Source organism: Brassica napus, chromosome C9 (assembly GCF_020379485.1).
Source record: "Brassica napus cultivar Da-Ae chromosome C9, Da-Ae, whole genome shotgun sequence".
In the NCBI taxonomy this organism is placed as follows: Eukaryota; Viridiplantae; Streptophyta; class Magnoliopsida; order Brassicales; family Brassicaceae; genus Brassica; species Brassica napus.
The window spans coordinates 34,199,157-34,270,642 of NC_063452.1; the positions used below are offsets into that span (position 1 = coordinate 34,199,157).

The window sequence follows — 71,486 nt, forward strand, 5'->3', positions numbered from 1 at the left end:
CAATGCGTGCCTTGAATGACTCTATGTCTAACATGTTGAACGCTGGTTTAGATCAGATCCACCAGAGGCTTGATGAGATTCAGGCCAGCCAAGCTCCTTCTAGAGCCGGAGCAAGAAGAGACCATCCGCATAGGAACACTCGGTCCGACGATGAGATCCGAGAGGAGGATGATCAAGAGGACGAGGCCAGATCAGCATACCGTCCAAGAAGAGGTCCTAGAACCCGAGATCCAGGTGATGTCAATCCTTTTGCTAGAAATGAACGTATTAATGATAGCTTAAATGGATTGAAACTAAAAATCCCACCTTTTGAGGGTAAAAATGATCCTGATGTTTTTCTTGAATGGGAAAGAAAAATTGAACATGTTTTTGATTGTCAAAACTTTTCTGAACTTAAGAAAGTTAGACTAGCTGTAACTGAATTCTCTGGCTATGCTATTAATTGGTATGATCAAGTTGTGACCCACAGGAGGAGAACAGGTGAGAGACTGATTGAGACATGGGATGAGTTTTCCATGCTGATGAGGAGACGATTTGTTCATGCTCATTATCACCGAGACCTCCACCAGAAACTCAGACGCTTGCTTCAAGGCACTAAGTCCGTGGAAGACTACCACCAAGAGATGGAAACTTTGATGATCAAGGCCGATGTAGACGAGCCCATGGACACCACTATGGCTAGGTTCCTCTCTGGCCTTAACTAAGACATCCAAGAGCGTATGGAGCTTCAAGAGTATGGTAGTGTGGAACAGATGTTACACAAGGCCATCTTGATCGAGCAACAAGTTAAGCGGAAGAGTTTCTAAAAGCCGGCCATTACCTCTAAACCGGCCTACTCTCCTAAACCGGATTTTGCTCCTAAGCCAAGCTACCAAGACAAAGGTAAGTCTTCTTCCACAACACATAATGCTTTTAAAACTGATGTCCCTGCTCGTGATGACAAAGGAAAAGCAGTTGATACTTCTGGCCGAGCAAGAGACATTAGGTGTTTCAAATGTCAATGTCTAGGACATTTTGCAAAAAAATTGTCCCAACCAACGAGTGATGATCCTCATGGAGAATGGAGAAGTTGAATCTGAGGATGAACAGGAGGACAAAGAGGATCTTGGACCAATCTTTGATGATGAGGACGAGTCCTTTGGATATCCGCATCAAGGGCCACTACTTGTTGCTATGAAAGGCATGATCGAGTCTATCTTCGATGAGACGGACAGCCGCTTAGTTGATGGTTCCGATCCAGCCTTTGATGATGATTCCGATCCGATCTATGATGAGGAGGCTTGCTTCGACTATCCAGCTCATGGTCCCTGTACTTGTCACAAGAAGATCTCTGAGTATGCAACCCAAAACCAATGAAAAAGAACAAAGGGAGAATCTCTTTCATTCTCGTTGCTTAGTTTCTGAAAAGGTTTGTTCTTTGATTATTGATGGTGGGAGTTGTACTAACGTTGCTAGTGACACTCTTGTCATGAAACTAGGACTTGCTACTCGGCCTCTCTCTCGTCCTTTCAGGTTAGAATGGCTAAACGAGGCTGGAGAACAGTATGTGAAAGAGCAAGTTACTGTCCCTATTACCATTGGCCGATATGAGGACGAGGTTGTTTGCAATGTCCTTCCTATGGACGCATGCCACATTCTCTTGGGCCGTCCATGGCAATTTGATTAGAGAGCCGTGCATGATGGCTTCACAAACCGACACTACTTTGATCATAAAGGAAAGAAGATCACGCTTGTCCCTTTGACACCTTTGGAGGTTCATCAAGATCAGATCCAGCTCAAGAGGAGCCGTGACTTAGAACCTAAGCCAGATGAACCTGAATCATACCAACGGAACTCCAATTTTTATATAAAGCAAATTCAGGTCAAGAAATCTCTTTATTCTCAAAAGCCATTTCTTTTACTTGTGTAGAAAGAATCTCTTATGGCTTCTTCTTCTGACCTTGCACCGGAGATTCCGAGTGAACTTCTAGATGTTTTGCATGGGTATTCTGATGTCTTTCCAGATGAAAATCCTAAGGGATTGCCACCAATACGAGGCATTGAACATCAGATAGACCTTGTTCCAGGTGCGTCTCTACCAAACCGACCAGCTTACCGTACCAATCCGGTGGAGACCAAGGAACTTCAGAAACAGATTGGTGACCTTCTGGAGAAAGGCTACATCCGGGAAAGCCTCAGTCCTTGTGTCGTTCCTGTCCTTCTCGTGCCCAAAAAAAGATGGTTCTTGGCGCATGGGTGTGGACTGTCGTGCCATCAACAACATCACGGTAAAGTATAGGCATCCCATCCCTAGGCTAGATGACATGCTTGATGAGTTGCATGGATCATGTGTCTTTTCTAAAATTGATTTGAAAAGTGGCTATCACCAGATTAGGATGAAAGAAGGTGATGAGCGGAAAACCGCATTTAAAACCAAGTTAGGATTGTATGAATGGCTTGTTATGCCATTTGGTCTTACTAATGCACCTAGCACTTTCATACGTCTGATGAATCATGTCTTGAGGTCTTTCATTGGTCATTTTGTTGTTGTCTGCTTTGATGACATTCTTGTCTATAGCAAAAACATTGAAGATCATAAGATGTATCTAAACTATGTTCTTGAAGTTCTTAGAAAAGAAAAACTTTTTACCAATCTTGGTAAATGATCTTTTGGAACAGATCACGTGGTGTTCTTAGGTTTTGTTGTAGGTACTGATGGACTTACAGTGGTTGAGGAGAAAATCAAAGCCATTCGAGACTGGCCGAGTCCTTCGACTGTGGGAGAGGTAAGAAGCTTTCATGGTCTGGCCGGTTTCTATAGACGGTTTGTTCCTGACTTCAGTTCCATTGCTGCTCCGCTGACTGAAGTGATCAAGAAGAACGTTGGTTTCAAATGGGAACAAGCCTAAGAAGAAGCTTTTCTGATGTTAAAAGAGATGTTGACTCATGCTCCTCTACTTGTACTTCCTGATTTTTCTAAAACTTTTGAGATTGAATGTGATGCTTCCGGAGTTGGGATCGGTGCTGTCTTGATGCAGGATAGGAAACCCATTGCTTACTTCAGTGAGAAGCTTGGAGGCGCCACACTCAACAACCCCACCTACGACAAGGAACTATACGCTTTGGTGAGAGCTCTCCAAACGTGGCAACACTATCTTTGGCCTAAGGAGTTTGTTATCCACACGGACCACCAGTCCTTGAGACATCTTAAGGGTCAACAGAAGCTAAACAGGAGACACGCACGTTGGGTTGAGTTCATTGAGACATTTCCTTATGTTATCAAGTACAAGCAAGGTAAGAAAAATGTTGTGGCTGATGCCCTGTCCCGAAGGTACACCCTTCTTTCAGCCCTTGAAACAAAACTACTTGGTTTTGAATTTATCAAAGACCTGTATGAGACTGATCTGGATTTCAAAGAAATATTTCAGAAGTTTTCCAAAGTGGCCTACGGAAAGTACTTTCAAAATTCTGGATTTTTATTCTTTGATAACCGTTTGTGTGTGCCCCAATGTTCTTTGAGGGAGTTGTTTCTCAAGGAATCTCATGGAGGAGGCCTTATGGGACATTTTGGAGTCAAGAAGACATACAAGACGGTTTATGATCACTTCTACTGGCCAAGCCTGATGAAGGACGTTGAGAGGATTTTTGGCCGATGTGTGGTCTGCATGAAATCCAAAACCAAGGCGCTAATCACGGTTTGTATTCGGCTCTACCCATTCCTTCTCACTCTTGGGTTGATATTTCTATGGATTTTGTTCTTGGTTTGCCTAGGACTAAAACTGGCCGAGACTCCATCTTTGTGGTTGTTGATAGGTTTTCGAAAAAGGCTCATTTCATTCCATGTCATAAAACTGATGATGATGTGCAAGTTGCTGAATTGTTCTTTAAGGAAATTGTTAGATTGCATGAAATGCCTAAGACCATTGTCTCTGATCATGATGCTAAGTTCCTTAGCTATTTCTGGAAAACTTTGTGGTCTAAATTAGAAACCAGATTGATGTTCTCGACAACTTGTCACCCACAAACTGATGGCCAAACGGAAGTAGTGAATATAACTTTGTCCGCTTTGCTTAGATCATTGGTTAAGAAAAACCTTAAGCTTTGGGAAGAATGTTTGCCTCATGTTGAGTTTGCTTATAACCATTCTATGCATTCTGCTACTAAGTTCTCACCTTTTGAAGTCGTTTATGGCTTTAATTCTTTATCTCCACTTGATCTTTTGCCTGTGCCTTTAGGTGAAAGAGTTAGCACAGATGGCAAGAGAAAAGCATACACTATCAAGAAGCTACATGAGCAGGTTCGTGCAAACATTGAAGCCAAAACCGAAGGATACAAAAGATATGCCAACAAGAAGAGAAAGGAGGTGATCTTTAAAGAGGGTGATCTTGTTTGGGTTCACTTGAGGAAAGAACGGTTTCCAGAAGAAAGAAAATCAAAACTTATGCCTCGGGTCGATGGTCCATTTCAGATTCTTAGGAAGATCAATGACAATGCTTATCAGGTTGACTTACAAGGTAAGTATGATATTTCTTCGAGTTATAATGTGTCTGATCTTTCTCTTTTTCTTGTAGATGATCCAGATTTTTGGACAAATCCTTTTAAAGAAGGAGGGAATGATGTGCCCCAGTCCATGGACCTGACCGATCAGAACGTTCCAGACAACCCAGTTGAGGTTCATCCTACCGATTAGATCAGACAGACTGACCGGGCCGTGTATCGGCTCGACCCGCGAACGTCTGGATTGGAGCTTCGTCCAGATCCTCGACCAGATGCTCGAACTGACCGAACTGAAGCCCGTCTCTCCCGGCCAACTCGACAAGCCAAGACTGATGGTCAAGCCAGAACCAACTTAGCTCGAACCAACTCCGATTCGGACCATGGCTTCTCTCTTTTGACTCGTTTGGCTCGTACCGCATGTACCGGCGACCGTGCTGATGATCTCTCTACCTTGCTCGATCCGATCATGGACTTTTCCTTTGGATATTTCTCTATGGCAAGGATCCTTAAGCTATCAGAAGACTTGGGCTTTGTTGGAACGCAACTTGTCCGATCAGAACACCCAGCGGCCCTTGCTGATCGTCCCGCCTATGTGCTGATCGTCGCGCCTATGTGCTGATCCTTACCGCTTTGGACTTAGCCGGTTCGGATGCATCTGGACAGAAGCCGAATGGTCACTTTGACTAGTTTTCTCTCTTTATTTCCGTGTATTGACTAGATCTAGATCTAGATCTACTTTTCTATTTAATGCGTAGATCTACTAAACTCTATAAGTATGTAAATTCTTCATTTGGAATAATAAGATCGATTTCGTCTAAAGCTTTTGAATTAAACTCTTTGTTCTTTGTGTAGAACTTGTCTTGTTTCTTGGTTAGTCATATCCAAGCAAACATCTCTCAAACTCGTTGGTCTTGTGAGTCATATCAAGCAACGGTTCGAGATTCTTCTTTTGGTGGACTTGTGAGTCATATCAAGCACAATCTGAAGTCGGGAATATCGAAGGCCATTCCGCAACCTTCGAGCGACCCTTCAATCCATCTAGTTCTCCATTTGGAGTTCATAACCAGATCTGATCCATTCGAGTAAGCCGATCTTAGGATTCTTCAGAAAGGATAAAGAGTGATCATATACTACAACTCCCACCTCGATCGGGAAACAGGCGGAAGGAGATCCTCTTAAAAAGAAAAATGCAAAATACTACTATCAGAAGCATGCGAAGCGATAGGAAGGAGTGGATAAAGCGGAAAAAGCTATGAAGCATCATTATTCCAAATGTCAAAGGGGGCTACAAAGAGCCTTTATTCAAAAAAAAATGAAAAGCAACAAAAGCCAGAGTCTCAAAACAAAGAAAGGTATCATTCAGAAAGAAGGCTCCTCAGAGAATCGCAACCCCACAACGGATCTTGGGGTGGCAACCTAGGAGGAGCTCCCCGACTGATGGCTGATCCCTCCGGATAGGAACAAATGGCGCCGGTACTCTTCTTCCGGGTTACAATGTTCTACACGCTTCTCCAGCCATTCCTTCATGAGCTCCCATCTAGCCAAGGCTTTCACTTGCTGAACTAGTAGATCCCAGCGAGCCACCATGTCCTGCACCTGGCGACGAAGGAATGAATACCTCGCCGATCAATCTCCAGTGAACGTCCACCAAAGGGTCACGGTTAGGCACAACCTCAGCACCTGTTGATGAGGTGGAAGATAGACCATTAGCCGATAAAGCAACCCTCGCTAGTCTTGGCGGAGGAGTGTAAGAAGGACGCGGCTTCCGCACTTTAGCCTTCTGATACTCATCATAGACAACCGATACCGGGAGCCTCGCCACGTTCTCTGGAAAAAGCAATGTAAGAGATAAACGAGACAAAATCCTACCGGGGAAAAACTAAAAAAAAAAGGGAAGGCTTACCCCAAACACGACTATGACGCAAGGCTTCCCTGCTCACCAAAAAGGTCACCCATCGGAATCGTCGAGGAACTCCCATTATAAGCTTCGCTACTGCTTCTCCATTAAAGGAAACCGGGCGGGACACATCTGACAAGCGAAAGCCCAACATCAATAAAAACGGGTTCCCAAAGGAATGGTATAACTCAAAGCCCAAAGGAGAACTTACGAACGGTACGCCAAGACGGAGGATAACCAAGCGGCTCTTGGATCTTCACGAACACGTACCGGCTGTTCCAACCTTCCCCGAAGGGATAATTGCCCCTGATACCCCTCGAAGGTTCCTCGACCATAGGGGTGCCATCGCAGGATCGAAGGTGATAGAACCCCGCTTTGTTCACCGGAGGAGCAAAATAATAAGAGTATAAAATCTCATGCACCCCGATAGAAAATCCATGAAGTTCCTCGATTACCTGAATGGCCATTAAAGTCCTCCAGGTTAGAGGAGTAAGTTGAGATGGACAGAAACCGAAGAAAGATGATACTTCACCTATAAAAGAAGGGATAACGCCCCGGAAGCCTGCTTCCAGATATGCCTCATAGACAGCTACCTCACCCGCACCCCCATCTGGAGCACGTTCGAACTCAGACGGACTCCTCATCCCCACTGAAGGATGAATCGCATACTTTCTCCTCATGTTAGCCAGGTCTCCGTCTCGGATCTCGGAACGGGGACCGTCATCGAAGAAACAAGAACGGCGCCTTCTCAGGGGTGCCATCGGAACCGCTTCACTATCAGCCTTCGGAACATCTCCCCAAGAAGGAACAGGAGATGAGAAAGGATCGGTGAAAGGACGACGTGGCTTTGGACGACCTGCCAAAAGTAAGGATGGAAACATAAGTGATACCACTCAAATTACCCTTAGAAGTGATTTATACTCTCTCAAATAAGAGGTCGAGTTGTAGTACTTTGGTATCGAATTCACAGGGAGCTAAGGAACCTAAGAAATCTAATATGATTTGTTAAGTAAGATGGTTTTAGAGTTTTTAAATATAAATTGCAGTTTTATATTGAACAAGTATTTGTTCAATAGCTGGTTTGAGGTTTTGGTGCTTAAAAAGGAAATAGTTAGACTTAGGATTTTTATTCAGAAAAATTGGGATTATAAGTCTACAGATGCCTAATGAGTTGCATGCATGATAATATAAAGCTCAACTACTTGATCAACAAGTCAATCAGCTCTCGCATGTATTGACTTGTCTATTAACTAGATCTATTGATCTCAACTGTCGTATTTTGATCAATAGAAAGTGTCGATCGATAATCCTATAGGGATATCGATCGATACACCTTTTGCTCCGTCGATCGATTATTCAAGTGTAATATCGATCGACGCGCTCTAGTCAAGCTTTATGCACGGGTTGAATAGTAGCTTACTAAGCTCACTAGATCAGCTCTCGTCTTGCTCATAGCAAGAAACATAGTTCTATTAGAATGTTTTCAGAATGAGAATAAAGCTTTCGCTTTTATCAATCAATCCAAGGGCAGGTTCTAGGTAGCTAATCTAGACACAAGCATTAATGAACAATCCTAAAGATGATTATCACAACTCAGCAATCTATAGTTGGGGTTAATCCCTCCTAACCTATTTAAACCCTAAAATCTAACAATAGAACTACTCAGACATGGCTAAGCAATTCGTAACAGCAATTAAGTATGAAAACTTCATTAGAATAGTAAATAGATATTAATGGAGTTCCAATCACAAATTATAACTTTGGATCTTCTCTCCAATCTATCAAAATACTAAAAACCTTTGCTGTGAAAATAATAAAACTAGAAAAGCACACACTGCCTCTAACATGGCGGCAAAGCTTATATAATTAGGGTAAAACTCGTCAGTGGTAATCTTGTAAAATGGTGAAGACTTGGGCTTCAAGTCGGCTGTGACCAAATGAGTTTTATGCGCGCTTTGCTGTCGATCGATACACAGGTGTGAGTATCGATCGATTATTCCTCTCCAATATCGACCGATGGTCGAGCTCGATGGTCATCTCGGGTGCTTGCTCCAAATATCTCCAAAATGCTCCAAAATCATCACTTATCTCCAAAACACTCCTGATCTTATAAATAAAATAAATAGACTCCTTAATATAATAATTATTAGTAAAAACACCTATAAACTATGGATGAAAATTGGTCAAATCCATAGTCTATCAATAAGCAATTCGGGATTCATCTTTCTCAACTAGGAGTCAGTGTTGGATCTAGGTTGAGGCCAGTTAGGAGATATTGCGAGTCCTTATATATATCCGGATCATTCCCTCTCGCGCGATTAGAAAAGGAAGTAGAGATGTTTCCAAATATCCTGAAGAATCCCTGACATAAAGGACAAGCAGCGAAAAGGAAATTCGACCCTTGCAAGAAAAAGGGAAATCCTTCCTAAAAAGGGAAATTTCGAGAAAGGATATGCGCTTTTGAAAATAAAGAAGAGCACCTAGTACCATCAACCGAACGAGAGGCAGTTCCCAATCCTGCCTCTACGCTTCACAAATGCATAAGCCCCTCTTCAGGAAACATCAGAGCTCCAGGCTCTGCCGTCTTCAAGACGCCATCAGAAGCCCAGAGCTTCTCCATCTTCGACAAGAAATCAGCGGTTCAAAAAATAGCGCCAGACCCCGATCTGGTATAAGGGAACCAGTCCTCCCCCGGGTTCAGAGTGTGGTTCCGGCCTCAGTGGAACCCGGGATCGAAGGATTACTGGAGCGATGTCCTGCATAAGGGAAGCCTGCTGAGAATTAGCAACTCCGGTTGACTTGAGTGCACAGGTTATTCCCTGAGTTCGATGACGAAATCGAGCAATAAGGGGAAAACTGTTGGGGAAAAATACTCAGGTATTGAATTCCTTTAGACCCCATGCAGGACACCGGCCTCTGGGTCCCCGCTAGGAGGCACCCCGGTTCCCCGCTACGAAGTACTCCGGGTTCGGTCCCAGAGACCGCCCCCTTCCTCCGGGAAAAAGAAAACTTCCGATAAGGAGAACCTTCCATATTTCTGAATATGGAAGAGTTTAACCTACTCCAACCGACTAAGGCCCGCCTTAAGAAGACTATATAAAGGGAACCTAAACCGTAGAGCAAGGGATCAACACATTGAGACTTAAAGATGAGAGCTAGGCGGCTAGAACTAGGGTTCTTACTCAAAATTGTTGTAGTTCCGGCTCTTTGATCTAATAAAAACATATCTTCAAGTCTATTTCTCTCAAACTCATACGAAATTAATACAAATACTAGCCTTGTCCATCGTTCTGTGGTACTCACAAAGATCCTACACAAAAATCCCCTAACACATATTATAAGTACAGAATTGGTAATTTCTTCAGAGAGTATAGAGAGACAGATAAGGACATTGCGTTGCTTTTAAACAAGGTCAGTCGTAAACCTAAGAGGACAACGACTTGCTAAATGCCCTCTGCGATACTGGATCTGCAGTCAGTACCATGGCCATAGACACTGCTGAGCTATTTAGGACTAAAGATGGAACCTTCTCAAGATAGTTTCACTTTTGTGGATAACTCCAAAGCAATCTCAGCAGGCATTATCAAGAATGTTAAGGTGGAGATAGGGGAATGCATTATCCCTGTGGACTTTCATGTCGTTGAGATCAAATCAGGCAAGACATCTTCTCGACTTTTTGGAAGAGCCTTCATTGCTACAATGGGGGCAGTTTGTGATCTAAAAAGGAATAAGATGTGCTTGACTAATGTTGATGAAAGAGTCTTCTATGATCATGTGGAAAAGAAGAAGAGTGAGGAGTTTATTTCATGCATAGAGACATGTTTGAAGATCCATCACATACATCTGATTCAAATCGCGAGCCTACAAAACCAGCTTCACCATCGGTCGACATTCAGCCTACAGCATCGGTCAACAGGCTACCTAGAGAATCGATCGACATTCAACCATCCACATCGATTGACACCCTCCAAATTTCATAACAGACCAAGACTGAAAAGTCTAAGTCTGGGGGAAGGACTAGGAAGAGGAAGAAGCAAAAGAAGAAGAATATAAATGTGAATTTCCTGTCACGAGTCCCTTCGCAATGCCAAGAAGAAAGTCTTCAGTATAGAGTGCGCTGCAAAGGAGGTCCAGAACATTTTACCAAGGTTAGAGTGCTATGTGATCCAGAGCTGGGAGAGAAAAGGAAAGTTTCTGCAAGAGCTTTTATCAACTGCATACACAAGATGAGAAAGAGAGATATTGAGCCTTGTTTTGGTGCGAGTTCACATTCTCATCCGGATTAAATCAGATCTCCAAAAGTCAATCTAATGACTAAAAATAAGCGTTGAGTGGGAGGCAACCTACTGTTAGGTAAGTTTTGATTATTTATTTTTATGTTATACTGATTTTCGCATTTATTTATTTCAGGAAGAATATGATGAACAGTGACGAAACTGTAGCAAACTGATACACTCAAACTAAACATTTTCTACTGTCAAGTTAACAGAGGTTATTGTACTATTTAAAATTCAGTCCAGAGGACCAGTCTACACTTTATTCTTATGAGTTTTCAACTTAGCTAAAACCAAAAGTGGGGTTTGAATTAAATAGTGACGTGCAAGTAAAGTAAATGATTGTAAAGAGTAAAATCAATATTAAAGAGAAGCCAGTCTAGGGTTTCTCATGGGGTGTTGATGCTAAACCAAACATTTATTCAAGCGCAATGCAGCAAATTCTAGAACACGGATCACTCAAGTAGAGCAGCCCACTGTCGTGACGCTGCTCCCTTTGCGGATCGACCTTGATGCCTAAACTCTCGTTTGGGTCAGGGATCGACTGCAAGCAATAGAGATCAAGTCCGATAGGTTCACCGAGCACCCTAGTATCTACTTTCGCTGACTAGGGATGCTCGGCTCATTCACTCAATATCAAGCTATCGACTACACGGTTAAAGGGCAGATTAAACTTAAGATCTAGCAGTAACTGATCAGGTTAAAGCTAGCATTAAGAACAGAGATGAACAAAGACACAATATGGTCGCTTATTTATGTTTACCTTTCACGACCAACACCCTAGAACCCTAGACAAGCTAGCCGACTACTCAGCCATTAAACAAGATGAACAAGACATAATAACTTAATGATAGTGCATATAATTCCAAAGAGAAATCAATAGGGTTCAGGATGATCTTCTCCCTTACAATAGCAAAATCCAAAATATCCATCTAGGTCTTCTTGCAAAACTAGCGTAAAAAGAAAATAAAGATAAGGATGGCTTTTTATACAGAGGCGCCCTCGACTTCAGAGGAGGGAATAAGTGATTAGGGCAAATCTTTGAAAGATATGGAAACTTCAATAAATGTCGGGAACAATCGCCGGAATGTTCCTTGTTGGATCAACCGTCAGACTGCTCCGCATGATTGTTCTGCGGGGAAAGACTCCAATTCTTGCTCCTTTCTTTACGCTTCTTCGTTCAACTCTTTAGCCTACTCCAGGCCTAAAATGACTCTAAAAGTACTGGACTAACTCGATAAAACATTGAAAACAAGTTATAAATCCTTTGTAAAATGGTGCCAAAAACACCATATATCAATTCCCCCAGACTTAGATCCTTGTTTGTCCTTGAACAAAGGCAAGTATCAAGATCAGGGAGAAAGGTTTGAAAGAGTGGGAATTCTCCTATTCTCAACAACCATACCTTAACCACGAATCTCTGAACCATTCAAGCAGGAAAGTAGGACCACACACTCTTACCAGAACCTCCACTGATCGTTGTTCAAAGATCAGCTCCATACTCTACATCTCAAACCTGAAAAAGCACAATATCGAGACAGAACTCCCTACATTCGTGTAAGAGTGGAGTGAACCTCTCATCATAGGCACTATTCAGGGTAGACGGCTAGGTGTGGAACATGCTAATTTTATAGTGGAGTTTAAGAGTGTTTAGGGGCTACCAAACTTTGTAGTGGATGCAGAATATCGCGTAAAATAGCAAGAGAGGACGGATCCATTGATGTCCACAGCCCCTTACTCGTTTTGCTAACACTGGAGCGACTGCTCTGACTGTTCGCCTGCTCTCCATCGTTGGTACCAACTCTTTCTGTTTAACCTCTGGGTGGTTCAGTTTTCCTTGGTTCTTCCCTCATAATCCTCATAGCGTCTCAAAAATAGAGCTATGTTCAGAATCTCGGTATGAAGAAAGACGGCATGTTAAACAAGTAGAAGCAGTTGTGATCGATCTCATCAGAGAGCAGCCTGACAAGTGTATATAGTAGAGAATTCTTCTTCATCTAGCTTCAACCGAATTGGCTCAAGAGGATCGACATCCAACAAGTTGTCGACGTCTGCATCAATATAGTCCTCCTTCTCCATCAGTGATCTCATATAGAAGAAAGAATTTTTTTTTTTTTTTACTGAATGACTAACGATGAGATCAAAGATGATGGTGTGACGGAGAAGGAGGTAATGCATGGAATGATTGGAGCCTCTGGCGGTTCTACTCGTTCCACCTTGTTCCCCACCTTTGTCATGGTGGTGACTGTTTGGGAGCAGCTGCTCTGCCTTCTAAACTGACTGTTCTCCTTGTTTGTATGAAACCTTGCAACAGTAATGAGTAAGAGGCTGCGTCTATCCTTTCCTCTCCAACTTTTTTGCACATCTGTACATATGAAACAAAAGAACAAAATGCATGAAGGTGGAATAAAGGCTTGGGTACAAGGTAGGAACTAGCTAAATGAGCTAGCCACTCAGGAATAGCAAGATAGGTAGAAATGATAAGAAGTCCTGAGTGTGAGTCTCGTTTCCCTGATCTAATGCCCATAACAAGAGGAATTTGCAATCAATATTAGGTTCAAGTTAGGTGGAGTTAAGTCTACCCAGTGTAACATGATCGGCTGAAAACTTCTGGAGAGTCAAGTGAGATAAGTCAGGGTTATTCCAGGTCCAAGTATAGGTCTTTCGTCACTGCTAAAGTCACTGAATAAGAAGGTTAAAGCACGAGGTGGTTAAAAGATCATCACAAAATAAGGTCCTAATTCCCACAAGAGCTTAGACTGACTCGATAAAAACACAAAGACTGACTCAAACATGAAAGCCAAAATAAACAAAAGGGAGATTAGTAGCACACAATCGCCTCCCCCAGACTTACTTCACACCATCCCTTGTTGTGAAAATAAATCGAGGAAGGCTCAAAGAAACCAAATAAAAGCAAACAAAAGCGAGAAAAAAAAATTGTTCAGATGGATAACACAATGAGATAAGATGGTGTGGCGGATCAGTCCGACTCCCCGCTCTCCACTACAAGAAATATGGCCTTTTATAGCATAGCGGGATAGCACGGATTTTCAACCTGCTATGGTAGATAATTTTTTCGATTTCGGGACATATTCATAGCATTAACTTAATGCTGTCGGGAAAAATTCACAGAGCGGGAATAGAAAAGCACGCGTACCGCTTATACTTAGTGAAAATTTGAGAACCACGAAATACTAAATCTATTCCCTCTTTACTGTAACACTTAGGATACATAAGGATACAAAAAATGATTGTCGACAACTAAATTAAAAAAAAATGAGTAACTCTCTCTCTCAGTCGAGAAAACCCTACCCCTTTCTCCCACACCCAAATCTCTCCGTCGACACCTTGAAGCTCGATTCCATGTTCTGTAACCTGTGATATTCTCCAGCTCTCTCTCTCTCTCTCGAAAACCCTAACCTCTTTCTCCCACAACCAAAACTCTCCGTCGACACCTTGAAGCTCGATTTCGTGTTCTGTAACCTGTGATACTCTCCAGCTCTCTCTCTCTCTCTCGAAAACCCTAGCCCCTCTCTCCCACAACCGAAACTCTCCGTCGAGACCTTGAAGCTCGGTTTTGTGGTTTGTAACCTGTGGTACTCTCCAGCTCAAGTCGACTCGAACCAAAGAGGTTTATTTTCTTCGATATCTCAGTTTCCCTTGATTCTCATTTCTTTTATTATGATATGTTTGATTCTGATATGTTTGATTCTGATTTAAATTGTTTAATTCTCGTGGCTTTAGTACATGTTTATGGTTTGTTTTAGTCTCGGCTTAGTCATTACATGCTTCTGATTTGTTTAAGTCTTTGCTTAGTCATAACATGATTCTCATTTGTTTGACTCTCGTTGACTACTTTACTGAGTGTTGTTAATTTTTTTCAGAATTTAGCTTCATTTGTTTGACTCTCGTTGGCTACTTTACTCTCGTTGGTTTCTATTTTCTGTGACCATTTTACTTGTTGGTTATTTAGAATTTGTGTATTTTGTGACCATTTTACTCGTTCTAATGGTTTTAAAGAAGTATAGATCAAACAATGTTGGAGAAGGCGTGGGTTCATCTGTCAAGGTAAGAAATCAACATTTATTGATCCATGTCAGTACTCAGTAGGGCATTTGAGTGTTTAATGAATTGTTCTGTTTGGTTATGTTATAACTACAGAGTTGATCCTGCTTATGAGAAGGGTGCATGGGACTTTGTCCAAGCTGTGTCTGCGGGAGATGGAGCTGATAAGTTCATTATCTGCCCTTGCACAGACTGTCGGAATGTAGATCGGCATTCAGCTGCAGATATAGTCGATCATCTGGTTAGAAGGGGAATGGATGAGGTGTACAAGCAGCGTAAGGACTGGTATCATCATGGAGAAGTATACTCTGTGGCTGAAGGCGAGATGAAAGAGAAGCAGTGGAATGAAGAGATTGTTGGGTTGTACAGAGCTGTTGAGAATTTAGATGAAGAGTTAGCTACTGAACGTGACTTCTGTGAGATGGCAGAGGGAGAAGACATGAAAGAAGATGAGTTCTTGGCAAATATTGCAGATGCTGAAACCCCATTATATCCAAGCTGCGCAAACCATAGCAAGTTATCAGCCATCGTGTCATTGTTTAGGCTGAAGACTAAGAATGGCTGGTCTGACAAGAGCTTCGATGATCTACTTGAGACGTTGCCGGAGATGTTACCAGAGGATAACGTGTTGCATACATCACTGTACGAAGTTAAGAAGTTCTTGAAGTCTTTTGATATGGGTTATGAGAAGATTCATGCGTGTGTTAATGATCGCTGCCTGTTTAGAAAGAAGTTGAAGAAGCTCGACAGTTGTCCTAAATGTAAGGCCTCAAGATGGAAGAATAACCAGCACACTGGTGAGATCAAGAAAGGTGTCCCACAGAAAGTATTAAGATACTTTCCAATAATCCCACGGCTAAAGAGGATGTTTAGGTCTGAAGAAATGGCCAGAAACCTAAGGTGGCATTCTACTAACCAGAGCAGCGATGGGAAACTAAGGCATCCCGTAGATTCTGTGACATGGAAACAAATGAATGACAAGTATCCCACATTTGCCGCTGAGGAAAGGAATATACGGCTGGGACTCTCTATGGATGGATTTAATCCTTTCAACATGCAGAGCAGTAAGTACAGTTGTTGGCCTGTGCTGTTAGTTAACTACAATTTGCCTACCTATGTATGAAGAAGGAGAATATCATGCTAACACTGCTCATTCCTGGTCCACAACAGCCTGATAATAGTATTGATGTCTACTTAGAGCCATTAATAGAGGATTTAAATCAGTTGTGGAGCAAAAGAGAGTCAACATATGATGTTGTGAGTAACACTGCATTTACAATGAAGGCAATGCTGCTCTGCATTATTAGTGATTTCCCAGCCTATGGAAATCTAGCTGGATGCAAAGTGAAAGGAAAAATGGGTTGTCCTGTGTGCGGGAAACACACAGATAGTATGTGGCTGAAGTTCTGTAGGAAGCATGTGTATATGTCTCATAGAAAGGGTCTCCCACCAACGCATAGATATAGGTCGAAGAAGGCTTGGTTTGATGGACAAGCTGAACAAAGGAGAAAGTCTAGGATACTATCTGGTCATGACATTTCCAATAACCTGAAGCACTTTGTTAACAACTTTGGGAATTTTAAAGAAGGTAGAACGAAGAGGAAAAGAACCGTGAGTGTTGAAGAAGACTGTGATATTGAGGACGTTTCCAGTGAATCTGAGGCAGAGGAAGAAGATGAAGTTGATGAGGAGGAGTTGTCAAGATGGAAAAAAAGATCTATCTTCTTTTAACTTCCTTATTGGGAGGTAAGTCTTATATTGAACACATAATATTCCTTGTATATTATTATCTTTAAGACTCTCACAGTTTTGCTTCTTTTGTATTGATATTTAGGAACTACCCGTGAGGCATAATTTGGACGTAATGCAACGTTACTTCACTGTGGGAATTCGAAGGATGGTCTCGATACACGTAAGGATCTGGAACATCTTGGTATTAGAAAGGATCTGCACCCGAGGGCCAAAGGGAAAAGGACTTACCTGCCAGCAGCACCTTGGTCTTTGTCGAAGAGTGAGAAGAAAGTATTCTGCAAGCGACTTTCTGATTTTAAAGGACCTGATGGATATTGTTCAAACATATCTAGGGGTGTTTCAGTAGAAGGGTGTAAGGTATCAGGTCTCAAATCACATGATTATCATGTGCTGATGCAACAGTTACTCCCGGTTGCAGTTAGAGGATTATTACCTAAAGGCCCGAGACTAGCAATATTACGGATGTGTGCATTCTTCAACCGGTTATGCCAGCGAGTAATAGATGTAGAGCAGATTTCAAAATTGGAAGCAGAAGTTGTGGAAACTCTCTGTATGTTTGAGAGATTTTTTCCTCCAAGCTTCTTCGACATAATGGTTCATGTGACAGTTCATCTTGGAAGGGAAGCTAAACTATGTGGTCCAGTCCATTTTCGCTGGATGTATCCATTTGAGAGGTAACTTATACTATATTTAAATTTTAAAATCTCTAGACTGTGACTAAAACTTTTTTTACTCTATGTAGACACATGAAGATCCTGAAAGACTATGTTAGAAACACTGCGAGGCCAGAGGGTTGTATTGCTGAGTCCTATCTTGCAGAAGAGTGCATGCAGTTCTGCAGTGCGTTTCTTAAAACGACAACCAATGTGGAGGAGAAATTAGATAGGAATGCTGACTATGAGAGCCAGACAATCCTAGAGGGACGTCCAATATCGGCACCAAAATCAATTAACCTGTCTGAAATGGAGAAGAAAACAGCCCACCTTGCTGTCCTACAGAACACATCTGTTGTTGACCCTTATGTTGAGTAAGTGACTGCATTTTTTAACTTCGTAACCTATAAGCTACGTAGGAACTGAAACATTTGTTTTTTGTGTCACAACCATGCATCTACAATTTCTACAAGACACAAATGCAAGATGTAGACGTGATGCAACATATTTGTGGAGTACACATACCCTGAATTTTGCTTCTTGGTTAAAAGAGCAGGTAAGTTTATAACAGTTGTTGCGTTTCTGAATTAATTATTCTTCTATTCTGACAATTGATTATACTTTTTGCTAGATAAAAGTGGATTCTGAAACACATGGAGAGACTCTAAAATGGTTGGCATATGGTCCATGTAGTACTGCAAGGTCATATACAGGCTACATAGTGAACGGACAGCGCTTTCACACAAACTCAGTTCAGAGGCTGAGCCAAAACAGTGGAGTATTTTATGAGGCTACTGCAATGTGTAGAGCGAGTGCAAAAGACACTTCACAAGTCGTCGATTTGGTATCATACTATGGGAGAGTTACAGAGATTATCTTGTTGGACTATAATGTCTTTTACGTCCCTCTATTCAGGTGTCAATGGGACGTACGAGGAAACGGAGTTAAGGTGGAAGATGGGTACACACTTGTTAACTTGAATCAGTCTCAAGTTTCCTTTAATAGGGATCCATACATATTAGCTTCTTAGGCAAAACAAGTGTTTTACTCAAGGGAGGATGATACATCCTGCTGGTATGTTGTCCTAAGAGGTCCATCAAGAAGATACAATGAAACAGAAGAAGAAGATGTCAACATAGATATTGGACCATTGCCATCAATCATTGATATGGATGTTGAAATAGATGAAGCTCACAATGCCTGAGTTGATTGTGAAGGCATATATGTGTGATGCATGTCATATGTGTCTTGCTTGATGCTTGACTGTTTTGTGTTCTTTTGTGAGGTCTTCTGTGATATGTGTCTTGTTTGATGCTTGACTCTTGTGTATTCTTTTTTGTGATGACTGATGTAGTTTCATAGTTCTTTTTGTATCTTGTACTAACTAATGTGTAATTTGTTTCAGGTGAATTAAATGGGTCGTCCAAAGACTACAGGAATGAAAAAGAATGCGCCTACTAGTAAGGTCACCAACAAAGACACGAAGATCACAAAGAGGGGCAGGAAGAAGAAGTCTGATGTGGAAGTAGAATTTATTGGTACTGTAGAATGTCAACCGTAGCATGATTCTGAAAAAGATCAGGAGCCTGTCGCTGAGAAGGAGCATGAAGAGATTCGAGAAAATGAAGAAACTGCAGCTGCTAACGAGCATGAAGAGCCGGAAGAGGCTAACAGGGCCGTGGAGACTGACGTTAACGAGCAGGAAGAAGAGCCTGAAGGAGAGGTGGAATTGAGTGAAGTTCAGCCTAAGCAGAAGAAACACCGAGGTCCAACCAAGATGAAGCACATCGCCAGAGATCCAAATGCTAGAGAAAGAGTGGAGTTCAATGATTTTGGAGATCCTGTTGGTGAAGGATCAGTGAAGCTGTCTTCATACCTAGGTCCACTAGTGCTGGAACATGTTCCTGTCACATTTGATGATTGGAGGAAAATCAGTGAGGAAGTTAAAACTGTTCTTTGGAAATCTGTTCAGGTGACTTTCTCCTATTACATTTTCACATTTGATGGTTCTGTATCGATATCTGTAATTAATTTGATATATTTATGATTGTAGGCAAGGTTTGAGCTTGATGAAGACTATCAGAAGAATGCTGTGTTGAAGCAAATGGGATGTTTATGGAGGGCGTCAAAATCAAGACTTGTCACGCAGATAAGGGGCAAAACTACTAACCAAGAGAGGATGAATCTGAGACCAAAGAATGTTAATCCAGTGGAGTGGCAAAAATTTGTCAAGTGTAAAATCAGTTCAGACTTTAAGGTATTGAGTGATAAATACAAGGAGATGAGGAGCAAACAAATTCCTCACACTTGTAGCCGTAGAGGAATGGTTAGACTAGCGGAGGATATGGTACATTTCTTCACCTTATCTATTTACTTTTTCTTCACTTACTACCTTTTTCACATCTGATGTCATGTTTTCATCAGAAACAAGAGAGTGGTGGAGTATCGAAAGTGAGTAGGCTTAAAGTGTGGGTCAAGTTACGTACAAAAAAAAAATGGAACACCAGTCAATATGCTAGCTGCGGAGAAGTTTGTAAGTAGTTTTTTTTGGTGCTTCAAAGATATTACTATATGCTTAGTAACATATTTTTTGTTGACAGAAAAAGGCAGCTGAGATCGTTGATCACAGTGCTAATTCTAATTCAACAAACCTTAGTGTGGATCCGCTGTCAGTACTATTAGGACCTGACAATCCTGGTCACTTGAGGGCGATGGGAAGAAACACTGGGAAGACGAAGTTAGCTTGTTTTCAAATGAAGAAACAATTTATGGCTGAAATGGAAGAGAAGCACCTTGGTTTGATGAACCAGGTTAACGAGTTGCAATCTGAACTTGCTAGGATGAAGAGACAGGTTAGTTATACTAAGCATGTTTATATTCTTGGATGTTAGTTATGAGCTGATTACTTACATGCATTTATGTTACAGCAAGAACCTGAGATAGGTGAAAACTCAGCTACTGCAAGAGCAAGAGTAAGTAATTTACATCTTCACAATAATTGGTTAGTAATTGTGAAGTAAGTAATGCACTGACATGTTTTAAAATATATTTATGTAGAGTGTTAACAAAAGCGCACACCCTAAGTGTGTGTTGGTTGATTGGTCTGGTTCTGATGAAAAAGTTGTTGAGGGTCGTGTTATTTCATCTGAACCGGAAGACTTTGTGAATGACATCCCTTTAGGTCCTCTTGCTGTTAAAGTATTGGTTGAAACTGCAATCAAGTCCGATGCTTTTTTATGGAGGCCTGCAACCGGTATGTGTATTGTTGAGCAAGCGGTTGGCGAGATGGTTGCATGGCCTGCCAATAACTGCATTATTTCAGACCAGTCGATGTATTCTGAAGATATTCCTCTTAGGGTAAGATGTGTAATCAAGAAGCAAGTTTTTACAGTTTACTTTGTTGTTCTTTGTCTGAGTTGTTGTGATCATTAACATATGCTTGTGTCTGCTAGAGCCCAACGGCGTATTCTGTTAACAAATGCAAACTCCTATCACCTTGGACAACTACTGACGAAGTTGTTGCTGAAGGCCGTTGGCAGTGTCAAGAACCAAAAGCATTGGTTAATCGTCTCCCTCTCGGACCAAATGCAGTGAAAGTATTTGTAGATGTGGTGCATGAACCTGACACATTTCTGTGGAGACCTAGACCAGAAATGACATACCTTTGGGACTCTGTTAAGCACTTTGTAGCATGGCCTACAAGTAAGTGTATGTTTGAAAACACAACAAATTCAACACGACCCACATCTCCTAAAGCATCGACTGCTACAAGCAAATCTCCAGGGCACACATTTTCTGCTTCGTCACCAGTTTCTAAGTCTCCAGTGCAACAACCTGCAAAAGCTACTCCGAAGAAAACTCAAGTTGCATCTCCTCTTCGAAGATCTCAGGTAAAGTTCGTAGTAGCTGTCCGTTTGTTGTTATATATTTCATTGACATAAAATTGTTTGTCTTGAATACATTGTAGCGTCATTGTCAAAACGATGCTGCTCCAAAAGAGAACCAGAAGTGCAAGTTGATGTCCATTAGCGGGAACAAGCAGGTGGTTGCAGAAGGACGTTGGGCATCAGACAACCCAGAACAGACTGTTCACTTTGTTCCCTTGGGACCAAATGCAGTTAAAGTCTGGATTGATGTGGTGAAGGTGACTTTCGCAGAGGTTTGGGGTCCATCTTCTGAGATCGAGTGTTTGGGAGATGCAATTGGCTCATGCATTGCATGGCCAAAGGAGAAGGTGATCTTGTGTTAAGACGTCTATCATGTGTAATGTACTATTCTACTCACTCTACTTGGATGTTATTGTGTTCTAGTTTGGATTGAGACTTGTTGTCTGGGTTATGTTCTAGCTAACTTGTTGTTGTTCGGATTAAGACTTTGTATTTTGGAACTTGTGTCTGCATCAATGAATGTGGCAGGTTATAAGATTTTCAATCGAATAGGAACAGGTTACCACATAAATAACAACAAATACTATGACACAAAATTACTGCTACGATATCGAAAATATAGCACTAACAAAATTGCTATCATATTGCAAACCACAATGGTGAATTGTGCCATAAAAATATATATAATAACTTGTAAAATTTGCTATCGTATAGAATATATAGCATCCTATATACATGCTATTATTAATATCACTCAGTAATAGCAAACCATAAAAAAAGCTATCATATTGTAAAACTACGATAGCATGTCAAAAAATGCTATAATATAGGGGGGACCTATTATAGCTCGGGCAGACATAGCGGTTTCAATAACGCTAACAAAGGCATTTAATAGATGTTTCCTTACGCTAAGAAAGGCCATTTTTCTTGTAGTGCTCGGAGCGACCAGCTGTCCTCCTGTTCCACGGTAGTCACTCTCCAACTGCGGAAGATCCAACCGGTTCCTTGCCTGGGCGATGTGATTGCTGAAGTGTCTGCTCCTGCTCAGATGTTATGCCCTCTTCGCCGCCGAAACAGCCACCCGTGATCGCCTTGAGGATCCTCTTCATGAGGCTGTTGTTCTTTCGATGGGAATCAACCATCCAGCAGTGGTATGTCGCGTCATCTGCATCGTCCTCAAGTGGGCCTAAGTAATAGGCGGCGTGGTCATCCGGTGTGATGTCTTACACATCTTCCATGTCAGCTTCCGTAGCCGGCGCTCGTGGATCGGTGCAGAGGAACTCCAGGTCAGGCAGGAAGCGTATGTTCTCGATCGAGTTGAAGTTCGTGAGGTGAGACTGCAGGAGTTTGCAGTACAACACGTTCCCCTCCTTGTTTGCGAACTTGTAAGTGCTCTCGTCGCGAAGGATGTGGCAAGCGACCAGATAAGGGGTGTCGACATATTCAATCTCATGGTTGACCGCATATGATCTGAGGTTGATCCCAAAGTATTTCAACAGAGGAGTGATTAGGCTACCACAGGGATTCTTCTTGTTGTCATTCCTCATCAAGCAGTCCCTTCGTGAATAGAACATCCATATCAGATGGTACCCAGGGTTAGTTTGCACCGGCTGAATTGGGATCCCAGCTCTAGCTCTGCGAATCTCGTCCTCAAGTCCCAAGTACAACATCTGCAGCTCTCCCTTGGTGACCTTGGAGGTCTGATCTTTAGCGAATAGGAGGTTGGAGACCAACTTCGCAATAACCCTTAGAGTAGGGTTTCAGATCTGGGACTGGTACACCTTGCGGGATGTGAATGTTCCGTTTGGAATGAGGTCCCAAAAGCGGTATGTTGGCACGAACTTATTCTCCTCTGCTACCTCCGTACGCTCGTCCGAAATCGCATATATCTCGTTGAACTTGTCAAGCGAGAGGGAGCAAAACTTGCCGTCAGCCAAGAAAGAGAAGGAGCATTTCTCATATGTAGGCGCGGAAGGGTTGTCGTCCCCGATGTGAGTTGTAGCGAGCACTTGTCGCATGAGGTCTGTGTAGAGCTCGTGTGTTCGGTAGCAGAGGGGAGCAATCCCCATGGCGTGGAGTGTTTCGAACACATCGGTGTCGATCCCAAGGCAGACAAGGGTGTCGGCATGACCGAAGCAAGTGGGCAGGATCTCGGCATTGAGGAGCGTGTTGCATCTTGCCGCAGATTCCTCATCCCATCCCTCACAGTTGAAATCGAGGAGCATTGGGTCGTCGAGATTGATTGGCTGACCCTCTTTGCCCACACGCAGCCATGGGTAGGAAGCCGGAGCACTGTGGTTTGGAGGCGGCACGTAGTTCTCGCGGGTGACCTTTGGCATTTTAACCGACTTTTTCTTGGTCCGTGGAGGTATCTGCAAACAGAACAAGCAGTTATAGATTAGTACGGTTCGTGGGCTGTCTAGAAAGGGATGGAACTTATACCCATTCTCAATTAAACTCAAGTCCATTCAATTCCCAAACAACCCAACTATAACATGAATAACAATTTTCTGCGATTCATCATAAACGTTAACCAAATCAGTAGATCAATCAACATCCTCAAGCGAACACCTCAATAGCGAGTATGCGAACGGTCGGGTTTCTATTGCTAAGTCACATTCAAAATTCAAAACAAGGCGGTTCATACTCTTTCTCAGTTTGATTCTTCTATCAATCTAGCAACCTAGGATGTGTTCATTCAAAGATGTTGCTAACTAGAACTGATTGAACAGCGCGAGAAGAAAGAAAAAGAGAGAGGACCACAAATCGAGATTTGCATGCGCGATTGTGGGAGTTGTCGATTCGTTACCTTGTTCGGTTGAGAGAGGTGACTGCAAAAATAGATTGAACTCGAAATTCCAAGATATTACAATAAAAAAGAGTGAGAATTGATTGAGAGATTAAAGAGTTTGGCTTAGGGTTCTATCTCTTAAGGGAGAGGAGTTTGCGGCGAGTGGGGCTAAGTGGGGAAGTGGAGTGGGATGGCCTTAAATAGGCAAACCCTAAACGCTTCCTCTTCTACTTTTTTGTTTTTAATTTTTTTTTTTTTGGGTCCGAAGACTTACCTGAGGGAACAATTGTTCTCCAGTGAGAACAGTCTTTGGATTGTTCCTCCGGAAAACTTCGGTTTTATTTTTTCTGAAGCAAAAATTCAAAACAAACTACATAAATATTGAAGGGAAAAACATATTTACACTTACCAGTGGGTTGCCTCCCACCAAGCGCTCGATTTAAGTCACTAGCTTGACTTTAATTAGCCGATTAGGCTGTGGAGGGATCGCTAAAGGGAATTTCTTCACCGTCTGCGATTGTTGTTTCAGCAAGGTATGGCTTGAGACGCTGTCCATTAACAACAAACTCTCCTCCGTTTGTGTCCAGCAACACAACTGCTCCATATGGCCGGACCTCCTTGATGGTGAACGGCCCAGACCATCTTGACTTCAGCTTTCCTGGGAACAGCTTCAGCCTGGTGTTGAAGAGCAGGACCTGATCATTCGGTTCAAAGCTTCTGCTGATGATCTGCTTGTCATGATATGCCTTGGTCTTTTCTTTGTAGATCTTTGTGCTCTCATAAGCCATATGCATGATCTCTTCTAGCTCGTGAATCTGGATGGAGTGCCTCTCCTTGGCTGATTTGATATCGAAGTTGAGCAGTTTGACAGCCCATGTCGCCTTGTACTCTAGTTCCACATGGAGATGACAAGCCTTGCCATAGACCAGGTGATATGGAGTGGTCCCTAGTGGCGTCTGAAGGCTGTTCTATAGGCCCCTAGTGCATCATCTAATTTGAGAGACCAGTCCTTGCGTGTAGTGCCGACTGTTTTCTGCAAGATGCTCTTGATCTCTCTATTAGACACTTCCACTTGGCCACTTGTTTGAGGGTGATATGCGGTTGCAACTTTATGCTTGACACCTTTCTTTTTCAAGAGGCCTTGGAAGACCTTATTGATGAAGTAGGTGCCTCCATCGCTTATGACCACCCTAGGTACTCCAAACCTTGGAAAGATGATAGATTTGAACATCTTGGTCACAACACGCGCATCATTAGTGGGGCTGGCGATTGCCTCCACCCACTTTGAGACATAATCCACTGCGACCATAATGTACAGGTTCTTGTATGAAGGTGGGAATAGTCCCATGAAGTCTATCCCCCAATAGTCGAAAACCTCGATCTCGAATATGAAGTTCTAAGGTATCTCGTTCCTCTTGCTGATGTTCCCTTGTCGTTGGCATGACTTGCACTTGGAGATGAAAGCTTGTGCATCAAGGAACATTGTGGGCCCCAGAAACCGGCTTGCAAGACCTTGGAGACGGTCTTGAATGCTGCAAAGTGTCCGGCATATGAGAAACCATGGCAGTGGTGTAGGATCCCTGGAATCTCAGCTTCCGGAACACATCATCGGAACACTCCATCCTTGTAGTGTCTGTACAGGAACGGTTCATCCCAAAAGTAGAGTTTTGCATTCCTCAGAAACTTCCTCTTCTCATTACCAGTAAACTCAACTGGTTCCTTCTCCGCAGCTAAAAGATTAGCCATTTCAGCAAACCAAGGTAGATTGGAATATCTCTTCTTGATCGCAGCAACGAAGTGTTCCTGGTCTGCGGAATAGTCTGCGGAACAGTCTGCGGTAAGAGTATCTTGCCTGTTCTCGACATACAGACCAATCGTGTAAACGTGCTCTTCAGGAAGACTGTCATCGAGAGCAGTCGCTTCGTCGATCTTCATCCTGGACAGATGATCGGTGACTCCATTCTCAATTCCCTTCTTATCCTTGATCTCAAGAGTAGGAGAATCCATCTCAGTAGGGGTGGTTTGGCATCCTTTTTGGTCAGCGGGTATCTCAAGGTTGCATGATCCGTGTGTACTATCACCTTAGAACCTACTAGGTACGACCTAAACTTCTCGAAAGCGTAGACAATGGCTAAAATTTCCTTCTCTGTCGTAGCATATTGGCATTGAGCTTCGTCCATTGTCCTGCTCGCATAGTAGATCACGTGCAGTTTCTTATCTTTTCGCTGTCCTAGCACTGCGAAATCACTTTCGTCAGTCATGATCTCCAAAGGTAGGTCCAGTCTGGAGGTTGAACGATTGCGGCACTGATCAAAGCTCCTTTTATTGTGTGGAAAGCACCCAAGCAATCCCTATCGAACTCAAACTTGGTGTCCTTGCAGAGCAGCCTAGTGAGTGGTCTTGCGATTTTTGAGAAATCCTTGATGAACCTCCTATGGAAACCGGCGTGTCCCAAGAAGATTATGATTCCCTTGACTGTGGTTGGTGGTTGCAGGCTCATCATCACCTCGATCCTTGCCTTGTCAACCTCGATCCCCTTCTAAGAGATCTTGTGTCCGAGAACAATCTCATCCTTGACCATGAAGTGGCACTTCTCCCAGTTGAGCACCAGATCTTTCTCCACGCATCGTTGCAACACCCTGCACAAATTTCTCAAACAGACAGAAATAGAGATTCCATAGACACTAAAGTCATCCATGAAAACCTCCATTATGTCAGATGAGTAAAAATGGACATCATGCAACGTTGAAAGGTCGCAGGAGCATTGCACAAGCCGAATGGCATCTTCATGTAGGCAAACGTGCCGTATGGGCATGTGAACGTTGTCTTCTCCTGATCGTCTGGGTGGATGGGGATCTGAAAGAAACCTGAATAACCATCTAGAAAGCAATAGTGTGGGTTGTTAGCCAATCTTTCAAGCATTTGATGAATGAAAGGGAGTGGGAAATGATCCTTGCGAGTCACAACTTTCAATTTGAGAAAATCAATGCACATGCGATGTCCAGTTACAGTTCTAGTTGGAATCAATTCATTCTTCGCATTTGTTATTACAGTTATTCCACCTTTCCTAGGAACTACATGAACAGGGCTAACCTAGTTACTGTCAGAGATGGCATAGATCACACCAGCCTCTAGAAGTTCCATTATCTCTTTCTTAACAACATCTTTTAGATTCGGATTTAACCTCCTCTGATGTTCTATAGAAGTCATTGATTCATCTTCTAGATGTATTCTATGCATGCATAAATCAGATGAAATACCATGAATGAGTGGATCTCTTGGTTCTTCTTCAACTTTTAGAACCACAAAATCTGTTGGGACAAAAGTGTTGCCTACTCGAACATGGAGATCTTCCAGAATACCCACTAGTGACTTAACTGATCTGTCCGCGAACACCAAGGAAATTCTTGTTGGTTAGAAGTCTGTGAACCCCAGTGGCTTTGCCACGGAGTAAGGCATGAGGTTGACACTGGAGCCCAGCTCGCAAAGGGAACAAGCGAACACCGTTTTCCCAATTTGTATTAAGAGAACAAACTTGCCTGGATCACCCAATTTCTTAATCGGCCTGTTCTGAAGCACTGCATTGCACTCCTTTGAAACTAACAATAACTCACTGTCTCCAGTTATCTTACCGGAGACCAGACCTTTCATCAAACTTTGCATAGAAGGTATCATCTGGATGGCATCAATCAGAGGTAACTTGATAGTTAGATCCTCTAGCATCTTCTTACACTTTGTCTCCTCACGATCCTTCCGAGATATCTTTGCGGGAAAAGGGTATGGAACCTTGGGAATGTATTCGCGCGGAGGAACAGACTCGACAGGTGTAGTGAATGGGGTCGGATCAGTCTCAGCATGCTGTTCCGTTTCCCCGTCAGATAGAGGGACAGCTTTGGATTGTGGTTTCTCACCCTCCTTTTGCTTGCCCTTCTCTTCCGCTGATAGCTTCTTAGGGATCGCATCTGGTAGTCTCTTTCCACTCCTTAGTGCTACTGCACTGCATTTTTAGGATTTTTATCGGTGTTTCCAGGTAGAGTACCTTGCTGTCTCTTGACGCTCTCAGCTGTCTGAGCGATCTGAACGTCCATCTGTCTCATGTGGTTAGTGACATTGTCATATTTGGTGCTCAGGTCATTGAACATGTGGTTCATTCTGGAGTTGATGTCTATGGTGACTTGATTCAACGCTTTCCCTTGAATTTGTTGACCCTGGAGAAATTGCTGCATCATCGTCGCTAGACCCTTCATTTCGTCTTGCGGAGCAGTCATAGACGAGGGAGCGGCTTGTTGAGCAGTTTGCTGCTTTTGGTTCTGAAACTGGTTGTGCTGCGCCTGGCTCAGAACATATGTTCTTCCTTGGTACGGTTTCTGATACCCGGTGTTCTGTCCTTGAATGTTATGCGCGTTGTCAACCAGTTTGTCTTGCTTAGGATACACAAAGAGGTGAGCATTGTTCCTCACGTTAGGGTTCGGGCGGTAGTTCTTGTACTGCCATCCTTGTCCAGTGACATAGCTCACTTCTTGTTGATCGTCCACTGTGTTCTCTGCGTCAGGTGTGACATCTGATGCACTATTCTCTGAAGCGGTTTCTTCCATGATAAACACTTGGCTCTGATTGCCCTTAATCAGCTGGTCAACCTTTGCCGCTAGATCATCAATGATGTTCTCGGTCTTAGAGTGATCGTTCTCCTTGTTCTTGTTGAGTGAGCTCGACGTCATATTCTCGATCAGTGCGAATGCGCCTTGTGTTGTTTGAGTCATGAAGTCTCCATAACTCGAGGAATCTAGAGCATTTCGAAACTCATAGCTCACTCCATCATAAAACACTTCCAGTATGTAATCGTCCTCGAACCCATGGTGAGGGCATTCCCTTCGGTACTTCTTGTAACGCTCCCAAGCATCATAGAAGGGCTCGTCAGTCTTTTGCTTAAAATTGGAGATCTTATGCCTCTGAGCTGCGGTTTTGGACTTTGTTTAGAAGTGACTTAAGAACGCTGCTCTGACTTGTTCCCATGTAGTAAGTGTACCAGTCGGGAGAGAGGCTAACCAGCGAGCTGCTTTCCCATCAAGAGAGAATGGGAACAGGGTGCATTTGACGTAGTCTGGTGGCACTCCATTGCGCGAGAGAAGTTGCAGACTCTCTCAAAGTTCGCGATGTGGTCTAACGGAATTTCAGCTGCGAGGCCGTTGAACATCTTTCTCTGCACCAGGCCGATCAAAGCAGGCTTGATCTCATAATCTTGTCGATGGGAGCGCCTTGTTGCTCAGCTTTCTGTGCATCAAGTTCAGCCGCTGCTTGGCGAGCAGCTTCCTGTGTATTGATGGTCTGTTGCATCTGCTGCATTTGTTGTTGCATGAGTGCCATTGCAGCAGTGAGATCATCCTGGCCTCCATGATCATCCATTGTTATGTCAGTAGGCCGTGGTTGTTGACGGTTATGTCTTTCTAATCTTGCAAGCTCTTCGTTGCTTAGCGTGAATAATGGTCCTTGTGCGTTGCTCCGAGTATATCTATTGGTCATGCACCTGGATCATTTGCTGCAACAAAGAGAGGAAAGCAAATTAGATGTTTTAGACTAAGTATAGAACTGAAAAATAAAGTTAAATATCTGGTCCCCGTCGCAACGGCGCCAAAACTTGATACACTAAAACTGAACCTTTCCTACTATCAAGTTAACAGTTGTAATTGTAGTATTTAAAATTCAATCCAGAGGACCAGTCTACACTTTATTCTTGTGAGTTTTCAACTTAGCTAAAACTAAAAGTGGGGTTTGAATTAAATAGTGACGTGCAAGTAAAGTAAATGATTGTAAAGAGTAAATTCAATATTAAAAAGAAGCCAGTCTAGGGTTTCCCATCGGGTGTTGATGCTAAACCAAACATTTATTCAAGCGCAATGCAGCACAATCTAGAACACGGATAACTCAATTAGAACTGGGATCACTCATTGGGTGTTGATGCGGATCGAGCTTGACGCCTAAACTCTCGTATGGGTCAGGGATCGACTGCAAGCAATATAGATCAAGTCCGATAGGTTCACCGAGCACCCTAGTATCTACTTTCGCTGACTAGGGATGCTCGGCTCATTCACTCAATATCAAGCTATCGACTACACGGTCTTCTTGTAAATCCAAAATATCCGTCTAGGTCTTCTTGCAAAACTAGCGTAAAAAGAAAATAAAGATAAGGATGGCTTTTTATACGGAGGCGTCCTCGACTTCAGAGGAGAGAATAAGTGATTAGGGAAAATCTTTGACAGATATGGAAACTTCCATAAATGTCGGGAACAATCGCCGGGCTGTTCCTAGTGGGATCAACCGTCAGACTGCTCTGCATGATTGTTCCGTGGGGAAAGACTCCAATTCTTGCTCCTTTCTTCACACTTCTTCCTTCAACTCTTTAGCCTACTCCAGACCTGAAATGACTCTAAAAGGACTGGACTAACTCGATAAAACATTGAAAACAAGTTGTTAATCCTTTGTACAATTGTGCGAAAAACACCATATATCACAAACGCACTGTAGCAGCGACACTGTAGCAGCGACACTGTAGCAAAAACATTGATCGACACTTTAGTAGAGATACTGTTCATCGGCAAAAAAATATCACAAACGCACTGTAGCAGCGACACTGTAGCAGCGACACTGTAGCAAAAACGTTGATCGACACTTTAGCAGAGATACTGTTCATCAACCGTCAGACTGCTCCGCATGATTGTTCCGTGGGAAAAGACTCCAATTCTTACTCCTTTCTTCACGCTTCTTCCTTCAACTCTTTAGCCTACTCCAGACCTGAAATTACTCTAAAATGACTGGACTAACTTGATAAAACATTGAAAACAAGTTGTAAATCCTTTGTACAATGGTGCGAAAAACACCATATATCACAAACGCACTGTAGTATAGGCACTGTAGCAGCGACACTGTAGCAAAAACGTTGATCGACACTTTAGCAGAGATACTGTTCATCGGCAAAAAAAAATATTTGGTTTTATTTATTACTGATTTTTTGTGTTTTATTAATTTCAGGTATAATTATATATATATATATATATAAAAGAGAACCAAGGAAAAGAGGTTATATACCAGCATCGACCGACACCTAATCATTGTCGGTCGACACCACTTCACGAGCATCGTGAGACGCCTGATCAGTGTCGCTTGACAGAGCATCAACAGAATTGATCGATCGCCACTTAACTGTGTCGATCGACATTCACATCCAGCAAGAAGGTATACCGACTTTCCTTGTTAAATTTAGTACTTGTGATTTATTTTCCCACCAATTTTAGGGTTCGACTGGTGACCATTCTGGAAACAACAGGAACAAATAGAAAAGGAACGTAAACGAATAAAATTACATGAATGAAAAGGAATGGTTGTTTCTTCTCAATTTTAACAAGGAATACTTTTGTTATTTATTTCTCTACAAAAAAAAAGAATGGTAGGGAATGAAAAGAAAAATTTATTCCTTGTGAATGGTGATATTTTTTTAGGAACGTTAGGGAATGCATTATTCATCGACGTTCCCTAGTTACCATTCATACCCTAAACTGTATAACACTGAGGACAGTGTTGTTTAAGTCTGGAGGAGATTCTAATGATTTTGTGTTTTATTTTGAGTTTTATTTTTATGTGTTTTATTGAGCTTTATTGAGTCAAGAAGGGGATGATGAACTTTTTCAGTTTTACTTATTATCTAACCACTCTCTAGCACCATTCTTAGATTTACTTACTACAGAGTGTACTAAAGATACCAAAGTGGATCACGTGCCAGTTATTAACACTTACTGGGAATGTTTGAAGGAACCAAAACTGACCTCCAACCTAATTGAGCTTAATTTGCTTGTCTTGGGGCTTGGTATACACTGGATCGGATTCCTACTTTAGGTCTGAAAGGTAAAAATCTGGGAGATTTTGGTTTCCTTCTCTCCTCCCTTTGGCATCCCGAAAGAAAGTAAAATAAAATATTGAGATGATTTCCTCAGATGTAGAGGGGTAGGTACATTACCTATGACCCCACTATTCTAATTCAAAGGAATGATCACACATTGTTGGAAGCGAGGGGTAGGTACATTACCGAAGTACCCCACTATTCGCCTAGACTTTGCCAAGAAGAGAGAAAAGAAAAAAAAATCAAAAAGAAGATGAATAAGATGGACTGTATCAGCATCATTGTTTATCGGAATTGAGATAAAAGTATTCAGAAAAGGGAGATATATAGGGAAAAAAGAAACCATAATAAGACTACATGTATACTCAGATACCTGCTGGGGTAAGAGTCCATGTGTCATTTGATAGATACTCCCAATGTAAAGCCTTAACTTTTTTTATATGTAAGAAATGAGGTCAGTAGAGGGGTTAGTCAGACAGTATTTGCTAAGTTGTTGGGTAGATGAATTTGGTTGCTCAGCTAGGATAGGGTGTATAAAGTACCACTAAAGTTGGGATTGATTTGATGTGGCTTGCAACATTGTAGAGGTGATGATAGTGAGTTTAAAATTGTGTGAGTCACTGTTGTTTTCAAACCTCTTTAAAAAGACTACTCTGAGTGTTTTGCTTGAGGACAAGCAAAAGAGTAAGTCTGGGGGAGTTGATATACCATGGATTTTACCCACTTTTAGCCATGGTATATAAGTTTTTTAGGATATATTTACTAAGACTTGGAGTCTTTTAGAGTGTTTTCTGGTTCAGATACATTTTGGAAGAATGTGGTGATTTTGGTACCTTTTGGAGACTTTTGAGGTGCAGAACTGCACGACGTGACCAATATTTAGATATGTATGGAGACCTTCCCATGGTGCGATTGAGCCGATCTTTTGAAACAAAATATAGACTTTAATTATCTTTCCAATGCCACCGTTTTGAGGTCAATCCAACGGTTAGATCGGAAGTTATACTTGTTTTACTGAAGAGTGGCCAGTCTGTCTCGCGAGAGAGCTGTCGAGGAGTTGAATGGAATGTCGATCGATGGTGCACTCTTGGTGTCGATTGACCGTGTTGCCAGAACGCGGTCCGAGCCTATTCATGACCAACTTAAGCCCAGAAGTTACCACAAGTTACCATAATATCCCTGGACGACTCAGAACCCTACTAATGTGTTTTCTAAGCCATTGTTGACGGCTACGCTGTCTATCATTTATTGCTCTTAGTTTTAGGGTTGGAGAGAAGATCAATTCTCCTTTGGAGATTGATTGGAACTCCATTGGTTTTACTATTGCTTTCTATTCTATTATTTATTCAGACTATGATTTTTGTTATTGCTTCCATGTATGAGTAATCACATTGTTAGATTTAGAGATTTCATGAGCCTAATGTCATACTGATTATCTGTTAGGATTGCTAGGATTGCTTATTGAATTCTACACCAGGGTAGCTTGTAATACTAGGATATGTAATAGTTAGAAAAATACGACAGAGTGACTGATTGTTTGAACCTAGAATCATAGGACAATTGAGAGGCACCAAAGTGCAATTGATTAACAGAACCCGAACCCTGAGTGAATTAGATACCTAGGTGTTTATGACAATTGGTCTAGGAATCTAGTTGAACATAATTGATTAGGTCATTAACACTTGTCTGAAGAAGCATCGATCGACGCTCTGGCCATAGCATCGATCGACGCTCTTGCCATAGCATCGATCGACGCTCGCTCCTTGTTCGCACGCGATAGCTGGAACACATGACTTAGACAGCTGATTAGTAATTGCATACGAAAACTGGATTACTTAATTATTAAAATCGAGTTCTAGAATTGAATCTATTAAACCCTTAGCATTCTTGATTTTAGTAATGAATCTCTTGATTGATAAATCCTTAAGTCTAACTTTTTCTCCTCATTAATTACAACTTCAACCAATCGAACAATTGTCTTGTTCACAATGCTTACTTTATTTACTGCTTTAATATTGATTGCCTAGCTTAACCTTGATTTTATAGTCTATTGTGTGTCTTAGCTCTCTGTGGATTCGATCCCTAAGTGTTACAACTCGACATCTAATTGAGAGAGTACAAATCACTCCTTATGGTAATTTAAGTGATATCAATAAACAAAAAATAACTTCTATTAATTTACTTGCTTAATATCATTACTGTCTAGCATAATTTCGAAAACAATAAATCTATTTTCTAATCTTAGAGTCTTTGTGGATTCGATCCCCAAGTAGTACAATTGAACCTCTTATTTGAGAGAGTAAAAGTAGATGTAGGGTTAATTTGAGCACTATCAGATATCGTGAATCACTTCCCGATAAATCACCCATCCTTCTATTATTCCTGCTCAAACACGCTTAATTCTGGAGTTTTAAACGGATTTGTGGCCGAAAAGGTAAGCACACTTTGATGATATATGTAGCAAGATCAATTTTATTTTAACCTTTCATCATATATGAGAAATCGGGATGTTACAACTCACCTCCACTCACTAGAGCGCAATGTCCTCGTGCTGCACCATGACTGGTCTAAAGACGCCTATCGGGTAAGAACTGAGATGGTTAATGAGCTCGGATACCACTTGTAAAACCCCGACTGCCCACGGCTAATGGGCCTTCCACGCCCGATCTCTCGCACGTAGGCTCAATCATGTGCGACGGGCGGTGCGTTAATTTTTTGGAGGTTCTTTAATTTTGTTTACTAACCCTACAATCACCACAATACCTTTTCCCGTGCTTTGGCCTCATTCACACGATATCACGAATTACTTCCCGATAGGCCACCCATCTTTTTACTACTTCAACTCAAACACGCTTAACTCTATAGTTCTTAACGGATGTGTTCTTCAAATGGTAAACATATTTTGATGATATATGTAGCTAAATCAATTATATTAAACATTTTATTATATACCAGAAATTGGAATACAATGTTTTTGGAGGAACTCATGGTGAGGTCTTACTGGAGAACAAAAAAATATTTTTATCGTTTTAGGAAGATGATTGTTCTTAATTCATTGAAAAATGAATTGATATGTTTTCAATAATGATGTAGTATACAAGGAGGTAGGTATGATATTACAAGTTAATAAGAATATATTGGTTAATTTGAGTCCCAATCAGTGGGGAATTAATATTTCGGCATCACCAGAGGCCGGGGACCGATACGTGACAACACATGACTAGTCTGGACCACTTATGTGGAGCCAGGATACCCCTGTATAATTCAAAAAAAAAATATATATTGGTTCATATAAATGGATAGATTGATAATAATGATTGATACGAGTGTATAATTGATCATTAATAGGATGAACTTGGAGTCATAAATTATTTGTACAATAAGGATACACTTCAAGATGAGATAATGTTCTTCGTATAAATGCTACAACTTGGCAATATTTGGTTTACCAGAAAATTCTAGCGCAATTTCAAAAAGATCAGCGTCGGATTCTTCGTCATAGTCCAACTTACGTCTATGGCTTTGTCCCACAATGGTCCTCCCGCTTGCAATCATCTCACTATTTCCTCTGTTTATGAAGAAGTTTCTTAAATACTGGGAATCTAATCTCCCAATGGAAAACAATTCTTTGCTATCCTCAAGCCCGGCCACAGCACTACGGCACGGGTTCGTTGTGCGTTGCCCGTTTGCCGGGCCATAATAAAATGGAGATTGCCCCAAGTTAATAAGAACAGTGGCCTCTGTATTGGAAGCAAGAACGGGGTAGAGAGGTGTCCCAAATTCGTTTGCTTTACAGTTAATGACGTGAGCCAAGTGTGAGTTGATTGTGAAGTAAACCTTCTTCTTCCTCGGGTCATAACCACATCCAACAACCTTGTTTTCCTTCGCCCACGCATGTTTCTCTGATTCACAAACCAACTTCATTCCTGTCACAGACAGAGAGTAATGCTTAAAACTTTAACTTGCGTATCCATATGAGATCATTTGAATAAGAGCATGCAATTGTAAGATCATAAATAACGATACCGAGTTGTGATATATCGAAATATCTAAGATAATGATTTAGCTACATATGTCACCAATATTGACTTATGTGACAACTCATCCCACTCAATAGGACCCCAGGCTCACAGCCTTGCAGGGACTGGCCCTAACTTTTCATTGTGGGAAGAAACGCATTCACATCCACCGGTAGGTTATTGGTGCGTCTGGCGTTACTCGAACCCAAGATCTCACCTTTTAACAACACTCTTATTGGACGAGTTGTCACCAATTGACCTGCATATCAATTGGTGACAACTCATCATGTACGAGTGTTGTTAAAGGATGAGATCTTGGGTTCGAGTAACGCTAAGCGCACCAATAACCTACCGGTCGATGTGGAGGCGTTTCCTCCCACGGTGAGGGGTTAGGGTCGGTGCCCTTCAAGGCTGTGAGCCGGATTCCGAGTGAGCGGGATGGGTTGTCACAACTTATCTTTTCCTTCACACATCTGTTTAGAATTTCAGGATTAATGTGCTTGAGCTGAAGTAGTGAAAGGATGGGTGATCTATCGGGAAGTTATTCGCGATACCGTGAGAGTGAGGCAAAAACACGGAGAAATGTCAGGTGGTAATTGCAGGGTCAATAAACAAGACTTCCGTGCATTGGAAAAATTAATGCGCCGCTCGTCAAATGAGATAGTGCCCACGGGCTGAGTGAGCGGGCGTGGGTGGCCCATTAGCCGTGGACGGTCGAGATGTTATAAGTGGTATCAGAGTTGGTTAGCCATCTCGGTTCGGATCCGAGAGGCATCTTGAGAACTGTCGTGGGGCGCAACGAGGGCGTTGCGTTCTTTGAGAGGGGGTGAATTGTAATATCCCAAGTTGTGATATGAAAAAGCTTAAGAGAATTGATTCAGCTACCTATGTCACCAAAGTTGACTAATTTTTTCCGTCACACATCCGTTTAGAACTTCAGCGTTAAGCGTGCTTGGGCTGCAGTAGTAAAATGATGGGTGATCTATCGGGAAATAATTCGCGATACCACGCGAGTGAGACCAAAATACGGGGAAAGATCAAGTGGTTATTGCAGGGTCAGTAAACAAGACTTCCGGATCTTAGAAAAATTAACGTACCGCCCATCAGACGGGATAGGACCCACAGACCGAGAGAATGAATGTGGGTGGCCTATTAACTGTGGGCGGTCTGGGCGTTATAAAATGTAAATCAAAACAATATTATATTTTAAAATTGATTATCTAAAATAATTAGAAATTTTAGAGAAAAATTGGAGTATGGAAATTAATGGAATATATGACGTCCGTTTAATTACATAAAAATAAGTGGATTTGATATCCTTACATATTATAGTATTAGTATGTGTCATATATCCTATATTTTAATCAAATTATATTTGGTAAATTCGTTATTGATTAATATTAGCATGAACTTGATATAAAATAGCAAACAAAGAATATCTTACAGTATTTTCTGAAAAGATGCTAGATAAAGGCTTTTAGAAATAACTATTATTTTAAGGAAAAAGATAAATAATTTTTTTTTTGGTTTTAGAAACAACAATTATTTCTAATCCATTCGCCTTTCATTTGATTTTTAGGGTTTTACTACCCTAGGGGAAACAAAGAAAAAAAATAATATTTATTTTTAATCAATCTTTTATTATTGTGTTTTGTTTTGTTTTGAACAAGATACCATCTTTTATTCTTTACGAAAATATTAAACTTGAAACAAACAGAACAATAAGGGTTTACCAATATTCCAAAAAATAAGTTACCAAGCATAAAAAAAACAGAATAAACATTTTAACATTTTTACCAAAAAAAAAAAAATAAAAATAAAAAAAAAAATAGAATAAACCTCAGTAAGCCAAAAAGCTCCACGCACAAGTGGGGTCATATTCCAGTTGATAAATACAGTTGTTGGTTTAAGGTCAACGGAAGCAATGAGGTGTGATATTATGGGTATAAATGGTGACTAAGGAATGACGAGCAACAATGCATTCCCAAACTTTTCTAAAAAAGATTATTATTTACAAGGAATAATTTTTGTATCCCATTTTTTTATGAGAAAAAGATAAAAATAGCACTAAATCAAGTTTATGTTCCCAAACTAGCACTCAAGGTCAAAAGTCACAAAAATAGTACTTAATGTTTTATCAAAAGTCACAAACTTAGGGTTTAGAGTTAGAGGGTGGGGTTTAGGATTTAGGGTTTAGGGGTTTAGAGTTTAGGGTTTAGGGTTTAGGGTTTAGAGTTTAGGGTTTAGGGTTTAGAGTTGAGAAATGAGGTTTTGGGGATAAGATTTCAAATTTTGAAAAATAAAAAAAATTAAAATTTTCAAAGGATAAACTTAGAAATGTGCTATTTTGGTCATTTTAGTTTTTGAGTGATATTTTTGTGATATAAACTTAGAATGGTGCTATTTTGGAGATTTGCCTTTTTTTATCCATGTAGAGAAATAAAGAACAAAATCATTTCTTCTAAATTTTGAAAAGGAACTTCCGTTTTTTTTTATTCTTGCTATTTTATTCTTTTATATTTTTTTTCTATTCATTTCTCAGGAAGGTCGCCGTATTTTTTTTTGTTAAAAATGAGAATTCTTGGTGATGTGGAACGAAGGACGACTTTTATATTCATTGTGACCACGACTTTATATTCCTTAGTGGTCACCATTTCTCACTAACAAAATTAAGTTCTCAAAGGACGGCAATTTTTGGTTCCTTTTACTAATTTTTTTGTACTTCTCACTCTACGTGCAGTTTAAATTTCTGCTGTAGTTTTGATTTATTTTTTTCCTTTGTAATTTTACTATCATGAGAGTAAATAATTAAAAAAAAACGAATGCCACATACCATCAAGATATACAGCGCCATCCGATTGAAATCCAATAGAAGCGGGGAATTTTCCGGGCAGTTGTGCCTCGCTGAGCTCAACGGAACCACCAGTCCCTAGTCCTAGAGACAAAATGGCTTCTTCATTTTCCCCATCCCTTTTTTTTCTTGTCACGGGTTTCGGTCCTTGGCTCTTGAACAACATAGTTTTTCACCTTCTACTGATGCAAGGTCACTGCATACGTTACTAATAACACCGCGGCGGCCAATGATCTCCAGAAGTGTGATTTCAAAGTAAGCCTCCTGTGGAAAAGCAGAGCATATGAGTTGTGGTCCGGGAAGCGGTAGAGCTGCTCGGAGAAGCATCAATGGGTTTTTCCCGTTAACTGTCTCTCTAAATACTTGATTAAACTTGATCTTCTGTGTGAAATCCTCGGAACCGTTTGAAACTTCCCATGTGATCACTACACCAGGATCATCGCTCCCTGCTGTCGTGGAAAGCCCTAGAAGAGCAGGTCGCGGAGAGGCTGCAATCACCAAACGAGTTGATGTATGGACAGCGAATCCGAACCCTGTCCACCCATTCTCTACCGCTTCTGTCACCAAAGCAGGATGGTCTGTCCAGATAAATAGACCAGATTTTGATGGCAATCCGCCCGTGGCCCTACGTGAGACGCAAGAATTGTTTATACTTCCTCTGCGTTTCATGTCGGATATATCTAACTGGTGACTGAGGCTGGTTTGGTGGAGTTTGGAGATTCTAGCCTGAAAGCTATCCCGCCGAATAGGGCTAGACGTGTTATGGGCAGTGGAGTCCTCTGATCTCCGGAGACAGCACCAGCGGCGGAGGAAGACCGCGAGGAGTGAAAACAGGATGACAATGGAGAGAATCCCTGCAGTTAAATGGGCCCATCGAAGCATCTCTGAGATAAAAGAAATTTTGAGACGGAGAGAGAGAGATGGAAGGGGAAGAAGCACATGCGAGTAGTGGACTTGGACCCGTTCAAGAACGTTGGGAGATCAAAAGTATTATACAAAAACAATATGAAACTGTTCTGAGAAAAAGTCAAGTTTAGAAAATTTCATGAATTTCTTTTCAAAAATTGCAAAAATGATGTTGACCTACACAAAATAGAATTTTCATAAGCGATTAAGCTATATAGACTTTTAGGGATATAAATAAAACGAGGGTACTCTGTTTTGTTTAAATATCAAAATGATTGAAACTTTCAAAAAATATGGTTATTTACAAATTATTGTGGAACTTATTGTAAGCAAATTAAAAATTGAGTAAGAACACCAGGTCCTAGATGCTGATATATTAATGCTATCCTCAACTATGTAACTCTGATTGATTAATAAAAAAAGTGTAACATCCCAGTAGTATATGGAAAATCTTAAAAAATAATTGGTTTGGTTATCTATATCACTTAAGTGTATTTATCTTTTCCGTCACAAGTTTATATAAACTGCTGAATTAAGTGTGGTTGGATGACCTATCGGAAAGTAATTTGTGATATTATGTAAGTGAGATCAAAACGCGGAGAAAGTCATGTGTTGATTGCAGACCGCAACCAAGTCTTTCGAGCCTCCGAAAAATTAATGCACCGCCCGTCGCACGGAATAAACTCCACTAGCCGAGTGGACAGGCGTGGGAGGCCAATCACCATGGCGGCCGGATCGTTACAAGTAGTATCTGAGCCGAACCTAGACGAGTGTGGAGTCATTTGTAGGCTCACACTAACATGGGTAACGATCTTGAGGCGCAACGAGGACGTTGCATTTTGTGAGAGGTGTTGAATTATAATATCTCGGTTTGGGTATATGGAAATGTTTAAAATATTGATTTGACTAACTTTATCACCAAAATGCACTTAATTTTTTGGTTACACATCCGTTTTGAACGGGAGTAGTGAAAGGATAGCTGACTGATCTCACTCAAATTACCCTAAGGAATGAATTACTCTCTCAAATAAGAGGTGCAATTGTAGTACCTAGGGATCAAATCCACAAGGAGCTAGGGAACCTAATAAATCTAATCAGAGTGATTAAGGTAGGTTGATTATGTTTAAATGTAAATAGCAGGTTGTGAGCAAGGTAGTTGCTCGATTGGTTTGATTGAGTTTTTGGCACTTAAATGAAATAGCTAGACTTAGGGTTTCTATTCATGTAACAGAATTATAATCCTACAGATGCATAATAGTTATATGCATGATATTATAGAGCTCAATCGCTTATGAACTAATCGATCGGCATTTGCTTTTTAGGTTTGTATATTGACCAGATATAAGTGTCGATCGATGATTCTAGAGGAATATCGATCGATATACCTTTTGCTCCATCGATCGATTATTCTACAGGAAAATAGATCGACACGCTCTTAGTCAAGCTTTACGCGCGGGTTGAATAATGCTTACTAGGATTACTAGATCAGGTTTTCGCCTTACTCTAACAATCCTAGATCAATTAGGACAGATTCAGGGTGAGATTCAAGTGTTAACTTGCGCCTACAACTCCTAGTTCAAGTTTCTACCTAGCTAAACTAGAAACATGCATTAATGACAATCCTAATGATGAATATCACAACTTAGCAATCTATAGTTGGGGTTAATCCCTCATAACCCATTTGAACCCTAAATCTAACAATAGAACTACCCAGACATAGCCAAGAAATGCATAACAATAATAAGGTATAAAAACTGCATAGATATATAATACATAAATAATGGAGTTTCAATCACAAATCTCTTTGGATCTTCTCTCCAACTCAACTAAAATCCTAGAAAACGTTTTGCTGTGAAAACAAAAAACAAGAAAGCACACTTTGCCTAAAACACTTTGGCAAACAATAAATATTAGGTTAAAAACTCATCAGGGGTAATCTTGTAAATTGGTGAAGTCTTGGGCTCTAAGTCGGCTGGAACCAAACGGGCTTCTGCGCGCTTCGCTGTTAATCGATGTCACAGGGTGTGCATCGATCGATTATTATCTCTAAGTGTCGACCATTGGTCTTGCTCGATGGTCAGCTCGGATGCTCTCTCCAATTATCTCCAAAATCATCACTTACTTCCAAATCACTCCTGATCATATAAATATACTAAATAGACTCTAAAACATAATAATTAGTTATTAAAACACTTACAAACCATGGCTAAAAGTGGTTAAAATCCATGACCTATCAACTCCCCCAGACTTACCTTTTTGCTTGTCCTCAAGCAAAACATATATGCAATCTCTCTGAAAGAGGTTTGAAAACAGCAGGGACTCACAGATTTAAAACTCAAAATCATCACCTTAGAAAATCCTAATCTCAGAAGCACACTATACCATATCCTAGTCTAGCAACCAAATTCACCTAGTCAACAACTTAGTAAATTCTGTCTGACAATCCCCTCTACCAACCTCATTTTCTTGCATATATGTAAGTGTAGGCTTTACCTTGGGAGTATCGATCACATGATGCAAGGATGCTCAAACAAGTACTGGACCTGCAGGTAAATAAGAGTTCATTTCCTCTCTCTCTACTAATTTCTCTCTCAGTCAAAATCTGCTTTTATTACAAGATCATTGACCAAGACTGGACATGCTTCCATGAATCAAGCTTTGATGGTCTCGTCGGTCGATATTCTTGACAATCGTCTACTCGGATCTTTTTATTTAAGACCTGCAAAAATTCAAAAACTAACATAAGTACTAAACTAATGAAAACCAATTAAAATTACGTAATAGTGGGTTACCCCCACTCAGCGCTTTGTTATAGTCATTTAGCTTGACTTTTGAGGTAATTTGGCTAGTAATGTGGAAAGCAAGTACTTGCTGGGAATAAAGTTTCTAGCTCTTCTCTGCTCTTGTTGAACCATGTACTAGTGAAGTCTCTCATTGCCACATCTCCTATGCGCCATTTGTCTTTCATTGTTGCAGTTGTATTCTCTATATTCTGCAATCTGTCTCTAAGACTTTCAAGTTCGAACTGATGTTTCACAAGTGTGGCGTATGTGTCATCTGATCTCTCCTCATCATGGTTGATTGTATCAGACATATCTGATGACACCTTTGTTACTAACTGTCCTCGGTCTGTTGGTGTGGCTTCATCGATCGATGTTCTTCTGTGACTGTCGGTCGATATTTGGATGCCATTACCGATCGATGTCGATGAGTCTGGACGACTTGCGATATATCTCTCAGTTTCCACTATCTCCCTTTTCATTGCTTCTGTCTGAGAAGTCAAAGAACTGATGGTGATGTCCCAGGGGAAATATATGTCATCACATCTCTTGTCAAGCTTGTCTTCTGTTGCTCCCGGAGTTATGTAGATCTCTTCTACCATCTGATCAACCTCTGCTCTGGTGTAAGAATATGGTCGAGAATTCATTGGATTTGATTGTGACGGGTCATCGTTGATCGATGGTGAGCTGTTTCTGTCGATCGATGCTGGTGTAGTTGTTTCGGCCGCACGTTGTATCTACATGCTGGCTATGTCTTGCCTCATCTCCACCATCCATGTAGTCAACCAAATAATGCTATCATTCAGTGGGTATTAGACACCATCAAGCTTCATCTGAAAGTCCTCTTCATTCTTTTCCTGAGCTCCACAGATTCCATAAAGCATCTCATTTATCTCATCTTTGGTGTAGATTTCTGGTACCAGCTTGGTCTGTGAATGACCTTGCATGTTCTGGAAGACATATGTAGTTGTGCTCATCCATTGAGGCTCTTTCCAGAAGATTTCTGATATCATCCTTGGATACATGGATGATGTGTCCATCTACACCTCGCGCATGTTCATGATCATCCCTATAGACTCCATACTCATCATTCTGTTCCCAATGGAATCTCCTTATTCCAGCACGGTCGTAGGCTCTTTTTCCAAACTCTGGGCGTCTGTCTATCGATGTTGGGACTCTAATGTCGATAGACGGTCGAGTATGTTGTCGATACTTTAGCTTGAAACGATCATCTACTCCAACAGCTGTGTCATAGAACTTGTTTGTAACTCTCTTCTGGTGTTCTGGAGTGTTGCGTTGTTGCATGAAAATATTTTATGCTCATGGCTCATGATATGATGTTTCTACGGCATAGCTCTCGTGATACTGATCATCTGCCCAACTGCTAATTGAATAGTTTCCTTCTTTTTTATGGTCGACTCCATTGTCGATCAATGTGTAGATGGAAATGTCGGTCGATGCTTGTGTACTTTGTGTCTGGTCATGATAAGTGTCGATCAATGTTGGGATGGTTCTGTCGATCGACGTCGCATTCCTTATCCCATATGAATGGTGGAGAAGTCTATCTTCCTCAGCATGAATACTTATATACTCGGTAGCTCGTTCCTCCTCGTAATCCTCATCATACTCCTCTGTATTCAGTTTAGCTCCATCTGATGGTGTTGCAGTGTCTACTGTAAAATTGGGATTGTAGTAGTCATTCTCCCAATCGTCTGGACTACTGTCGATCGATTCTTCGAGGTGATTGGCGATCGATTTCTGATTGGCACTGTCGATCGATGTGGGGGTGTGAGTTTCGATCGATGCGGAATACTCAGTCTCGTACTCAGCTCCACAGTTACATGCTGCTATGAGTCATGGATCATCGATTCTTCTGGAGGACGTATGTGGCTTTATGACTGGAATTATATCATAGTGGACGTGCGGGTCTATGAGCGCCAGGCACAACTGGTTGGTTTGCATGGTGCATATTGCTCGTACTGTTGATAAGAAAGCTCTTCCAAGCAATAGAGACGAGTTCCAGTTTAGCTTGATATCCAAGACATGGAAACCTACTGGAACTAGGGCTTTACCAATCTGCAACTCAAGGTCTCTGACAATCTCTCTTGAGTTCCTCTGAGAACAATCCACAAAAGTGAACGATTCCTTGGAAGGTTTTACCTTCATACCTAGATGGTCTGCCATAACTGTAGGTAGAATGCTGACTGATGCTCTTGTGTCGCATAAGGCATGTGGGAACTCAATACCCTTCACCAGACATGGTATTGCAAACTGCCCAGGATCACTCTTTTTCTTCAGTGTAATCTTATTCTTCATCTTATCTCTGGCCACATGGAACATTTTCCTAATGTCCTCTTCAGTCTCCTTGGTCTCTCTGAAGAACATCCACAATCTGTGGGTAAAGTAGGCCTCCTCGAATGGTTTCTCCAGTGTAATCCTGAGCACTCTCTTACGGAAACTGTCAATCTCCTTCTCATTAGCTCCCCTCTTCAGATGCTTAGCAACCTTTTCCTTTCTCTTCCTCAAGGTTCTCCCCATAGGAGCCTTATCAACTTCCATAGTCTCTGGTGTATCCTCTGGATGTCTACTGGTGGTCTCTAGTGGGTTAGCTGAAGGTTCAGATTGTGGCATGTGTGCATTGATTCGTGTGATGTCTATCTTTGGCAACTGCACTTGGAATGTGAGAGGTGCTCATTGATCGATGGGTGCTGGAGGGTGTCGATCGGTGGCGGTCTCTCGGTGTCGATCGATGGCTGGCTCAGTTTGCCGATCGATTTTGACATAAACAAGGCTGGGCGGATGTGGGTGCCTTGTTGTGAACTCTTCGTGATTCATGATCCTCACAGCATTGCATGATGCAGCCGAATCTGAAGGTGTCGTCGATTGATGCTCTGGAAAGCTTGTCGATCAGTTCTGGTTGAAGTCCGTCGATCGATGTTTGAAGTCTGACGTCGATCGACACCAATGTGATCCACCTAAACTCATCGAACTCTCTACTTCGAAATCTCCTTCTTGCGGCTTCTCATGCTTCACCATTTGCCAGAAGTCATCATCTATAATGGCATTCACATAGTGCTTCATTGGATCATCTCCTACCCCCTTGCTAAGGTTTCTTGCCTCTTAACAGCCTCTCTTGTATGAACAACCTGCATCTCTAACTTCTTCACATGAGTGCTCAAAATCTCAAACTTTGTGTTCTGGTTGTTTTAGACAGGATCAATCTTCCCATTGAATTCCACCGTCATGTTCTGCTGTCCTTCAAGAACCCTATCAAGCATTGCTTCAATCTTGCTCTCTTGAGTCTGTGGTGGTAGCTTCTGGTAAGAATAGTTTCCATAACTCCTGCTGTTATTGGTGATGTGGTTCTGGCTGTAGGGTTTCTGGTACTGCGAACTCTTGTTGAAGTTACTTGTTTGGTACCAGCTTGGTCTGTGAATGACCTTGCATGTTCTGGAAGACATATGTAGTTGTGCTCATCCATTGAGGCTCTTTCGAGAAGATTTCTGATATCATCCTTGGATACATGGTTGATGTGTCCATCTACACCTCGCGCATGTTCATGATCATCCTTGTAGACTCCATACTCATTCTTCTGTTCCCAATGGAATCTCCTTATTCCAGCACGGTCGTAGGCTCTTTTTCCAAACTCTGGGTGTCTGTCGATCGATGTTGGGACTCTAATGTCGATCGACGGTCGAGTATGTTGTCGATACTTTGGCTTGAAACGATCATCTACTCCACCAGCTGTGTCATAGAACTTGTTTGTAACTCTCTTCTGGTGTTCTGGAGTGTTGCGTTGTTGCATGAAAATATTTTATGCTCATGGCTCATGTATTGATGTTTCTACTGCATAGATCTCGTGATACTGATCATCTTCCCAATTGCTAATTGAATAGTTTCCTTCTTTTTCATGGTCGACTCCATTGTCGATCAATGTGTAGATGGAAATGTCGGTCGATGCTTGTGTACTTTGTGTCTGGTCATGATAAGTGTCGATCAATGTTGGGATGGTTATGTCGATCGACGTCGCATTCCTTATCCCATATGAATGGTGGAGAAGTCTATCTTCCTCAGCATGAATACTTATATACTCGGTAGCTCGTTCCTCCTCGTAATCCTCATCATACTCCTCTGTATGCAGTTTAGCTCCATCTGATGGTGTTGCAGTGTCTACTGCAAAATTGGGATTGTAGTAGTCATTCTCCTAATCATCTGGACTACTGTCGATCGATTCTTTGAGGTGATTGGCGATCGATTTCTAATTGGCACTGTCGATCGATGTGGGGGTGTGAGTTTCGATCGACGCGGAATACTCAGTCTCGTACTCAGCTCCACAGTGACATGCTGCTATGAGTCATGGATCATCGATTCTTCTGGAGGACGTATGTGGCTTTATGACTGGAATTGGATCATAGTGGACGTGCGGGTCTATGAGCGCCAGGCACAACTGGTTGGTTTGCATGTTGCATATTGCTCCTACTGTTGATAAGAAAGCTCTTCCAAGCAATAGAGACGAGTTCCAGTTTAGCTTGATATCCAAGACATGGAAACCTACTGGAACTGGGGCTTTACCAATCTGCAACTCAAGGTCTCTGACAATCTCTCTTGAGTTCCTCTGAGAACAATCCACAAAAGTGAACGATTCTTTGGAAGGTTTTACCTTCATACCTAGATGGTTTGCCATAACCGTAGGTAGAATGCTGACTGATGCTCCTGTGTCGCATAAGGCATGAGGGAACTCAATACCCTTCACCAGACATGGAATTGCAAACTTCCCAGGATCACTCTTTTTCTTCAGTGTAATCTTATTCTTCATCTTGTCTCTCGCCTCATGGAACATTCTCCTAATGTCCTCTTCAGTCTCCTTGGTCTCTCTGAAGAACATCCACAATCTGTGGGTAAAGTAGACCTCCTCGAATGGTTTCTCCAGTGGAATCCTGAGCACTCTCTTACGGAAACTGTCAATCTCCTTCTCATTAGCTCCGTTCTTCAGATGCTTAGCAACATTTTCCTTTCTCTTCCTCAAGGTTCTCCCCATAGGAGCCTTATCAACTTCCATAGGCTCTGGTGCATCCTCTGGATGTCTACTGGTGGTCTCTGGTTGGTTAGCTGAAGGTTCGGATTGTGGCATGTGTGCATTGATTCGTACGATGTCTATCTATGGCAACTGCACTCGGAATGTGAGAGGTGCTCATCGATCGATGGGTGCTGGAGGTTGTCGATCGGTGGCGGTCTCTCGGTATCGATCGATGGCTGGCTCAGTTTGCCGATCGATTTTGACATAAACAGGGCTGGGTGGATGTGGGTGTCTTGTTGTGAACTCTTCGTGAGTCATGATCCTCACGGCATTGCATGATGCAGCCGAATCTGAAGGTGTCGTCGATTGATGCTCTGGAAAGCTTGTCGATCAGTTCTGGTTGAAGTCCGTCGATCGATGTTTGAAGTCTGACGTCGATTGACACCAAGGTGATCCGCCTAAACTCATCGAACTCTCTACTTCAAAATTTCCTTCTTGCGGCTTCTCATGCTTCACCATTTGCCAGAAGTCATCATCTATGATGGCATTCACATGGTGCTTTATTGGATCATCTCCTACCCCCTTGCTAAGGTTTCTTGCCTCTTAACAGCCTCTCTTGTCTGAACAACCTGCATCTCTAACTTCTTCACATGAGTGCTCAAAATCTCAAACTTTGTGTTCAGGTTGTTGTAGACAGAATCAATCTTCCCACTGAATTCCACCGTCATGTTCTGTTGTCCTTCAAGAACCCTGTGGGAACCGAAATTTGCACTGTCAATTTCTGTATAAATTAGGAAAGTTAGGAAAACCCTAATTTCCCAGAGGTCCCGGATATCTGTTAAACCACACACCAAGCAATCAGAACACGCGATTAAAGACCAAAAGAAATAAGAAATCGTAAAAGAGAGCAAAAGGAGTTTTATTCCGAATCCGCGTATGAGCGTTACAACAAGATAGAAGACTAGGAATCTCGCCGACAGCTCTCGTAGCTCGAAATAACAAAAATGGAAAGTTGCCTAATTGCTCTAAGTGTTAAGTTTGCTCTGAAAAAGGTCCTCCTCATGCCTTTCGCCTAGGATCCCTTATATACTGGTTCCCAGGTCGGTTTACGCTTTTCCTCTTCTGCCCTTAAGCCGTCATGGCATAAAAATGGAGATATTCCATTTTTTCCGATCTTCGTAATTATCTTCAAAATTTCGTATTTATCCGCGGAAACTTGACATTTATCTTCCCTTGCAAACCAAGCGTAAACTGACATGCGGTTTACGGGCTGTTGGTTAAGAAATCGTAAGTTGGGCCTCAAGTCATGTCTTAGGTCCCTTTGGGCCGTCTTCCGACTCGAAGCGTTTATTACGTCTTCTTTCGATAAAGAATGAACTTTCCGCGGTTTTTACGGTAAAGTTTGATTGATAACTTAAAAATGGCGGGGAACGTGAGATGGGTTCGCTACGGTATTCGGGAGATAGCATCGAAGGGTAGACGAGAATGCGTGAACTGATGTCGTATCGACGTTTCGGAAGAGCTTGGTCGCTACGTAGCGACCGAGCTCCTGCTCGAGCTCGGTTGCTATGTAGCGACCGAGCTTTTTGGCTCGAGCTCGGTCGCTACGTAGCGACCGAGCGAAACATGTGTTTGGTTGCTGCGTAGTGACCCTCTTCGAGCTCTTGTCCGATGACTCGTGTTTCTTCCGCAAAGCTTTTCGTAAAGAATAATCTATTTCGACGAAGTATTTGTCGAAGAAGGTTTCTACGTTTTCTTCTTCGGCGATTTTGACGTTAACTTCGTTGCAACTATTTTCAACCCCAACATTCGTAAAAACGTTCATGCCTATTTTTACGGACTTTCAGACATTGATTCCGTCGTGACCGATTTTGACCCCAACAAACCCTATCAAGCATTGCTTCAATCTTGCTCTCTTGAGTCTGTGGTGGTGGCTTCTGGTAAGAAGAGTTTCCATAACTCCTGCTGTTATTGGTGCTGTAGTTCTGGCTGTAGGGTTTCTGGTACTGCGAACTCTGGTTGAAGTTACTCGTCTGTCCATTGCCATAGAAATTCCCGTTTCCATTTTGGTTTCTAGACCTCTGGAATCCAGTTTCACTGATGAAGTTCACATCCTCCTCTACTTCTACTCTATCCTCTGCGTCTACAGCATTTGCATCCTCTACTAAGCAAGCCTGCTTCCTGAGAAGCTTGTGAACACTGTCCCGCTTTGCTTTCACCTCATCTATATGCTCCTTCCCTAGGATGGCTGCAGATTTCTTTCTCTCAAAATCAGTGTTCTTGGTGCTATCGTTGGATGCCAAGTTCTCAATAAGTCTCACAACCTCTTCTGGATTCCTGTGTTGAAGTTCCCTTCGCTAGAAGACCCAAGAGCCATCTGATATTGCACTGCAATGCCTCTAAAGAAGGTTATGAGCAGCTGCACTTCATTAAATCCATGGTGTGGACAATCTCTCTGGTAAGACTTAAATCTGATCCAGGAGCTTCTGAATGACTCTGTAGGCTCTTGCGTGAATGTAGCAATCTTGCTCCTCAAGTCTTTAGCGCGTGCCTCTTCAAAGAAGTTACGCAGGAATGCGTTCTTGATGTCAGCCCAGGATGTAAGAGACCCTGGTGATAACTGCTTAAGCCAATGCGAAGCCTCTCTAGCAAGTGAGTACTTGAAGAGCTTGCAGAATAGGTAGTCCTAAGGGACTCCATTGACTTTGATAGCAGATATAAGATTCTCAAACCTCTCCAGATGGTCCATAGGATGCTCGTGAGATAACCCATAGTAAGGTGTCTGTCCCACAAGTGTGTAGCACTGCGGCTTCAACTCGAAATAGCCTCTCTGGATAGCTGGAGGACGAATAGCTGATCTGTCGGCATAGAACTGATATGGACGGTTGTAATCAGCCAACGTTCTGGGTCGAGCAGCCTCATCTACATGTTGAACAGCTCCTGTAGCATCAGTATCGGTCTCAAGGATTACAGCCCCCTGAGCATCTATCCTCTGACTTGCTGCATTACGCAGATGACACTTCTGGTAATGCAGGTCTCCATTCTCATCTCGCACAAGAACTAAAGTCGCAACTATGTCTCGCGGCTCAGTATCGATCGATGTTCGGGATGAAGTATCGATCGATGTCGGATGGAAGATATCGGTCGACGAAAGAGTAGCTTCGGTCGATGGTGGTTGGCGAGTGTCGGTCGACGAAATTGGTGTCTGGGTCGACGGTGGTTGGAGAGTGTCGATCGATGAACTAGTGTAGTTGTGGATCGATGAGGAGCGTCTTTTTTTGTGGATCAAACGTTCCAAGCTTGCATGATCTGATGAGAATAGCAGTGGTGTTTCCTTGTTGCTTCTGGTACTGTTGGGCATGCACCTGAAAAAAATAAGAAATTTTTTTATGTCAGAAAGAGGTTTTAAAGAAGTAATCTAGACTAAATCAGACTAAATCTATAGGCGATCAAAGCTCCCCAGCAACGGCACCAAATTAGATCTCACTCAAATTACCCTAAGGAGTGAATTATTCTCTCAAATAAGAGGTTCAATTGTAGTACTTAGAGATCGAATCCACAAGGAGCTAGGGAACCTAATAAATCTAATCAGAGTGATTAAGCTAGGTTGATTATGTGTAAAAGTATATAGCAGGTTGTGAGCAAGGTAGTTGCTCGATTGGTTTGATTGGGGTTTTGACACTTAAATAAAATAGCTAGACTTAGGGTTTCTATTTAGGTAATCAGGATTATAATCCTATAGATGCCTAACAGTTGTATGCACGATACTATAGAGATCAATCGCTTATGAACAAACCGATTGGCGTTTGCTTTCTAGGTTTGTCTATTGACCATATATAAGTGTCGATCGATGATTCTAAAGGAATATCGATTGATACACCTTTTGCTCCGTCGATCAATTATTCTATAGGAATATCGATTGACGCGCTCTTAGTCAGCTTTACGCACGGATTGAATAATGCTCACTAGGCTTACTAGATCAGCTTTCGCCGTACTTTAACTTGTGCCAACAGCTCCTAGGTCAAGGTCCTAGCTAGCTAAACTAGAAACATGCATTAATGACAATCCTAATGATGAATATCACAACTTAGCAATCTATAGTTGGGGCTAATCCCTCATAACCTATTTGAACCCTAAATCTAACAGTAGAACTACTCAGGCATAGCTAAGCAATTCATAACATCAATAAGGTATAAAAACTGCATAGATATATAATAGATAAATAATGGAGTTCCAATCACAAATCTCTTTGGATCTTCTCTCCAACTCTACTAAAATCCTAGAAAACCTTTTGCTGTGAAAACAAGAAAACAAGAAAGCACACTTTGCCTAAAACACTTTGGCAAACTATAAATATTAGGTTAAAAACTTGTCAGGGGTAATCGTGTAAATTGGTGAAGTCTTGGGCTCTAAGTCGGCTGGAACCAAACGAGCTTCTGCGCGCTTCGCTGTTGATCGATGTCACAGGGTGTGCATCGATCGATTATTATCTCTAAATGACGACCATTGGTCTTGCTCGATGGTCAGCTCGGATGCTCTCTCCAATTATCTTCAAAATGCTCCAATATCATCACTTTCTTCCAAATCACTCATGATCCTATAAATATACTAAATAGACTCTAAAACATAATAATTAGTTTTAAAAACACTTATAAACCATGACTAAAAGTGGGTAAAATCCATGGCCTATCACTGACCTACCGGGAAATCATTCGTGGTATCATGTGAGTGAGACTAAAGCACATGTAAAGGTCTTGTGGAGATTGCATGGTCAGCAAAACAAGACTTTCGAGCTTCCACTACAGGAAATATGGGTATTAGTAGCGGCCGTTAAACGCTATTAGTTTGTTTTAATAGTGTTCCCTAAAACGCTCTGGAGCGCCCGTTATCGTAGGTCCGACCCTTTTGATAACGGATCTGTTATATGCTATAGTTAAATAAACAGCGATAGCGTTATTATCTATGCAATTGTTAATATTTATACTAACATGATATAAATGTTATTAAAACTCATTAATTTGATTTTACCAATAGCAGTTTGTTATACAATGATAGCAATCGTTTGTGCTAAATTAATTTGAAAGCTATGTTCATTGGGTACTCAATCACTCAGAAAGGGTACAAATGTTATGATCCAATAACCAGGGGGGTTTTGGTATCCAGAGAAGTGAAGTTTGTGGAGTCTAAAGGATATTATGAGGAGAAGAAATGGGAAGACCTAGAGGATCTGTCCCGAGCTCCAACAGAGAAGGCAACAACACTGAGAGTGTTGTTGGAGAGGCTAGGGATAGGATTATCCCAAGATCAGAAACCAGGAAGGAGAGAACCTTCTAACCAAGCTGGAGAAGCTGGAGAAACAACCCCTCTTGATCATGAGAGGGGGAATGGATCTGAATCAGAGGAGCAGGAGCAAAACCAAGAGGATTCAGGACAGCATGATCATGAGGAGACACATGAAGTAGAGAATGTTGTTCAGTCTACTGGTACAGAGGAGAGTGAGGATCAGTCAGATGGAAATGAGCAGGGAGAACCTACTGGCTTAGGAGAAGAAACACAAGATAATATTCAGGCTGAAGAATACGTTGAGACCCTGCGGAGGAGCACAAGGATAAAGAGGGATCCTTCCAACTGGGTAAACACGAGAGTGTACTACAATGCCCAGGCTGTGGAGCATCCTTCTCAAGCTGTGTGTTCCTTTGCTGAGTTTCCAGAGGAGCATCATGCCTTTATGATTAGTCTGGATGAGAGTTATGTACCAAGGACTTATGAAGAAGCTATGTTAGACAAGGAATGGAAAGAATCAGTGGGAGCTGAAGCAGGTGCTATGATCAAAAATGATACATGGTATGAGAGTGAGCTGCCTAAGGGAAAGAGGGCTGTATCTAGTAGATGGATCTTCACAATCAAGTATCTAGCAAATGGACAGATTGATAGGAAGAAGACCAGATTGGTTGCAAGAGGATTTACACAGACCTATGGAGAGGATTACATTGATACCTTTGCACCAGTAGCTAAGCTACATACAGTTCGGATTGTGTTGTCCATTGCAACAAACTTGGAGTGGGATTTGTGGCAGATGGATGTGAAGAATGCTTTCTTACAAGGTGAGCTAGAAGATGAGGTATACATGCTTCCTCCTCCTGGTCTTGAGCATCTAGTAAAACCAGGAAATGTTTTGAGATTGAAGAAGGCAATCTATGGGCTGAAGCAGTCTCCTAGAGCTTGGTACAGGAAGCTGAGTACAACCCTGAATGGCAGAGGATTCAGGAAGTCTGAACTGGATCATACACTCTTCACTTTGGTTACTCCATCAGGGATCATTGTGATACTGGTATATGTGGATGATTTGATTATCACAGGGAGTGATAAGGCTGGGATTAAAGCCACTAAAGAGTTCCTCAAGTCTGTGTTTGACATCAAAGACTTGGGAGAGATGAAGTATTTCTTGGGGATTGAGATATGCAGATCCAAGGAGGGTTTGTTTATGTCTCAAAGGAAGTATACAATGGATATGCTGAAGGAGACTGATGTACTTGGAGGAAAGGTAGCAAAGACACCTCTTGAGGAGGGGTATAAGGTCTTGCGTGAGGGGGAGGTTGAAGAGAAGCAGTTGTTTGAGGATCCTAAGCTATACAGGAAGATGGTTGTTGATCTACTTGACCATCACACGGCCAGATATATGTTTTGCAGTGAACCAAGTGAGTCAGCATATGCAGGCGCCAAAGGTACATCATTGGAAGATGGTTGATAGGATGCTGAGGTATTTGAGTGGCACGCCTGGTCAAGGAGTTTGGATGGGTTGCAATGGCAGTACAGAAGTGGTTGGGTATTGTGATGCTGATTGGGCAGGAGATAGAGTGGACAGGAGATCAACTACTGGATATTGTACATTCATTGGAGGGAACTTGGTTACTTGGAAGAGTAAGAAGCAAAAGGTTATCTCTTGTTCAAGTGCTGAAGCTGAGTATAGAGCCATGTTGAAGCTGACAAACGAATTGGTGTGGATCAAGGGGATCTTGAAGCATCTAGAGATTGAGCAGAGTACTCCTATGACTATGCATTGTGATAATCAAGCAGCTATCCACATTGCCTCCAACTCAGTGTTTCATGAGAGAACAAAGCACATAGAGGTGGATTGTCATAAGGTGAGGCAGATGATTATCTTAGGAGTGATTCTGCCATGTTATACAAGGAGTGAAGATCAGCTTGCAGATGTGTTTACCAAGGCAGCGAGATTGAAGACAATGGAGTCCATACTATCCAGGCTTGGACTCATCGATCTTACTCCCAGGAGCTGAGCCCCTTAACCATGGAGTCTCCACTCTTTTTCCCTCATCAAAGTTTTATCCCAATGGGTTTTCTTTGGTGAGGTTTTTAATGAGGGAGGTCTTCATGGTTTCCAAGCTTGACTTGTTCCACATGGTCAAGCTTGAGGGGGAGTGTTGAGATGAGGAGATGAAGAGTTGATACATGGATAGAGGAAGGAATTTGGAGCAGGCAGTAACTTTGGTGATTTACCACAGTAACTTTATTGTTACTGTGGTAACTGAGTTATAAGACTTGGGAAGTTACCTTGCACCTATTTGGAGAGTGAAACACGCCAGGGGGAGTATGGATAAGCAAGGAGGAGTTTGGATAAGGTCTGGTCAAGGGAAGAAAGCTTTAGACAGGCTGGCACAGCTGGAAAGCTAAAGCAAGATACCCAAGCATGTTAGGAACCTTATTGGCTAGTTTGAATAAGGCATCTTTGACTACACATGCTTCTTATCCTAGCTAGACTGAACCTGGACGTTTTTATGTATCCCTACTCTATATATGTTGTAAACCCTCTCATTAATCAATCTAATGGAGTTTTGAGTATTCTCTCTTGTTCTTTATTCTCTTAGTCTCTCTTAAATCTCCAAATCTACACTAATCATCTCTTGATATTTATTCATCACTCTACATACACAAAAGTGTATATCCCATTCCTTCTACTGGGATCTGAGCGCCATTAGCTATGGTAACACACCCTGTTGCAGCCCTGACAACACTTATCAGACTCCTATCACTGATCATATGATGTGTTGCTCCAGAATCAATTATGATAGGTTTAGAGGCTGTGTAGGAATCGCTTTGCTTCTCACTTGCAGCTAGAGCACCTTGCTTCTTTCTTGCAACCAGTTCATACACACACTTAACAAACTCATCCCATTCTTTCTTTGTGATTGGATCCTCTCCTCCTTTGGTCTCCTGCCTCCTTGTACTTACACCATCTTCTACTGATTCTCCCAAGTAAGCTGAGTATGAACACTCTCCTATAACCATCTGCTGAAGTATATCCTTGATTCTCTTCAAGATCACACTCATCCTGTCACTTAAGTGCTCAGACTCGCTACCCTTTCTCCATGCCCTTCTCTTCATTAACCACTCCTTAGAAAGTTTTCTCAACCTTCCCTTCTTACAGCTTGTACCTCCCTTCCATCTTTCTGGTTTCCTGTTCATCTCCCACACATCACAAGTGTGTTTAACAAGCTCACATACCTCTTCCATAAGGAAGCCAAAGATCACATCTTGCTTCCTCCTTTCTTGACCACATCTCGGATTTGATGTGTGTGCCTTCACCACATCTAACTCTGACCATACTTCTCTCAGCCTTCCCACAAGCTGATAACACTCATCCCTTCCTTGTCTCAAGCCGCGGATCATCCCTTTGTCCTCAACGACTCTTACAGGCTTGGACTTGCCTAAAGTTGCTTCAATCTCACTCTTTGTAGTGTCTCCTTGAACAACTTCATTTCCCAGATTCAGACCTCTTGTCTGACCTTCTTCAGTAGCCATTTCCATGAAAGGTTTCCCCTTTCCATGACTGCTCCATAACCCACAGCTTTCCAAAGCTCCCTTTATCCATCTTGAACACACTCCATCCATTTCTTCTTCACGCCCCAAAGATTTACTAAACCTGTGCTTCATCTCCTGTTGAGGTTGCTTGAATCGACCAGACAACCTCCCAAATACCCAGAAACTGAAGAACAGCTCAAGAACAGCTCAAGAACAGCTCAAGAACACACAACAGATTCTCGCAAATCACCACTCCCTTCCTTGCCAACCTGGCTCTGATACCATATACACTTTTGTGTATGTAGAGTGATGAATAAATATCAAGAGATGATTAGTGTAGATTTGGAGATTTAAGAGAGACTAAGAGAATAAAGAACAAGAGAGAATACTCAAAACTCCATTAGATTGATTAATGAGAGAGTTTACAACATATATAGAGTAGGGATACATAAAAACGTCCAGGTTCAGTCTAGCTAGGATAAGAAGCATGTGTAGTCAAAGATGCCTTATTCAAACTAGCCAATAAGATTCCTAACATGCTTGGGTATCTTGCTTTAGCTTTCCAGCTGTGCCAGCCTGTCTAAAGCTTTCTTCCCTTGACCAGACCTTATCCAAACTCCTCCTTGCTTATCCATACTCCCCCTGGCGTGTTTCACTCTCCAAATAGGTGCAAGGTAACTTCCCAAGTCTTATAACTCAGTTACCACAGTAACAATAAAGTTACTGTGGTAAATCACCAAAGTTACTGCCTGCTCCAAATTCTTTCCTCTATCCATGTATCAACTCTTCATCTCCTCATCTCAACAGATTCTTCCTGTTTTGATTAGAATGACAAAGAAGTTGTCATATTCCCAAACAGGAAAACTGTTATCACCTGATTTGAAAGTGTGATAGCTTCTTCATCCTAACTCCTATGAGATTTTTTCCACTTAATAGTGATTCTCCACTACTTTATGTATCAAAATCAAGCTTCTTACATCGCGATTCTTCCTGGTTTGATTAGAATGACAAAGAAGTTGTCATATTCCCAAACAGGAAAACTGGGATCATCTGATTTGAAAGTGGGATAGCTTCTTCATCCTAACTCCTATGAGATTTATTCCTCTTCCTAATGATTCTCCACTACTTTATGTATCAAAATCAAGCTTTTTACATGGCGATTCTTCCTGTTTTGATTAGAATGACAAAGAAGTTGTCATATTCTCAAAAAGGAAAACTGGGATCACCTGATTTGAAAGTGGGATAGCTTCTTCATCCTAACTCCTATGAGATTTTTTCCACTTAATAGTGATTCTACACTACTTTATGTATCAAAATCAAGCTTCTTACATCGCGATTCTTCCTGGTTTGATTAGAATGACAAAGAAGTTGTCATATTCCCAAACAGGAAAACTGGGATCATCTGATTTGAAAGTGGGATAGCTTCTTCATCCTAACTCCTATGAGATTTATTCCTCTTCCTAATGATTCTCCACTACTTTATGTATCAAAATCAAGCTTTTTACATGGCGATTCTTCCTGTTTTGATTAGAATGACAAAGAAGTTGTCATATTCCCAAACAGGAAAACTGGGATCACCTGATTTGAAAGTGGGATAGCTTCTTCATCCTAACTCCTATGAGATTTTTTCCACTTCCTAATGATTCTCCACTACTTTATGTATCAAAATCAAGCTTTTTACATGGCGATTCTTCCTGTTTTGATTAGAATGACAAAGAAGTTGTCATATTCTCAAAAAGGAAAACTGGGATCACCTGATTTGAAAGTGGGATAGCTTCTTCATCCTAACTCCTATGAGATTTTTTCCACTTAATAGTGATTCTCCACTACTTTATGTATCAAAATCAAGCTTCTTACATCGCGATTCTTCCTGGTTTGATTAGAATGACAAAGAAGTTGTCATATTCCCAAACAGGAAAACTGGGATCATCTGATTTGAAAGTGGGATAGCTTCTTCATCCTAACTGTTGAGATGAGATCCTTAGATGAGAAGAGAAGGCTTGAGAGGTTAAGTATGAATGGAGAAAAGGAGCTTAGGAGGAATGGAGGAGTAAGGCTGAGGCATCCGTACAAGGCCGTACATGGCCGTACACACTCACCTCAGCCACGGTTAAGCCAAGAGTTACTTAAGTAACTTCACTGGATAAGAAGAAGCTCTGATCACTTATCTGAAGGATCAGACCGTTACCAAAAGGAAGAAGGAGCGTGTGACAGCCTGTCTTGGGCTGGAAAGAGGAAGGCATAAAGCAAAGATGCTTCACACACGCGGTCACTCCCATTGGATAGATTCAAATGCATTCTTATCCTATCCATTGACTCCACATGCTTTCTCCCTTTGTATCCGAAACCCTAGAGTCTCTCTCTCACTATATAATGTATCCTAATCTCATTAATGAAGATTAGACAGTTCTAAACAAATCAATCTCTCTATACTTTTCACAATGATTCTCCATTAGTCTCTTAATCTCTCAAATCTACTCTAATCTCTTCTCTATTCTTATCTAAACTCAGATTATCTTTTACATTACTCAAATCTCACATGGTATCAGAGCCAGGTTGATTTCAATCTGAGTTCTTGGTGTTTTTCTCTTGAAGATTCAAACTTGAAACTTTGGGAGATCAAGTGAGAGTGGTGTGAGTGTTCTTGGAAGAAGCTGCATCCCGGGAGCTACATCTTCATTCCGGAAGTCTTATCTAGCTTTTTGAGGTTTCTTTGAAGAGTAAAGACAAGGCACGGAAGGGTTTGAGCTGGTGTTGTAGTTCTGAGTCTCAAGATCAAGTCTTTTACAAGTTATTGAAGTGAAACTGTTGAAGATGGAGAGTGGTTCCAAGATGAAGGTTGCTGTGACTTTCAAGGGAAGTAACTACCTAGTATGGTCTAGGATGGTGAAGACTGCTGTGGGAAGTAAGGGTTTATGGAAGCACATCACATCTGGTGAGGCTCCAAAGCTCATTACTCAAGGAGGAGACAAGGAGAGTGTCTCGGAAGCTGAAGCTGAGAAGTGGCAACAAGAGGACATGATGGTGATGTCTGCTCTTCATAGCTCGTTGGAGCCAGCCATTCTAGACGCTTACAGCTATTGTGAGACAGCCAAGGAGCTGTGGGAAACATTGAAGAAGGTGTATGGAAACACCTCTAACCTCAGCCGGGTCTTTGAAGTGAAGAAAGCTTTGAATGATCTAACTCAGGAGGACATGGAGTTCACTAAGCATTTAGGGAGGTTCCGGACACTCTGGTCAGAGCTGGAGATGCTGAGGCCGAGCACAACTGATCCAGAGCTGCTAAATGAAAGGGGAGAACAAGATAAGGTCTTTGGGTTGTTGCTTACATTGAATCCAAGCTACAGTGGGTTGATTCAGCATATGTTGAGGGCTGAGAAGCTTCCGGACCTGGAGGATGCGTGTGCTCAGATACAAAAGGAGCAAGGCTCCATTGGCTTGTTTGGTGGTAAAGGAGACTTGTCTCTAGCCAATGCTGCTCGAACTGATCATGAGGAGATACCACAAGCCAACAGAGCAGCACACGGCAAGTATGAGGATAGGAAGTTCAATGGCAATTGTGATCACTGCAAGAAGCATGGACACAAGAAGAGCCAATGCTGGATACTACATCCTCATCTGAAGCCGGCGAAGTTCATGAAGGAAAGGGAGGCAAGAGCTCATGCTTCTGAGGGAACAAGTGGAGCCGGATCATCTAGCCGTGGAGCTGAAGGAGAGGGGCGTGAGGGTGATGGCAAGGCACTGGTGACATACTCAGGAGCTCCTAACATCCGTGGCAATGATCAAGACTTCATCAGGAGATCCGAGATGGATGCTCTCATCAAAATGCTCAAGGAGAATGGTAACACTCATGGGTACTCCTTTGGTGCATCCATGATAGCTAAGACTATAGAAACATCTCCTTGTGTTGCTGATATTGCTAGGATGGATAGAGTTAAAAGCAATGAACATGCTAGACATGAGTACACCTTTGCTAGAAATGATAGGATGAATCATGAACTAAATGCATTTAGATCACCTTTGAACCTTTGTCATAATGCTAGCAGTATAACTAAGCCATTAATTGTTGATTCTGGTGCATCTCATCACATGATTAGTGATACAAATCTGATTAAGGATATAGAACCAACTAGTGGACATGTTATGATTGCAAATGGGGACAAGATCCCTATTAGAGGAATAGGAAATTTGAAATTGTTTGATAAGAACACTAGAGCTTTCTACTGTTGACTTGAAGAAAAGAAATGGAGTGGTGAAGTGTTGAGTTGAGATTGAGTCTTGAGCAAGAATAGGGCAAGACCTCCGGAGATTATCTATGAAGACTTTAGGAGTGTTTGAAGGTGTCCGGAAGTGCTCATATGGCTGTGCAAAGATAGGGCCAAGTCCAGGAGGGACTTAGAAGAGTGTTTGGGAGCAAATGGGCAAGTGTGCATACTTAGGGCGAGGCAGTACGGATGTTACGGACCTGTACGGGTCCGTACGGACCGAGACAACCCGAGGATACACAACTTGGCCATTTGAGATGTTATGGGAGTGTGCAAAGTCCGGGCCAAGATGTGCAAAGTTAGGGCGTGATCAGAACATGTCATGGAGGCTTTGTGCACACTTAGGGCTGAGTAAAAGGAGTCTGGTCGTGGATCATCAAAAGGGAATCAAGGAGATCCCTTGTGAAGGCAAGCAGCCAATGAGAGCTGAGATGGAGCTGATTGGCTACTTTGGAGTATGGACAGGCTGGCTGTAGCTGTAAAGTGAAAGACAGCCTTTACCATGAACCTGATCTGAATAAGGGCTGGATACATGGGAGCCTATAAGGAGCCAATGGGAGAACAGCCTTCCCTTTGACCAGTTTGAATAAACCAATCAGATATCAACTAGCTCTCCTCCAATCAAGACATTTCACACAGATTGCAATCTCAACTCTCCATCCTGGCCATCCATTTATATTCAGTCATTTCTATCCGTTAGATTTAGGTTTATGAGAATGCAAAGTTGTAAACCTTATATAAGGAGATGTGTGGGCGATTTTGTAAACCCTTAAGGGAGTTTGGGGGATTTCCCCTCTCCACTTCATAATGAAATGTGTTCTTGAATCAGATTCCCTTTAATCTCTCCCTTTCTTATACTCTTAATCTCTCAAAGTCTCTTGTTTCTGATTTAAGTAAACACATAAACACTCTTATAAACTCTTTCTCTAAAATCACCTAAAACAAACTCCAATCTTCTCAGCTTGCTCCATTGAAGCTTATACACACACACAACCTGAGATCTCTGAAAATCTCACATGGTATCAGAGCCAGGTTCATCTGAATCTGGTTGAAGCTTCCGCAAACCTCAGAGCTCACTACCATGTCCATTTCAACCAAGAAGAAGCTGTCTGTTCTATCCGGCTGTTCAACACCTCAAGAGGCAGGCGTGTTCATCCTGGAGTCCAGATGCTGTCTGTTGCTGTTCCTCATCATCCCATGTCGCCCTTGAAGAAAGAAGATCCAAGGAAACAAAGGCAATGGAGCGGATTAGCTACCCTCTCTAACAAAGCCAGTTCCGGGTTCTTGCTATTCAAAGTCCAAGAAGAAGTTTCTCAAGAAGAAAGCTTGCTGCTTGTACTGGTGTGGCGTGTACAACATGGAGAAAGGTGGGAGCTAAGACATGGTGGTTCAAAAGGAAAGGTCCATGGAAGATGGAGGCGTTGGAGTGCACACTAACAACTCAGAATCTGTCCAATGGAATCAAGGATCTATACAAAGGTCCTTGGCTGTAAGAAAGTTCTTTCCTTTTGTATAAAGCTTGAGTATATTGACAGGTTGTGTTGTGATTGAAAACTTGTGGATGTTTAAAGATTGCTAGATATGAAATGTTTAGAATCTGTCCCAAGATACTTGAGAGTTGTGAATGGTGATTGAGAGTTGTAAAGCTTGCCTCGGTTCTACAATGATTGTATAGGATACTAGATGTGTCTGATCCTGTTTACTTTCATTGATTGAAACCGAGTAGTATAATAAAGCTTAGAGTGTTGTTGCTGCCTTAGGTTGATGCACTTGGATTCAAGTCTAAGATGCAGTTAAGGCAGAAGTTAAAATTGCCTAAGTAACTTGTATTGAATCTGTTTAGATCTTGCATATGCTTAGAGGGATTGCTTGCAAAGATTAGAACTTGAATATGTCTTGTGTAATCTGTTGCAAAGCTTGTGATATTGGTGATCAACCTTGATGATATTTCAAGGATTGATACCAATACCTTTGTGTCTTATCTTTGCTGGAGTTTGAGTGGTGTTTCAGGTTCACAAGAAGTGTTCTTTGCTCACCATCCATCCAAGTAGAAGAGGAAGACTTTGCCATTGTTAAAGCAATGGAGAAAGACATGTGTGTATGGCCGGTTGAGATAGCGCAGCTAGTGATAGTGATGTGCTCCTGGCTCATGGAGACACACAAGTAAAGGTCATCACCTAAGTCTTGGGGAGACTGATGACCTGAAGGCATTGGAGCTAAAGGCAAAGGCAGATCGGTTGGCTTAAGCGCAGCTGTAGGCAGTGATGCGCTCCCGGTTTGAAGTCTCATTGAGGCTCACTTCAAGCTTGCACCTATACTAAGTCAAGCTTGAGGTGGGGATTCAAGTGAGCTACCAGAAGATCCTCAAAGCTCAATGTCCTGATTCCTCAAGGCCATTGCAAGCTGATCATGTGAAGATGCAGCCGAAGTAGAGGGAAGAAGAAAGCAACTCAATGAGGTTCTAATAAGAAGCACTTGGAGAGTAAGCTGAGGTATCTCCTCAGTGCAATGGTGGTTAAGTGGGGAAGTAAGCATCAAGTCTGAAGAAGATGGAGGTGTTCCCACAAGGTTGATCATGAAGCTTAGTATGCGCTCACCTTCAAGCTTGGACCTTCCCTATACTCGCTCTCAAGCTTGAGGGGGAGTGTTAGTGAGCTTGTGTGATGAAAGGAGAAGCTGTTAAGCTTAGCATGTGAGGACTCAAGTGGCGAAATGAAGAGACCACTCCTCACCATCTTAAACAAGGGAGTAAACCTGAACTTATCTCTTTAAATATATACATGATAGGTTTATCTCTTGAGGACTGATACACTTGTGGAATGTGGTATCAGGTACTTGGATACTCAATGAGCAGGAGCTAGGCGTGTCTTACCTGATGGAGATGGCAAGAAGCCACGAGAGAAGGGAAGACTCAGGCCGGTCCAAAGAAGAGTTCCAAGAAGTGTTAGTGGTGTGCAATGAAGTGATGATCAACATTGCATCACGAGAAGAGGCCATGATCCAGAGTCTTTGTGTCCCTTACATTGCTGGTAAGGCACAAAGACTCACTGGCCAATCCCTAGGCCTTGGAGGCTTTACTCTTTTTCCCTCATCAAGGTTTTGTCCCAAAGGGTTTTCCTTGGTGAGGTTTTTAATGAGGAAGTTCTTCAAGGTTCCAAGCTTGACTTAGGATCAGCTAGAGTCAAGCTTGAGGGGGAGTGTTGACTTGAAGAAAAGAAATGGAGTGGTGAAGTGTTGAGTTGAGATTGAGTCTTGAGCAAGAATAGGGCAAGACCTCCGGAGATTATCTATGAAGACTTTAGGAGTGTTTGAAGGTGTCCGGAAGTGCTCATATGGCTGTGCAAAGATAGGGCCAAGTCCAGGAGGGACTTAGAAGAGTGTTTGGGAGCAAATGGGCAAGTGTGCATACTTAGGGCGAGGCAGTACGGATGTTACGGACCTGTACGGGTCCGTACGGACCGAGACAACCCGAGGATACACAACTTGGCCATTTGAGATGTTATGGGAGTGTGCAAAGTCCGGGCCAAGATGTGCAAAGTTAGGGCGTGATCAGAACATGTCATGGAGGCTTTGTGCACACTTAGGGCTGAGTAAAAGGAGTCTGGTCGTGGATCATCAAAAGGGAATCAAGGAGATCCCTTGTGAAGGCAAGCAGCCAATGAGAGCTGAGATGGAGCTGATTGGCTACTTTGGAGTATGGACAGGCTGGCTGTAGCTGTAAAGTGAAAGACAGCCTTTACCATGAACCTGATCTGAATAAGGGCTGGATACATGGGAGCCTATAAGAAGCCAATGGGAGAACAGCCTTCCCTTTGACCAGTTTGAATAAACCAATCAGATATCAACTAGCTCTCCTCCAATCAAGACATTTCACACAGATTGCAATCTCAACTCTCCATCCTGGCCATCCATTTATATTCAGTCATTTCTATCCATTAGATTTAGGTTTATGAGAATGCAAAGTTGTAAACCTTATATAAGGAGATGTGTGGGCGATTTTGTAAACCCTTAAGGGAGTTTGGGGGATTTCCCCTCTCCACTTCATAATGAAATGTGTTCTTGAATCAGATTCCCTTTAATCTCTCCCTTTCTTATACTCTTAATCTCTCAAAGTCTCTTGTTTCTGATTTAAGTAAACACATAAACACTCTTATAAACTCTCTCTCTAAAATCACCTAAAACAAACTCCAATCTTCTCAGCTTGCTCCATTGAAGCTTATACACACACACAACCTGAGATCTCTGAAAATCTCACATCTACATGCCTGAATTTACATCTAACTTGCTATCTGTTAAGAAATGCACAACTGATTTGAATTGCAATGTTATATTCAGTCCTAATGATGTAAAGTTTCAGGATATTGAGAGCAGCCACTTGATTGGAAAAGGAATCACTAAAGGAGAGTTGTATTTGCTTGAAGAACTTAATCTTGTTTCCAATTACAATTGCTCGTTTACTACTGCTTCTAGTTTAAATAAAAATGCTTTGTGGCATGCTAGATTAGGACATCCTCATGGTAGAGCTTTAAACTTGATGTTACCAGGTGTTTTATTTGAGAATAAGGATTGTGAAGCTTGCATTTTAGGCAAGCATTGTAAAACTGTGTTTCCAAACTCTACTAGTGTTTATGATAAGTGCTTTGATCTTATTCATTCTGATGTGTGGACTGCACCTTGCATATCTAGAGACAATCATAAATACTTTGTCACATTTATTGATGAAAAATCAAAATACACCTGGTTAACTTTAATCCCATCAAAAGATAGAGTGATAGATGCATTTAAGAACTTTCAAGCTCATGTGACTAACCATTATAATGCCAAGATTAAAATTTTTAGATCAGATAATGGAGGTGAGTACACAAGCTATGCGTTCAAGAGTCATCTAGAGCATCATGGGATCTTGCATCAAACAAGCTGTCCTTATACTCCACAACAGAATGGGGTAGCTGAGAGGAAGAACCGACACTTGATGGAGGTTGCTAGGTCAATGATGTTCCAAGCAAATGTTCCAAAGAGGTTTTGGAGTGATGCTGTGGCTACTGCTTGTTACTTGATCAACAGGATTCCCACAAAGGTGTTGAAGGATCAAGCACCATTTGAAGTTCTAAACAAGCACAAGCCATCAGTGGATTACTTGAGAGTATTTGGATGTTTATGCTTTGTGTTGGTACCAGGAGAGTTAAGAAACAAGCTAGATGCAAGGAGCACTAAGGCTATGTTTATTGGCTATTCAACAACACAAAAGGGATACAAGTGCTATGATCCAGATACTAGAAGAGTCCTAATCTCGAGAGATGTGAAGTTCATAGAAGCAAGAGGATACTATGAAGAAAGGAATCAAGAGGAGCTAAAGGATCTAACATAAGATAAGGCAGGCGCCTTAAGACTGATTTTGGAAGGTCTAGGTATCAAGATGAACCAGGATCCAAATGTGGGGAGTAGGAACCAACATGAGAGTTCTCCGGCCCCTGTTGAAGCTAATCAGTCACCTCACCTTGATCGTGAGGGGGGCAGGGAATCTGAAACTCAAGAAGATGGTCAGGATGGAGCCGGCTTGAGTGAAGAACATCCTGTGTACTACAATGCCCAAGCTGTGGAGCATCCTTCTCAGGCTGTGTGTTCCTTTGCTCAATACCCTGAAGAACATTGTGCTTTTATGGTAAACTTGGATGAGAACTACATACCAAGAAACTATGAAGAGGCAATGATGGATAAAGAATGGAAGGAATCAGTTGGAGCTGAGGCAGGAGCTATGATCAAGAATGATACATGGTATGAAAGTGAGTTACCAAAAGGGAAGAAGGCTGTGACTAGTAGATGGATCTTCACAATCAAGTATAAGGCTGATGGAAAGGTTGAGAGGAAGAAGTCAAGACTGGTTGCAAGAGGCTTTACTCAAACTTATGGAGAAGATTACATTGAGACCTTTGCACCAGTAGCTAAACTACACACAATCCGGATTGTATTAAGCTTAGCTGTGAACCTTGGATGGGGCTTATGGCAAATGGATGTGAAGAATGCATTTCTACAAGGAGAGCTGGAGGATGAAGTGTATATGCATCCACCTCCAGGCTTGGAACACTTAGTGAAGAAGGGGAATGTGTTGAGACTGAAGAAAGCTATCTATGGACTAAAGCAATCACCAAGAGCTTGGTACAACAAGCCGAGTACTACTCTGAATGGCCGAGGCTTCAAGAAGTCTGAACTAAACCACACCCTCTTCACTCTCACTACTCCCTCAGGTATGATTGCACTTCTTGTGTATGTTGATTGTTGAGATGAGGTGATGAAGAGTTGATACATGGATAGAGGAAGAGAGTTGGAGCAGACAGTAACTTTGGAGATTTACCACAGTAACTTTATTGTTACTGTGGTAACTAAGTTAAAAGGCTTGGGAAGTTACCTTGCATCCATTTGGAGAGTGAAACACGCCAGGAGGAGTCTGGATAAGCAAGGAGGAGTTTGGATAAGGTCTGGTCTATGCTAGAGAGCTTTAGACAGGCTGGCACCAGCTGGAAAGTTAAAGCAAGATACCCAAGCATGTGAGGAACCTTATTGGCTAGTTTAAATCAAGCATCTTTGACTACACATGCTTCTCATCCTAGCTAGACTGAACCTGGACGAATTTATGTATCTCTTATCTATATATGTTGTAAACTCTCTCATTAATTAATCTAATGGAGTTTTGAGTCTCTCTCTCTCTCTAGAATCTCTCTATTCTCTCTACATTCTACTCTAATCTTCTCTGATTATTATTAAACACACTCTAAAACACAAAAGTGTTTATGGTATCAGAGCCAGGTTGCTCAAAAGAGGATCTAGTGCAACCATGGAGCTTGAAGAAGAGAGGGATGGCGATTGGTCAAGATGGGCAAAGAGAGCTTTGGAAAGCTGTGGGTTATGGTGTGGTCATGTAAAGGGGAAGCCTTTAGTGGAAATGGCTACTGAAGAAAGGTCCAAACTTGTGAAGGTCAGTGGAGACAAGAGAGTGATCCGTGGCTTGAGACAAGGAAAGGATGAGTTGTATCAGCTTGTGGGAAGGCTGAGGGAAGGATGGATGGAGCTGGATATGCTGAGACCAAGCACAGCTGATCCGAGAGTTATTAAAGAAAGGAGGAAACAAGGTGTGTTCTTTAGCTTTCTTGTGAAGGAGATATGGGTTCTTACTCTTCAAGCGTGTGATTTGTGGGAAGAGAACAAGAGATCAAACCAGTGGAAAGGTTGTACAAGCTGTAAGAAGGGAAGGCTGAGAAAGCTTTCTAGAGTGTGGCTTAAGATGGGAAAGGCTTGGAAGTGTGAAATTTGAGAGCTCTGGCTGTGTATGTGTAAGAAAAGCCATTAAAGGCAAAGATAAGGTCTTGAACTAGTTGAATAAGAGGTCTGATGAAACTAGTATGAACTTGAATCAGAAACAAAGAGACTTTGAGAGATTAAGAGATTAGAGACTAAGAAAGGGGTAGATTAAGGGAATCTGATCAAGAACACACTTTTATAATTATGAAGGAGATGGGGAAACCCCCCATACTCTCTTAAGAGATTACAAAACGTCCATACATCAGTTTATATAAGCTTTCACAATCTGAAACTCATAAACCTAAATCTGATGGCTCTAAAGGACTTTGGGAAATGGATGGCTTGGATGTATCTTTGGATCTGGTCAAGGCAGGCTGAATGGTGATTGGTTCTCCCTTGCTGGCGCCTGATTGCTTTACTTAAAGCTCCATGTATCTTCCCTCTCCTTTGGCCAGATACATGATCTCTTCTTTGCCTTTACTGTTGATCAGAGTTAAGTATATGAGAAGAGGAGCTAAGGGAGTTAAGGCATTAGAGGAAGAGATGAAGTATGGAAGAAGAGATGAGTTTGGGTTGAGTGATCCGTACAAGGCCGTACAAGCCGTACCATCCGTACATAGGACATCAACCAAACTCACCAAGGTAAAGATAAGTTACCAAGGTAACTTAGTGGAGAGGAGGATAAGATTTGGAGTGGATAAGACCGCGGAGGGAGAAGGGATGAGGCGCGGACTGACAGTCTGGCATGGACTGGAAAGTAAACAGCATCTATGGGAAGATGCTAGATGCCTCACACACTTGGAGAAGCTCATTGGCCGGATTCAAATATAGGCTCCTCCTCCTTTTGACTTCACATGCTTTCCTTATCCTTTATGATCGAAACCCTAAGCTCACCTTATTATATATTGTAACTCAAGACCATTAATAAAGATTAGACAGTTCTAAACAATCTCTCTCTATACTCATTTCATTATGATTCTCCATTAGTCTCTAATCTGTCTCTTAATCTCTTATTCTCTTCTATAATCCTTTCTAAACTCAGATAATCATTTACATCCTTAAATCTCATATGGTATCAGAGCCAGGTTGATTAAAAACTGAGTTCGTGAGTGACTCTCTTAAAGGATTCAAGTTTGAAACTTTAAGAGAACAAGTGAGTGTGTTTGAGAGTTTCTTGAGAGTTCAAAAGCTCAAGGTACTTTGCGTGTGTCTTGGTGATCCGTGGGAGGTTCATTTGAAGACTCAAGGGTAAATCTGTGTTCTAGAGGGCAGTGTGGGTTCTCAGTACAAGATCTAGTCGTTTGTTCAAGCTGTAGACGTCAAGCTGTTCAAAATGGAAAGTGTTATGAAGATGAAGGTCGCGGTGACATTCAAAGGAAGCAACTACCTAGTCTGGTCTAGGATGGTGAAGACTGCTGTGGGAAGCAAGGGTTTATGGAAGCATATCACAGCTGGTGAAGCTCCAAGGGCGATTACTCAAGAGGGTGACGCAGAGAGCTCCGAGGAGAGTGTTGTGGAGAAGTGGCAACAAGAAGACATGATGGTGATGTCAGTCCTTCATGCCTCTTTGGAACCGGCTATCCTAGATGCTTATAGCTACTGTGAGATAGCCAAGGAGCTGTGGGACACTCTAAAGAAGGTGTATGGAAATGTTTCTAACCTGAACCGAGTGTTTGAAGTCAAGAAGGCAATCAACGAGTTAACCCAAGATGACATGGAGTTTACAAAGCATTTGGGGAGGTTCAGGACACTGTGGTCTGAGCTGGAGATGTTGAGGCCAAGCACAGTTGATCCAGAGCTTCTAAATGAGAGGCGTGAGCAGGACAAGGTCTTTGGGTTGCTGCTCACATTGAACGCAAGCTACAATGGTCTCATTCAGCACATGCTAAGGTCCGAGAAGTTACCTGACCTTGAGGAGGTGTGTGCTCAGATACAAAGGGAGCAGGGCTCAATGGGCTTGTTTGGAGGCAAGGGAGACTTATCTCTTGCAAATGCTGTGCAGTCTGACCGTGAAGAACCTCCTCAAGCCAACAAAGCTGGCTACAACAAGTATGAGAAGTTCAATGGGAATTGTGGTCATTGCAAGAGGTATGGGCACAAGAAGATTCAGTGCTGGATACTCCATCCCCACTTGAAGCCGGCTAAGTTCATAAAGGAGAAAGAGGCAAGAGCTCACATGACTGAAGGATCAAGTGGAGCAGGGCCATCTAACCGAGGAACTGAAGTGGAGAACCGTGAAGGAAATGGAAAAGCTTTGGTGACCTATAAACACTTTTGTGTTTGTAGTGTGTTTAATAATTAATCTGTGTGATTTGTATAATGTTTAGGAGATTAAGAGTTCTAGAGAGAATAAGAACAAGAGAGAGAGACTCAAAACTCCATTAAATGATTTAATGTATCAGATACAAACTATATAAGAAGAGATAAGGCTGATTAAGTGAATTTCGAAATCCATAAGCATGTGGAGTCAAAGGACAGGCTGGAACTCCTTTTAAATCACTTGGCTGTGCTTTCTCACATGCTTGCACTAGTGTAAAAGCATCCTCTCCTTTCCAGCATCATACAGGCTGTCAAAGTGCTCCCTTATCCTTCCTTATCCTCCCTTATCCTCTTTGGTCGAGTTTCCTCTCCTCTCTTCACTAAGTTACCTTCTCATCCCATCAGATAACTTCCCCAAGTAGTTACTGTGGTTAAAATAAAGTTACCACAGTAAAACTCTAAAGTTAACACTTCCTGATCACCAACTTAACAACTGACAGCCCAAATACTCTTCCTCTATCAATGTATCTTCTCTCTATCCTCTCATCTCAACACTCCCCCTCAAGCTTGACCATGTGGAACAAGTCAAGCTTGGAAACCATGAAGACCTCCCTCATTAAAAACCTCACCAAAGAAAACCCATTGGGATAAAACTTTGATGAGGTAAAAAGAGTGGAGACTCCATGGTCAATGGGCTCAGCTCCTAGGAGTAAGATCAATGAGTCCAAGCCTGGATAGTATGGACTCCATTGTCTTCAATCTTGCTGCCTTAGTGAACACATCTGCAAGCTGATCTTCACTCCTTGTATAACATGGCAGAATCACTCCTAAGATAATCATCTGCCTCACCTTATGACAATCCACCTCTATGTGCTTTGTTCTCTCGTGAAACACTGAGTTGGAGGCAATGTGGATAGCTGCTTGATTGTCACAATGCATAGTCATAGGAGTACTCTGCTCAATCTCTAGATGCTTCAAGATCCCCTTGATCCACACCAACTCGTTTGTCAGCTTCAACATGGCTCTATACTCAGCTTCAGCACTTGAACAAGAGATAACCTTCTGCTTCTTACTCTTCCAAGTAACCAAGTTCCCTCCAATGAATGTACAATACCCAGTAGTTGATCTCCTGTCCACTCTATCTCCTGCCCAATCAGCATCACAATACCCAACCACTTCTGTACTGCCATTACAGCCCATCCAAACTCCTTGTCCAGCCGTCCCACTCAGATACCTTAGTATCCTATCAACCATCTTCCAATGATGGACCTTTGGCGCCTGCATATGCTGACTCACTTGATTCACCGCAAAGCATATATCTGGCCTAGTAATGGTCAAGTAGATCAGCTTGCCAACCATCTTCCTGTATAGCTTAGGATCCTCAAACAGCTGCTTCTCTTCAACCTCCCCCTCACGCAGAACCTTATATCCCTCCTCTAGGGGTGTGTTGGCTATCTTTCCTCCAAGCACATCAGTCTCCTTCAACATATCCATAGTATACTTCCTTTGAGACATAAACAAACCCTCCTTTGATCTGCATATCTCAATGCCCAGAAAATACTTCATCTCTCCCAAATCCTTGATGTC

General features: G+C 41.9%; 5 protein-coding genes and 1 non-coding gene across 6 annotated transcripts; 2 read left to right on the forward strand and 4 right to left on the reverse strand.

The window, feature by feature from the left end:
• Positions 1–14,683: 14,683 nt before the first annotated feature.
• LOC125592619 lies at positions 14,684–18,147 on the forward strand. The gene is made up of 7 exons (XM_048767938.1): positions 14,684–14,715; positions 14,809–15,796; positions 15,838–16,392; positions 16,609–17,138; positions 17,207–17,491; positions 17,610–17,673; positions 17,749–18,147. Exons 1-7 carry the CDS (start codon positions 14,684–14,686, stop codon positions 18,145–18,147), a joined length of 2,853 nt encoding a protein of 950 aa, XP_048623895.1.
• Positions 18,148–24,265: 6,118 nt separating this feature from the next.
• LOC125592620 lies at positions 24,266–25,143 on the reverse strand. Its single transcript, XM_048767939.1, has 2 exons — positions 24,800–25,143; positions 24,266–24,758 (listed from the first exon to the last, which is right to left on the reverse strand). Exons 1-2 carry the CDS (start codon positions 25,141–25,143, stop codon positions 24,266–24,268), a joined length of 837 nt encoding a protein of 278 aa, XP_048623896.1.
• Positions 25,144–27,209: 2,066 nt separating this feature from the next.
• Positions 27,210–28,989, reverse strand: LOC125592621. The gene is made up of 3 exons (XM_048767940.1): positions 28,842–28,989; positions 27,835–28,749; positions 27,210–27,787 (listed from the first exon to the last, which is right to left on the reverse strand). The coding sequence occupies exons 1-3, from the start codon at positions 28,987–28,989 to the stop codon at positions 27,210–27,212; spliced, it is 1,641 nt and encodes a 546-aa protein (XP_048623897.1).
• On the forward strand, positions 28,644–28,751 carry LOC125593617. The gene has a single exon (XR_007329517.1). It is a non-coding gene; the product is annotated as a small nucleolar RNA R71 (small nucleolar RNA).
• Positions 28,990–34,997: 6,008 nt separating the features above from the next.
• On the reverse strand, positions 34,998–38,975 carry LOC125593346. Its single transcript, XM_048769854.1, has 2 exons — positions 38,539–38,975; positions 34,998–35,612 (listed from the first exon to the last, which is right to left on the reverse strand). The coding sequence occupies exons 1-2, from the start codon at positions 38,720–38,722 to the stop codon at positions 35,110–35,112; spliced, it is 687 nt and encodes a 228-aa protein (XP_048625811.1). The 5' UTR covers positions 38,723–38,975; the 3' UTR covers positions 34,998–35,109.
• A 7,621-nt stretch (positions 38,976–46,596) lies between these two features.
• On the reverse strand, positions 46,597–47,373 carry LOC125592622. The gene has a single exon (XM_048767941.1). It carries the CDS (start codon positions 47,371–47,373, stop codon positions 46,597–46,599), a length of 777 nt encoding a protein of 258 aa, XP_048623898.1.
• Positions 47,374–71,486: the final 24,113 nt, after the last annotated feature.

Bases quoted from the DNA above. Each gene is read 5' to 3' on its own strand.
- LOC125592619 (XM_048767938.1), top strand. From the start codon at position 14,684: ATGTTGGAGAAGGCGTGGGTTCATCTGTCAAG. The intron at 14,716-14,808 runs GTAAGAAATCAA...TTATAACTACAG, and splicing joins GCGTGGGTTCATCTGTCAAG to AGTTGATCCTGCTTATGAGA. The intron at 17,139-17,206 runs GTAACTTATACT...TACTCTATGTAG, and splicing joins TGGATGTATCCATTTGAGAG to ACACATGAAGATCCTGAAAG.
- LOC125592620 (XM_048767939.1), bottom strand. From the start codon at position 25,143: ATGGGACTATTCCCACCTTCATACAAGAACCTGTACATTATGGTCGCA. The intron at 24,759-24,799 runs GTCTCTCAAATT...CCTATAGAACAG, and splicing joins GGCACTACACGCAAGGACTG to CCTTCAGACGCCACTAGGGA.
- LOC125592621 (XM_048767940.1), bottom strand. From the start codon at position 28,989: ATGTTCAACGGCCTCGCAGCTGAAATTCCGTTAGACCACATCGCGAAC. The intron at 28,750-28,841 runs GTTAGCCTCTCT...CCAAAACCGCAG, and splicing joins GATGGGAAAGCAGCTCGCTG to CTCAGAGGCATAAGATCTCC. The intron at 27,788-27,834 runs GTACTCTACCTG...AATGCAGTGCAG, and splicing joins GAGCGTCAAGAGACAGCAAG to TAGCACTAAGGAGTGGAAAG.
- LOC125593346 (XM_048769854.1), bottom strand. From the start codon at position 38,722: ATGTTGTTCAAGAGCCAAGGACCGAAACCCGTGACAAGAAAAAAAAGG. The intron at 35,613-38,538 runs GTATGTGGCATT...TGTCTGTGACAG, and splicing joins TGGCGCTGTATATCTTGATG to GAATGAAGTTGGTTTGTGAA.
- LOC125592622 (XM_048767941.1), bottom strand. From the start codon at position 47,373: ATGCCACAATCCGAACCTTCAGCTAACCAACCAGAGACCACCAGTAGA.